The sequence below is a fragment of the Peromyscus leucopus genome, chromosome 2 (genome assembly GCF_004664715.2).
Source record: "Peromyscus leucopus breed LL Stock chromosome 2, UCI_PerLeu_2.1, whole genome shotgun sequence".
Taxonomy (NCBI): domain Eukaryota; kingdom Metazoa; phylum Chordata; class Mammalia; order Rodentia; family Cricetidae; genus Peromyscus; species Peromyscus leucopus.
In genome coordinates, this window is record NC_051064.1 from 11,261,543 (window position 1) to 11,333,631 (window position 72,089).

Sequence of the window (72,089 nt, forward strand, 5' to 3'; positions counted from 1 at the left end):
AGACTGGATAATGAAGGATATAGTTACCTTTCCTAGAATTTGACAATTAACCTAAAATTTTTCTTTCAGGATAAAGAAAACTTCACCCATACCCAGCAGGAAGCAATTTTAAGAATATGATGCCCACATTCCCAAAGAGGTGGTGTGGGGCGGGTGGTTTTTTGGTCTTTTTAATGGGTTTTGGTTCTGGGATAATTTTCAATGTTTAGGGGGGTTGGTTACAAGTTGTTGTCAAGGGTTAGGAAAAAGGCTAAGCAAAGGAGATTAGATTTAAGGTTCTTATTAAAAAAAAGGAAGAAAGAAAGAAAAGAAAAAGAAAAAAGAAAGAAAGAAAGAAAAAGAAGAAGGAAGGAAGGAAGAAAGAAAGAAAGAAAGAAAGAAAGAAAGAAAGAAAGAAAGAAAGAAAGAAAGAAAGAAAGAAAGAAAAGGACAATTACTAGTTTTAAATACTTTACATTGGATTGGATTGTTTTATATTGTATACAAATTTTAAACTGATATTGTTAGAAAATGCTATATGTATATTTCTAATTGTATTCATACCATTCATTTAACAATGTAATGCAATTTTCTGATCCTTGAATGTTATTATTACCAACTATTAGGATATAAAGAAATGAAAGTTAGTAGTTAGACATTACAATAGAACTTGTAGTCATATTAGATATGTTTTAAAAATTGAGCAGAGATATTTTAGACAGGTAATCTTCAAACCCTTCAGATATCTACAGAATATGGCATTTAAAATGTTTTAATAACTTAGAAAATTTTTCTTTTTTGAGACATGTCAGCTCCTGGCAGTACCAATCTTCTTCAGAGAAAATATGGGCATTGAAGAAACTGCATATGGAGTCAACTTTCATTGTGGCAAAAGTTAGCCACTGGACAACAAAGTATCCTCCAATCAACAGGACAAAATGTATAGACAGAACATGAAACAAAGGACTACTGATTCTTGTCAAAACAAGTGTGGTTATGGCTTTATCAAAAGGCATCTTCTGAGGCCAGGACAATATGGCCCCATCCCTGAAGTGGCCTTCGAAATCCAGAAAAGGTACAGTGCCCTTTTCTTCGAAGGTAGCTTAACAGGCAGAGGGCCGATGGCTTCTGTTGTGCAATGGAACAGCAGCTAAAAGCTCATGCCTCTCGATAGTAGACTGGCATTTAATAGAGGGATGTGGAGAAGAAGGGGATGCTGAGATGAAGCCATATATACACAGCCAAGAAGAATGGACAGCTGAATTCAAAAACTGTCAACAATTTCTAGAATTTAAAATCCTGAATCATGACAGGACACTAGTGGAATTCAGGTGTTTCTGGTACATGGACTATTCTCACCCAATGTTTGGTTGAACTGTTGACCTTATGTACATCCTACTTCACAAATGAGTCTGTCAGATACGCTAAGCCTGTAAGCTGAAGATGATGCCCCAACACTGCAGAAACCTCAGGTAACTGCTCAGGCAGCTGGCTGTTTCTGTAAACTCACAAATTTTTTGGAAGTTGCTTGCATGCACTTCCTGTTTTTATTTTTGTTAGCTAATATTATTCTCTTCTTGGGTCTCTGAGGGAGTTGAAGATTAGTTAGTTATGGTTGAAGATTAGTTAGTTATAGTTGAAAATTAATTAGGATAGAAAGTGCATTAGATACATCTTGGATTTACCAAAATAGGATAGATAATGGTATTATTTTCTCTGATTTGTCAAATACCTGTTTAGGTATTTATTACTTGTATATATTGTATATAGTTATTGTACTTTTGTATATAGTTTTTCTTTTGTTAGTTATAACCTTTTCCTTTTTTTCTTTTTATTAAAATAGAAAAGGGGAAATGTGGTGGTATTCTAATTGTACTGAAATGTGATTTTGATTATATGTTAATAAAGTTGCTCAGGGGTCAGAGCTATTAGAACCATAGACAGAGTGTGGTGGTGGTGATGCATGCCTTTAACCCCATAGGTGTCTGTGTGTTCAGGGATACAGCCAGTATTGGAGACATATGCCTTTAAGACCTGGGGGGCTGTACATACAGACAATGACGAGGCAGTCACATGTTTGGATTTACAACCAATGAGAAGGCAGAATGACTATGAAACAACTTACACACAGGGAAATAGCTCTCCTTCGGGAAGCTAGGACCACCGATGGAAGAAGGGTGAGATTTTAGCTCTGAGCTCTGACCTCTTGGCTTTCTCTTTTACATTGGTTCTGTGTTTTTTATTTAATAAGATGTTTGGTTACATCTACACTCAGTGCCTGAGGCCATTAAGGGCAATAGTCCAGTTAATAATTGTAGAGATATCAGAATGGTATAGTATAATAGAAAAAGAGAAGACATCAGAACCTTCCCTTTTGGGAAGGTATGAGGGGATCAGGCTCACTTAGTAAGACTAAAACACAAAAGGATGAAATTCGGGAACAACACATTGCATCATGCCCATTAAGGAATGAAATTGGCTCTTAGAAGTCTTTTTCCCAAGGTTAGGCATTTCGATAAGGGCCTCCATTCCCTCAGGGGCTTAAGGAAAGTCCCTATTTGCTAAAAGCAGTCATTCTCCTTATCTCTGGCAAGAGGAACTTGTGGTCCTTCCCTTGATATTAGAGGTCTCCTGGTAGAGTTACTGAGCCTTTGAAAACAATAGGCATTTAGATACTTGCTAAACTTACATCCTTTGTTTTAGTAAAAATGCTATAATGAAGATAATAGCTACTTTCCATGCCTGAATCATTGAGTCTGTTTTCAATCTTGCCTGTGGCTAAACTATTGAATACAAAAGGTATTTTCCTTTTTCAATAAATGGCACTGGCAGCCATCCCAATTCATCCTCAGATAATGTCTAGCTCCTCTCTTCCCTTCACAAACTGCACACATCCTCTTTGGAATATGAAAACCACCACTGCACTCCCCTACTCCCCACCCCTATCAGCTCCCACCCATCTCTGCTTGGCCAGAGCTGTCTCTGGCAATTGTGTGATTCCTGTTATTTTTCTGATGTTGTTTTTGGTGTGTGTGTGTGTGTGTGTGTGTGTGTGTGTGTGTGTGTGTGTGTTACTTCTTTTGACTTTACTGGGTCGGGGATTATTCATTCTTTATGTTTTCTTGAGTGGAGTGTAGTTAACTACTTTAAAATGGAGTTTTAGGATGGAGGCTTTTTTTTTTTCTAGAGCCTTTGGTAGGGTTGGATTTGTCAATCAGTATTGCTTAAATTTGGTTTTATCGTGGAATGTCATACTTATCCATCTACTATAATTGAAAGTTTTTCTGGATATAGGAGTCTGTGGTGGCATCTGTGTTCTCAAAGTCTGTAGCACATCTGTCTAGGCTCTCTTGCCTTTTAGGGTCTCCAGTGAGAAATTAAGGTTTATTCTGTCTGCTTTTATATGTTACTTGGTTTTTTCCCCTTGTTGTTTTTAACATTCTTTTTCCTTGCTGTATATTTAGTGTTTTGATTATTATGTGCTAAGGGGACATTATATTCTGGTCCAGTCAATTTAGAGTTTTGTGTGCTTCCTGTACTTTGAAAGGCATCACCTCCTTCAGTTTAGGAAAATTTTTATCTCTGATTTTGTTATAAATATTTTCTGTGCTTTGACCTGGGTTTCTTCTCCTTCCTATCTTCCTGTAATTCTCAAATTTGGGCTTTTCATTGTATCTCAGATTTCCTGGATGTTTTGTGTCAGGATTTTTTTTATATTTAACATTTTTGTGAAAGCTACATCCACTCCTTTTATTGTGTCTTCAATGAATGGGATTCTCTCTTCCGTCTCTTGTATTCTGTTGGTAAAGCTTTATTCTGTGGTTCCTGTTATGGTTTCTAAATTTTTCAATTCCAGATTTCCTTTAGTTTGGGTTTTCTTTATTGATTCTATTTCTACCTTCAGGTCTTGAATGGTTTTATTCATTTCTTTCCACTGTTTGTGTTCTCATAGGTTTCTTTAAGAGGTATTTGTTTCCTCATTAAAGACCTCCATTATATTCATACAAATTGTTTTAAGGTCTTTTCCTTGTCCTTCAGCTATGTTGGAATATTCAAAGACTATGGTGTTAGGGTTGCTGGGCTCTAGTGGAGACATTTTGTCTTGGATATTAGTGATTGTGTTTTAACCTGGCATCTAGGCATCTGGGATATGGACGATTATAATTCTAGGTTCTAATATCTTGTTTTGTCATTGTTGGATAGGTGATTTGTTCCTTGGTTTTTGTTTACTCTATGGTTTTTATGAGAGTGCAGTGGCTGTGTGGTGTTTGTAGGAAAATCTTCTGCGGCCCTGATAGGTGTAGGTACAGGGGCTTCCAGGTAAAATATATTTCTGGGTATTGGGACCTGAGACATAGAAATGGGGAAGGCCCTGGGAGTAGCAGAGGGGCTTCAAAAGAGGGAGGAATGTATGGTGTTTCTCTAGGATCTGCTTGGTTAGTCCCCTCAATATGGCAGTGGGTAGTGAGAAGAAACGACATCAGAAGGTTTGCTAAACTGCTGAGGAGGAAACTGGGAAATTGGACTTACAAGAACTGAGGAAGAGGTTATAAAAATTTTACCAGAGGCCAAAAAGGTAAGCAGCACATAGAGGCTAACATGCATCAGTCTTATAGGTTTGATAGAGGTGGTGACTGCATCTCATCCCATTGCTGGGAGATCATTCAAAATCTAAAGCAGTTGATTAATTGCACAAGGAGGAAGCAGAGGGTTCAGCAAATATAAGTCCTTGCAGGCTAAGTTCCTATAATTAAAAAAAATTACTTGCAGTCCACAGCCATTATTTCTGTTTCTCTGTGGAGCCCTGACTAATATTTGTGGCTTTTCCCAGTTAAAGTAGATTCTTTTTCATTGCATGCTAAAGAAAATTATTTTGTTAAACACCACTCGATTTTAATCAATAATATATGCAAGCTGTCTGGACAGATAAATATATTCATGTCATAATATTTCCTAAGAAGGTTGTCCATGTAGGTCTGGGAAGCAACATTACCCTCACTTGAAAACCCCACTTCATTTATACAACACTTTAACTCTCCTTTTCCAGTGAATTTTCAACACAGTATGTTGCAAAAATAATTCTGGAGCTTAGTTCCATTGAATATATTTTGTGTAGACTCAAGATCAGAGATGTCTGTTGTAATCACCTGCATTGCAGATGTCCAAAGCAGAAGTGAAGAGATCCACAGATGTGGTTGATATCAAAATTAAAAGAAAGCTTATATATCTGCAGCACATCCACGGAATAGCTCACCTACTTTGCTTGCACAGTTCACAAGATGAGGGAATGATTACTTGTTTAGAATGCTCTTCCTAGCTTTGGGCAGTGCTGCCTTTCTCTTAGATCTATCTACATGAAGCTACAAAGTAAATAACATCTAATATTTCTTCCTCAGTTATCCCTTCAGATACTTGTTGACATCTCATGGCTCTCTGTTTCATGTGTATCTCCATCAGATTAAAGTTCTCAGTCTTCAGAAATTGCCTTTAAAATGTTCATCTCTAAATCATGAAATCTATAGATATGGTCTGACTCTGTCAGAGTACAAGATAGCTACAATTAGTCTTATTCAAAATATTATTATTCTAGACACTGTGTTGACACTACTATATGCCCATACCTGTGTCTTTAAAATAAAGTAAATTCTATGATAGAACAGAAGCATGAGAGGAGGAAGTGATACTAAAGGCAAATTAGGTTTGAGCAGAGTCAGACCACAGTACATTTGTCAAGCACATTCTAGATACAATAAACCTCAGGGCTACAGAATCTGAAATGTCCTGAGAATTAGCTCTAACGTGCTAAGCAATCTAGCCATTAGCAATGTTACCTTTTAGCAGAAACCACCTAAAACTCTTCTTTTGCTAGATTCTATCTTGGTGCAACTTTTTTAAGAACCCACTTTTGTTTGTGAGAAAGAACATGTAGAGAGACAGGGGAAAACTTATGATTATCTTGAAGCTTTTCAGCCTCACTGGTTAGGATAAAAAATTGTTAAGTGAGTACAAAAATGTTCTGCATGGACAATTTTGCATAGAGGTATAGGTTTTGCTTTTGAAGATATTAAATTTTAACTGACTTTTCAAAATTTAAGTGAAGTTATTAGATAGGAGGCTCTATGTGAATCTGTAGTCTTGAGACCTGGAATGGGAATAGGCAGAAATTTGGGAGGCATTGGCATAGAGTGAACTAGGAGAGTTATGATGATGATGTCTTAAGATATAAGGCAGAGGTCTGTGTATGGGGTGTCTCAATATCACTACAGACTATTTCTTAGTTATCAGTTTATAAAACTGACATACCATTCAGTCACATACAATAATAAGAATGTATCATTTTACTATAAATCTACAAGTTGACTAGAATTCAACCAATTAAAGCAAGACTGCTTGAGTATGGCTCTAAGTTTATGGTGTACCCTTGCTTCTTAGTTATTTTGTACAACTGTCTTATGATATTTATTCTCCTTTCATCCATGCAACATCTACTGACAATTGTTTTGACAAAGCATGCCACATGGATGAGCCCACTAAGATTTGGCAGGCAACAGCACTTTTCTATAATATTTAACAAAAACAAATATTTAAATTAAAAATGTCACTGGGTAATTTTCTACCTTCTGGGGGACCACAGGGAATAGCTGTGCAATTTAATTCACATCTTGATGAGATTCCAATTTCCTATAATATTTCATTTACTAGCTAGAATCTAGGCCCACTGTTAGTACTACAGCTTTTAAGTTTTCACTTAACAGTAGCCCAATAGTGTACACTAATCATCTGATTAGTAATCTATTACTACAGAACATTACTTACAGTGGATTGGACCCTCCTTAGTTAGCAATGGAGAAAAGACTCCACAGACGTGACCATGAGCCAAGCTGAAGCAAGCAATTATTCAGTTGAGGTGCCTGTTCTCAGGTGTCAGCTTCACAGCCAAGATTAGTCATCATGCGCACTGAAACACCACAGCAAACAAATTCTTCTCCCTTTTTTTTTTTTTTTTGTCAATGTTATTTCACCTGTATTTGATTTCATGGACAACAGATTCTTTCACAAAGGAAGGGAAAATAAAAGACAGTCTGTCACCCCTTCTTCTCAGCATTGGTATTTATAGAAAAAATGAAGCCCATTGGAATAGGGGACAATGACCTGGGAACCTACCTTCCCTGGTCCTAGCCATGTCAGCAAGCCTACTCACTCCATCAAGACTGGAGGAATAAGAGGAGAGAGGTGTTATCAGATCAGAGAGAGAGAGAGAGAGAGAGAGAGAGAGAGAGAGAGAGAGAGAGAGAGAGAGGTGGGGGAATGAGAGCAGGGCTGTTTCTGAGCTTTGTATGACACTGTTGCAGCCCACCCTTCATAGCATCATGGTCAGTGCCAAGAAAAAGTTATGATTGCCTCCTCTCCTCTCTCCTTCTTATCTTCATCAGTGTTCATTAATGTTCAGGGATGCAGGCAACCAGCAGCCCCGAGAACCAGAGCCTGGAGTCTTAGGGCCAGGGTGAGTGGATGAGGAAGAGCACATTTCAGCCTCCCAGGTGGTAATAGAGTTGGGTAGTTAGTACAGGAGGTACCTGTCAGGCAGCCAGGTTGTTTACATGTTCAATAAAACCCAGTGATATCATTAGATTATAGGCATGAGACTAGATGCAGGAAATGGGAATGCCCAAGTTCTCTTCTGCTCTGCTGTCTAAGATACTGGCTGAATTTTCAGACTACATACAGAATCCCAAGACCCTGAGTATATAATCTCCATTCCACCAGTTCTGCAACTATATGGAGAGACAAGGTAGGTCTTCCAGCCTGAAATGGGCCTTATTTCTCTTTGGTAAATTATCCTCACTTAAGAACTCTGAGCCTCAGTTTTCTCATCTTTAAAAGGAAAGCAGTACCATCTTCACCAGTTATAGAAAGGAAGAGATAGCAAGGGCTTTGGAATTACATGACCTGGTGTCTAGTCCCAGATCACCCACATACAAGTGTCCTGCTGACCTCACAGCCCACACTTTAAGGCAGGGATGGTAAGTGCAGCTCCCTGGTAAGGAGATTAGTTGGTAGATTATATGAAGTAATGCAAATACTTCTCATACCTGGATTATTGAGAAAAGAGGGTCTTGAGGATTTGGCTCCTTTCTTTGGTTCCTAGGTACACATCTGTGGTCAGTGAGGCCACTTACCTTTTCTCTCTCCCCAGTTCCTAGCTGCACAAGCAGGAAATAGAATATATACTTTAGATCTAGAACATACTGTGGGCATCATTGTGTCACCCCATTCCCCCTGCCTTAGGAAACATCCCATACTCTCCCCTTCTCAATATAATAATATTTCCTTTCATGCTTCATTAAGCAGATACTTATTAAAGTATCTTGAACTCTGGAAGAAGTTGCTATGTTATGATAAAATGCTCTGGCAAAGAAAACTTAATAAAACAAGAGTTTATTTGGCTCACATCTCCAACTTACAATTCATCATTGTAATGAATTTAAGGTGGCCAGATCTTGAGGCAGAGTCACAGTATATTCATAGACAAGAACAGTGGGGGATGAATTAGTGCATAAAAGCTAGTATTCAGCTGGCCCTCTCCATTTTAGAGCAAACATTATTTGCTTAGGAAATTATTCTACCCAATATTTCTGTGCAGCTTCTACTAATCCTGGATGATTTATTTAAGGAATTTGTTTCAGTATTGGAAAATTCTCTGGCACAAATGTTATACTTTTAGTCTGAAATGGATACTAAAATTAATATGCATCTTCTCAAATCAATTAACTAATGAAAATCCCTCACTGACAGTCAGAGACATTGTAAATCTCAATATCTCTCACTGCTGTTTCTGGAAGCCTGTGTCTCCTGTATCAATTTGAAAAGTAATATGGACCATAACACATTCCAATGATTTGTATAAACTAATAGACTCATGATCTTCACTTGGAATACATTCATCACGACATAAATGAAGTTTTTCCAAAGATCTTTCCAAGAGGACAGCTGGTTTACTCCATCACTGAGCTGTTTTCACAAGCACATAATACATGCTTAAGTGAGAATCCTCAAGTAAGATTGGAGAGAATGGGCATCGAATCGACAGGAAGGGTCTTAGATTTAGGTGTTTGGAAAAACCCCCTTGGTGATGATGTACTAAAACAATATGTTTTGAGACCAAGTAAATGCAATAGGGTCCAGAAAAGGAGAAAGGAGTGATTTTCTTAGGCATATCTGACTCTCTCTAAAAATGCATGATAAAAACCCCATCCCTGCAGCTGCCCACAACACTGTGTCTCTATTTCAAAATAACCACTATGGTTCCTGTTTCAGCATTACATAGACAAAGCCTGTATTCAGAGTAAGGCATAGTACCTCTTATCTCTGCAGATCAGAACCTGGGATCTCACCAGCACAGACACTGGGCTGAGCAAATTCCTTAGCTCTCAACATGCTTGACCTTGACACTTGGCCACACACTCCTCACAGTGTCCTGCTGCTGACCCTACTGCTGAGACTCACAGGTGAGTAGATCCCAGGAGTACAGTCACCTCTCTGCCTCTGTCTACCCCTGCCAATGGAACTCAAGGACTCCAGGTAAGCAGAAGAACTGCCACAGGAGAGAAGGTCAGAACACTGGGGGCCTAGAGACAGAATCCCATGGAATGCTCTGCAAGTCCATCAGTTACAATAGGTGGCTAAAAGCATCCGATAAGATAATGTTTCAAAACCATAATTTCTTTTATATATATATTATTTTATTATATATATATTATTTTACAATACCATTCAGTTCTACATATCAGCCATGGGTTCCCCTATTCTCCCCCCTCCCACCCCCTCCCCTTACTCCCAGCCTAGCCCCCATTCCCACCTCCTCCAGGACAAGTCCTCCCCTGAGGACTGTGATCAACCTGGTAGACTCAGTCCAGGCAGGTCCAGTCCCCTCCTCCAAGACTGAGCCAAGTGTCCCTGCATAAGCTCCAGGTTTCAAACAGCCAGCTCATGCAATGAGCACAGGACTTGGTCCCACTGCCTAGTTGCCTCCCAAACTGATCAAGCCAATCAACTGTCTCACGTATTCAGAGGGCCTGATCCAGCTGGGGGCCCCTCAACCTTTGGTTCATAGTTCATGTGTTTCCATTCATTTGGCTATTTTTTTTTCAATAATTGAGTAAAACTGAAATTTATTAAAAGCCACAGTCATCCTAGGGACCTCCATGCTATATATATAGCCTCTATGGTTCTATGGGTTGTGGTCTGATTGTTCTTTCTTTTATATCTAGAATCCACCTATGAGTGAGTACATACCATGACTGTCTTTAATACTTCGGCTAACAAAATTCTTTTCAGCAGAATTCCATTTAAATGACTGTAACTCTGAGGCACACCAGAGCCAATAAGCACTTCCAAAGCAGTTGATGGGACTGCATGGCTCCCAGCACTGCACTCTCTGCTCACTTCCTGAGACTCTGAGGCTCACATGCAGGCCAGTGGCAGGGCTGTGGGTGAAATGTCTCTAGCAATGCCAGCCACCATTCCTGCTCAGTTAGGTTTCTCATTCTGTCCTCTGTCCTCCAGTTCCTTTTTCATCTAGTTTCAGTCTCCTCATTGAGTGCTGCATCTTTGAGAGGCTGTGATATCATGCTTTTTCTTTCAGGTTCCTATGTTCTATTGCTAGGGTTGCCATGACAGGGTACCTCAGCCTGGTGGCCCAAACTATAGACACTCATTTCCTCATAGTTCTGGAGGCTGGAAGCCCAGGGTTAGGTGTCCACTGAGATATTTTCTTCCAGGGTGCCTTTCCTGTTATAAACTGTACCATCTCCTTCTGTGTTCATACATGAGCCTACCTCAGCTTGTCTCTTAGCTCTTCTCCATTTTTGAAATAAAACCAGTCAGGTTGGCTCAACTCCCACCCAAATGATCTCCATTGACCTGTACCTCTTTAAAGACCCTGTTCCAGCCGGGCGGTGGTGGTGCACGCCTTTAATCCCAACACTCGGGAGGCAGAGGCAGGCGGATCTCTGTGAGTTCGAGGCCAGCCTGGTCTCCAAAGCGAGTTCCAGGAAAGGCGCAAAGCTACACAGAGAAACCCTGTCTCAAAAAACAAAACAAAACAAAACAAACAAACAAACAAACAAACAAACAAAAGACCCTGTTCCAAATACAGTCACATTATGAGGTACTGGATTTATGGCTTTGACATGTACAGCAAAAGCAACTCATGTATAACAGGTCTCGACACTTCCCTGATCTTCTTGATCTTCTCCAGCAAGCTTTATTTTCCTTCTACTTGTGGCAAGTAGGATTATTGACACTCTGGTCCCTGTTCATGACTCCAAAAGGTTGTTTGTCCTCAGTTCCTTCCTTGGCCATGAAGAAAACTCCCTGGTGTGAGGTCTATGTTTATAGTCCTCAGGCTCCAACTTTGGCTCAGGTGTCATGTCATGTAACCTCACAGACGTCCACCTTTTACAATGTCCCCATTACACTCAAACTGCACCTCAGACTACAGTAAGAGATGAGTCCTTCTGATGATTTTTGCACTTCCTGAAGCTTTTCATTTTTTAAATATTCTAAAATTAATATATAATTACATCACTTCCCTGCTCTCTCTTCCTCAAATTTATGGCTTCTGTTTCTTTCAAGTTATCTCTCTCTGTATCTCTGCCTCTGCCTTTCTGCCTCTGTCTCTCTCTTTCAACGACAAACACACAGACACAGACACTCACACACACACACAGACACACACACACACACAGACACTCACACACACACATTTCTAAATGTATAAATACTACTTGCTCAGTTATGATGTTAACAAAGACAACACCAAGAGATGTGCTAACATTGCAGGGGGCTAGCTCAATGAAGGAGATTGTGTTCCTGCTCTTTTCATTTAGTCATGTTCCAGCCCTGCTTTGCTTTACTGCTCTAGCCCTACCATGATGTCTGTCTCCCTACAGGCTCCAAAGCCACAGGACAGCCAGTGGATTGAAAATTCTAAACTGTGACCTTTACTGCAGCTTCTGGTATTACTGATTGATTTATCTTAGAATTTGCTTTAGTAGTACTGGGAAGTCTTCTAACACAAATGTTATACGTTGAGTCTGAAATACCCACTAAAATTCAAGTGTTAAAACTCTCTTCCCCAGAAAAAGGCACTACTGTGAGAGATGATTGGATAGGTGGAGAAGAGCAACATTGTTCCATTACACACTGCCCTCATGGCAGCTCTAGGTGTATGGTCTTCCCTAAGGCTATTAATGAAAACTACAAGGTAGAAGATTAGAGCCACCATTACCCGACAGCTAAATGGAAACTGAGAACTCAGGATGCCTTATGAAATTTTAAAATTCACCAAATAGTCAGAGTTGTATTGTCTTTTAAACTAGGCGTTATTATCTGGGATCCTTTAGTTCAACCCAAGGGAAGCCATTAACATTTCCTGCAGGCCAGGTATCATTGTAATAAACTCAGATTTTCAACTAGGAACAGCATGATTTCACTCTTGTTTTGGCCTCATAGGGTTGCCATGTGTGGAATCCTTGGTTTTACTTCAATTCTGTATGTGATTTTTTTCTTTTAGAATTAAGAATACACACACTGTCTCATTGCCTCCTGGATGTTGACATTTTTGATAAGAGCTGTGTTCACATCATTAGCAGGATGAGATGAGTCATGCTCCAGGCTGCTCTCAGCATTCTCTGTTACTCCTCTTTGTCTGTTGGATTCTAGTGTGCACTGGTGTGAGTCTCTCTGAGTTTATCATTGAATGAGTTCAGTTTGTTGGATTTATGGTTTGAGTACTTTAATAAATGAGGACGGTGTTACACAAGAGTTTTTTTTCCCAATAATCTTGCCACTACACTTCAAATTCTTCAATTTCTTCTCTTTATTGTACCCCTGCCCCTGCAGTGCTGACCGAGTGATGTTATGGTATCCATTTCCATGATTTTAGATAATTTATGTAACCTGCTAAATCCTCTGTGAATCCTGTCCATTGGACTAAGTTAAATACTTCTTAACTCCTAAATGCTATTTGGTTCCTTCTCATGGTTTCTCTCCATTTAGTGTTATATTTTCCTATTCAGACTCTTCACTTTCTTTAGTGCTTTTCTCCTTTTGATCTTTTCATATCTCAAATGAATGTTGCACAGTCTTGGTCCATTAGTATAGTACAGTGAGTGCAATGCACTGCACCTACCAGATCACAGAAGTCCAGGTAAGAAGGGGCCAGAAGTGTCAGAGTTATGGGACTTAGAGTTACTGAGAAATAGGTGCTGTGATGGGAAGACAGGTGACAAGGGAGAGCACAGCCAGATGACCATACCAGGTGCAAGGAAACAAACAGGGCCTTCTGAAGGGTGGGGTGCTGTGACCCCACAATAGTTGCCTTATCACACCAGATTAGAACGTCTGACTTCCAAAACATGAAACAAAATGTTTCCATTGAGTCAAACCATTAACTTTATAGAAGTCTGTTACATCATTCTTAAAGTTACTATAATTCTGAGTTGGAGAGATGGTTCAGGGATTAAGACCACTTGCTACTCCTCCACGGGACCCAGGTTCAATTCTGAGCCCCCACATCAAGACTTATAATTATATATAACTTCACTTCCAAGGACTCTGAAACCTTCTTCTAGTTTTTTTGACCAGTAGGCATGCATTTGGTGCGCAGACACACATAGAAGCAAAATACTCACACATATAAAATTAATTAACTAATTAATGTGATTATAATACATATTTTAAAAACTGGTAACAAACTGAGATTTTATTTCTCTAATTAAGGTGTATGTTATTGCATATTGGGAAATATCTATGTCAATATAACTCCACCTGATAAAGCAACACCAGGCATACACAGAAGCAAGATACCCACACACATATAATTAATTAGTTAATTAATGTAATTATTATAATATATTTTAAAAACTGGTAATTTAAGCCAAGGTTTTATTTCCCTAATTAAGGTGCATATTATTGCATATTGGGACCTATCTATGGCATTATCACTCCACCTGATAAAGCAACCATATCGAGAACTGGGTCCTGACCCAAAGAAGCTTGTAATAAAATGTACATCTCATTAATTATACAAAGCACTAAGTTCACATCTCACTGTTCTAAAATAGTCAGGTAATCACATCCAATACTATTATTTAAGAAGTGCCATATGCATGTGCACAGAAAATGAGAACCAAACAAATACTGGACAAAACATGAGAATTCCAAAAAGAATTGGGGCTTCAATCAGAATACTGCCAAGTTCTTAGTGTCTCTGTGATTCAGTTTTTTTGTCTGTTACATTCTCTTGTTAAGAGGCCTAAGAGAGGAGAACTGTGATCACATCATGCTGAGCTTTACTAAGAAACAGTGTTTGATCACAAACTTGAAAAGCGTGTGGATTCCCATCATGATGAGCACTGACTGATGTTTCCTGCAGGAGCAGATACACAGAAGGAGCTGAAGGTGATCCAGCCTGAGAAATCAGTTTCTGTCTCTGCTGGAGACTCAGCCACTCTGAACTGCACTGTGACCTCCTTGCTCCCTGTGGGGCCCTCGAAGTGGTTCAGGGGTACAGGGGAGAGTCGGCACCTAATATACAGTTTCACTGGAGAGCGATTCCCCAGAGTCACATGTTACAGATACTACAAAGAGAAACAACCTGGACTTTTCCATCCACATCAGTAATGTCACACCTGCAGATGCTGGTACCTACTACTGTGTGAAGTTCCAGAAAGTAGACCCAGACAAGTGTGGGGCGTTTACCCACCACCCCCACAGTTTCCCAGAGTTTTCTTGAGTGCGATCAGCAGGAAATATTAGATAGAAGGATTTATAGCGGAGAATCTTGTGGAGATAAACAGATAGAAAATAAAAGATAGCCTCGAGAGGGCCTGGAACCTATTCCAACAGGCCCGGACTGTCTCTGGTCCAGGGTTTTTATAGAGACGCCAAGGGGCGGAGCAAAAGACCTCCTCCCCCAGCACAGTCAAGTGCAGGCCATCTCAGACACCTGCACTCAGGCCCGTGGTCCTGATCATCCTCTATTTGGACCTGCTGGGTAAAGCCACGAGGAACCCCAAAACGGGCTCTCACAGGTCCCCCCTTCTTAATATATAAAAAAATAACTATTAATGGCTTACAGCAATCTCCATAGCTGTTACACCTCCCAGTATGGGAGTAGAGGATGATATAAATGGCATTTCTCTTTTGAATTAGGTCCAAGGTGACCACAGCAGTCTTAGCTGCCTCAAGCCATTTCTAAACCAAAACTCTTAAGGCGACTACAAACTTAAAGAATCCTTTAGCTTCATCATTACCATTAAAAGGTTAACATAAATATTGCTATACATAGTCACAATTCTCTCAATCTTACAACTCAAAACAAACTCTTAACAGAACCATTAGAATTAGCATATATGGTGCTATATATAGTTAACAATTTTCTCCGTCTTACAACTTTAACTCAGTCATTTGAATTTTCTTGTTAACAGAACATAGGAAAAACTTCGATGTATTCACATCAAACTTAAACGTTTCCTCAATTCCACAAAGCCAGGGTGCATTAATATCAATAGGTTTCTGCGAACATAATTCAATCTCATAGCTCCTCCTTTTCTTTATAATTTTTAAGCAAAATCTCAAGCCTAGTTAGAAAACCCAAACTTTTCTGTTTAAACAGTTCCATTTGTAACACAAAACCAGTTCCATAAGTAATGCCATTTTTACATAAACCGTTTCACAAAACAATTCATAAATCTCCAGTTAATAAAGCATATATGTATACACAAAATTGCATCTTGATTCTAAGTAGAAATACATTTCTTCATTTAAACAGTTCCATTTTTAACCCAATTCCAGAAAACTGTTCCTAGGTCATTACTATAAGTAAGCTCAAAATTGTCCCATTGCAATGAAATCTCTATTGTTCATTTCATTTAAGTACCAAAATTCAAATGATAAATATTGGTACTAGCCTTCCAAATTTGAAGAAATCCATAACCAAAATGTTTTTGTAATTTTTTTCTCATTTTAAGTTCAAAAAGTTCAAATAAGAAATAAATTCTGGTATCAGGCTTTCACTTCCAAATATGAAGAGACGTTTTTCAACCAAAACTTTTTGTAGTTAATAATTTTTGTTCAAACAAGCATCTCTGCAACTTTTGTTCTCACAGACAGAGATCTTTTTAGGTACAGTAGTATTCTAAACCGCACCATTTTTGATGTTAGCTCAGGTTTTTCTATGTTGTGTTGATTTTCCACAAATCTGAGCTGCAGATGCCTTGTACTGGTTCTGGCATCTGCCATTATTAGCTTCTTAGTGGCTTCTGGAGCTTTTAAAACCATTCAGACTGCCTGCTTTGCAGTCTACTAGGACACTACCTTCTGTGTCTCAGGTTCTTTCGCCATGTACATTAAGAATAGACTCACACTTAACATTTACACTTTACAAACTCACATATAACATTTTTTGCCTTGCAAAGCATTTAGACTCATATTCAACATTTACATTTTACAAACTCACACATGATGTATTAACATCTACTTATTTATACTCCTTAAGGAAACTAATAGAACTAATTTAGCAAATATATTTCTTATTACTTCTTATATACTTCTTATCTTATTTCTTATTTAAACTGACATTTACAACTAGTATCTTTACTCCTTATAAGCTTATTACTACATGTCTTAAGACTACCTTAGATATTTCTTGCAAGCTTATATTCTTAAAGGAACTCTATAGATCTATTTTACAAACTTATATAGGACTACCATTAGCATATATTTAACTTAGCAAACACCTAAAGATTTCTTAACACAGATCTAACAAGACAGAATAATTTCTACAAACTCATATATCTTATTTTCATATTTTCTACTTCTTACTCTTAATTATTATCACCATCTCTATTAAAAAGATTCTCTTAACTAGACAAGAAGTATGTACATCATTTCTAAATAGTCAGCTTTATAGTTATAGTTTATATGTTATAGTCAGCTTTGCTATACAACACTGGGATTTAGTGAGTGTTGTTGTTACAGAATTGTGATAGTTGTTGCTAGGGGACTGTAACCTTCCCTGGATGAAGCCACACTCCAAAGTTGCCAGTTCTCTCAGCTATTCCAGGACTGGCAGAGATGCACTGTCAGTAGTAAACGGTTTTTAACTAGAGGCTGTCCCTTCACCCAAATTCATAATGGTTCCCCTAAGTGCTTCAATTCAGACAAATGTTTCTATTACAACAGTACTTTTTGTTTGTTCTACCGAAAAACTTCACTTCACATTGAGGGTGAAATTACCGTATTTAGCTGCTGTGAAGCTCTTTGCCAAATACTGCACAGCTATTAGGTGATATATTAGGTGATATAAAGCATTTTTCTAAAGGAGCTAGTAAAGCCAAAAGCAGCACAGCTCTGAACTCTATTTCCTCACTGTTTGCACTAACCAGTGACAAAACCTCAGAAACACTAATCGAGTCACTTTCATTCTGGTTCCTTTATAGGAATGTCATTGGAGCTGACTTTTCTTAATTCCACACTCCTTACCAGATGCTCCGATAACCACCGAGCTTCATTCTCCTCTTGTGAAAAACCACAAACATGTCCTCGATCCCATATTAAAACAGGATCAGGACCCTTCCATAATCCCAAACAGGGATCTTTCCATTTCACTTGAGCAAAAGTCACTTGGATACCACTGTGCCAAAATCTGTCTGCAGCAGACTGATCATGGACATCCATATTCAAAAAGTTCAGAACTTAAAGAGCATGATTTAATGTATTATGTGGAGATTGAGGGTAAATTTTTTCCTTTTTTACTTTTAATTTTAGAAGTTGTATTTTAAGACTGCTATGAGCCCTTTCTACAATACCTGGTCCCTGAGGATGATAAGGAATACATGTTTTATGTACAATTTCCCATTGGGTACCAAATTGTTGAAATACCTTACACTACTATATCCAGAACCATTATCAGTTTTAATAATTTTTGGTATACCCATATACGAAAAACACTTCCAAAGCAGTGCAAAATTACATGTTTTGTAGCTTCCCCAGGTTGTGCACTAGCCATTAAAAATCCTGAATAAGTGTCAATGGTCACATGTACATATCTTAATTTGCCAAATTCTGCAATATGCATAACATCCATTTGCCATAGATGATTGGGAAGAAGACCTCGAGGGTTTAGCTCTAAGTGAGGAACAGGAAAATATTTTGGACATACCCCACATCATTTAACTATTTGACGAGCTGCTTCTTTGGTAAGATTGAATTGCTTTCTTTTTGGTTGTGAGCCTAGCCTTTAACGGCTGAGCCATCTCTCCAGCCCTGAATTGCTTTTTTAAGCTTTTGGTATTTTGATGATGAAGAGCATGTGACTGTTGAGCCATTTCCACTTGGGATAATGCTCCTATCTTTGTTAACTTATCAGCCATTGCATTACCCTCAGCTAAAGGACCAGGAAGTTTAGAATGATCTCTAATATGGCCCACAAAGCATGGCAGGTTTCTTTTCTGAATAGCGTCTTGAATTTGTTGAAACAATTTGACTTGATGGTTGTTAGTTCCAATATTTTCACCAAAACTGTTACTATTCAAAGGAGTCAAAAACATAGATGTTCTTTCATGAAACATATCCTTCATTAGCTTACTCTGAGAAAAAGCATTTTCAGGATTTAGTATTTTCACTTCATTAGCTTTAACTACTGATGTTATTAGCAGCTGTGATATTTACCATTGATTTCTTATAAGGAACTTTCATGTAAAGCAACTCCTTTGTATGACAGCTAGATTTTCTGAAGTTTGTTCCAGTCTGTAAAGCAGTCATTTCTTTTTTGAATGCCTGTTTCCTTGTCTCCTTATTAGATTTGCAAAAGAATTACTCATTGAAGGCAGTTTGTTCAAAAGGCAAAGAACTTTTTTAATTTCAGCATAAGTTTATTCATATCTAAGACAACATTCAGTGTATAAACTGCTTTCCCTAGTTTTAAGGATTATAAAGTGGCTTGTTTGCTCTTAAAGGTAGCTTTTTGTCATCCAACTACCGTAAAAACTTTGCACAGCTATTAGGGTAAATAAGGCATTTTACCAATGGAGCGCCAAACCACGAAGCACCTAGTTCTGTATCCTTTAAATTTTTCATTGGAACTGACACTTAAACTCTTAAAAGATTTTCCGCTTTATTCTTTTAAAAGCTGTATTTTAAGTTTACCATGAATGTATTTTCGAGCTGACAAAAGTGTTTCAGGGCAATGTCGCCATCTTTAGCGGAAAAACTACCTTTCCTAGAATGCATTTCCCTTTATCAGTCCATAATAATATCAGTCCCTTATATCAGTCATTTTCCATAGTTCTTTTCGGGTCTGAGAGTCAACTTCTAAGTTCTTTTTTAGCAGACTTGCATACAAATTCTTGCCTGGGAGATTTGAACAAAGTTTTTTGCTTTTGCAACGGGAGATTTGAACAAGCATTTTACATTTTCAGCTATGGCACATTGGGAGATTCCTATTCTCTCCTCAGCTGGCTTCAACAGGTGTCTCTCCTTCCTTTGACTCTGACCCTGGATCAGAACTGCACTTGCCTCATTAGCGCGCATTGAGGCTGGCATTTCTGATAGCAACTTTCCTCGGGGCTTGTGTTTGTTTTAGCCCGTCAGTGAAAAACAAGATCATGTACAACAGCTTTTCCATAGCTCTTTCAGAGAGATTTTCTCCCACTGATTTTATTCTTATTTTGCTTGTTCCTTTCCCCCCAGATGCAGAGCTTCAGATATCTCAGGCTGCTCTGTTCCTCTGCTAGCTGCCTTTGAAGGTAGGGTTTTTTTTTTTTCTCCCCCCAAATCTGCCTGAAATTCTAGCAGCTTTTTCAGGTCACACATTTTCAGGGGAGGTATCTGTCCCATCTCTGTTTCTTCAGAGTCTTTCTCCCAGACAGTTCTGAGTTTGGTCTCAATTTATCCCCTCTACCCCAGAAACATTTCCCAATGTCACAGTGACAGCTTTTTTGCTTCTGAAGGTAGGGGGTTTCGCCAGTTTCTGTTTTGGGGGTCTGTGTGATTTGCATACAGACCGAAAATCTAACAAGGGAGGTTTTTGCCATTTCTAAACTCCCATTAGGACAGGTGCTTTGCCTCATCAGGCCTTCACCTGGCCCAGCACCTCAGTGGGTTGTGGTTGGATGTCTGGGTGCTCAAGAACAGAGCTTATGCCAGAGGCAATCACCCCTCAGGGCTACACTCCCTCATCTCACTGGGTGTAAGTTGAAACAAAGCTTTTCTCAAAGAGCTGCTTTCTCTGACAGAAAAGTAAGCTTTACTCCTGGATAGTTCTGTTCTGCCCTGGCTGGGCTCTTTCTCCAGACAGCGTTCTGACTCAGCAGCACAACTACTTCAGACACATTTCAGCTTTACTGTTTTCCCAGAAAGGTCCTTACTCGGATAGGAAAGCTTTTCTCAGATTTCTTTTTGCAGTTGTGGACCTGTCAACCCAGGACTTATAGGAAAGTGGATAACTGTGCTGTTTCCACTGGCTTTAGTTTTGTTTGTTCATTGGCAATCTTCCTCTGGGACCTGCACCTTCCTGCCTCAGCTCTGTGCTCCAGGAAGTTTACAACTGCAGGAACCCTAGTATCCCTGAAATGCATTTCAACTCAGAGATGCTGGCCAGTTGCCTCTGGGTTTTTGGTTAGAAGCAAAGATACAATGCTAACAGTTTGCATTGATTCAGGGGATATTTACATTAGGATTAGAAGCACCTTTTCAAAGATGCTCCCTCAGAAAAAAAATCCTTGATGCCTCAGCTTGGCTCTTTGGCTTTTCTCAGATAAAGTTTCCTGCCCTTTGGGGCTCTCTGTAGCTCTTTACCCACACTCTCTCAAGTGTCTCCCTTGGGGACTTTCACACACTGTCTTTTACTAGCTTGAAGAGACAGAGCTTAGAAGAGGTTTTTAGGAACTTGTCCCTGCCTCCTGCATTGCAGGGAGGATTTTTAAAGCTTGAACGAGAACTTAGAGAGGTTTTGCTGTCTTAAGAGCTTTGTTGTTTTCCCATAGAGCTAATCACAGGTGGCCCCCATACTAATATCTTCAGGTGATTCTAATATTTGCCCTTTTCAGAAAGTTAAAGGCTTTAGTTTTTAAGTTTAAGAGCTTTTGAGCAAGATTAAAGCTTTTTAGAGAGATTTTTTCCCCCAAAATTTTCCAAGAGAAGCTTTATAGTTTAAGAGAAAGATTTTTTTCCCCCAGGAGAAAGACCAACTTTTCCCAAAACTTCCCAGTTTTAAACTTTGTCTTCTTACACCCCCATCCTTTGCCTCAGGGATTAAACACTTTCTCCTGCCACTTGGACTTAGCATTTCAGCTGCCCCCAGGTCAAAAGCTTCCATAGGAAACTTTTTCTTCGCCATAAGCTCAGAGAAGAGTTTTACTACCCATAAAGCCCAAAGAAAGAATTTTTTTTCCCAGTTTGCACTTATAGCCCCCAAAGTTAGAAAATTGAAGAGTTTTTCTGTCTAGTTGCCTTACTTATTTTTTTCTAAACGATCTTATATTTCTAAGTTTTTCCTACACTATATTACTACCCTATATCTTATACTTATTTTTCACATATAGAAATTGAGAAAGGGATAGAAGATAGAAAATTTTGACAGAAGAGAATTGCGCTGCAGCATCGGACATCCTTCCAGTCTGCTTTCCTTTTCTCTTGAGGATAAAACCCCTGCCCCTCAATAATATATATAATAAAATATATATTTTCCATAACACTGGCATGCCTTTCAACTGGCAGGGTTGACAGCACTTTCGCCAAAAACTCTGTAATAAAACTATTATTTTCCTTTATCTTTAGTCCCTATTACTTTGTCTTTAGTCCCTGTTCATTTGTCTTTAGCCCCCCTTTATTTGTTTAGTCCCCTTTTCTTTTTTCTTTAGTCCCTGTTCAGGCGCCATTCTGTGGGGAATTTACCCACCACCCCCACAGTTCCCCAGAGTTTTCTTGAGTGCAATCAGCAGGAAATATTAGATAGAAGGATTTATTGTGGAGATCTTGTGGAGATAAACAGATAGAAAATAAAGGATAGCCTCAAGAGGGCCTGGAACCTTTTCCAATGGCCTCTGACTGTCTCTGGCCCAGGGTATTTATAGAGATGCCAAGGGGTGGAGCAAAAGACCTCCTCCCCCAGCACAGTCGCATGCCTTTAATCCCAGCACTTGAAAGGCAGAGGCAGGCGGATCTCTGTGAGTTCAAGGCCAGCCTGGTTTCCAAAGCAAGCTCTCCAAAGCAATCTCCAGGAAAGGCACCAAAACTACACAGAGAAAGCCTGTCTCGAAAAACCAAAAAGAAAAAAGAAAAAGAAAATGCTTTTCCTCTGAGTTAGCTAATGAAGAATGTTTTGTGAAAGAACATCTGTATTCTTGACTCCTTTGAATAGTAAGTTTGGGTGAGAATATTGGGCTAATAAAAATCTATCAGAAGCATCAGCATCGTTAAAGAACTCATGGCAAATACAGCTTAAAAATTAAGAAGGGGAAAATTGTATCAGAGTTTGATTATGAAAAGCAGCTAAATTAATTTTCTCGATATTGAGGTTCCATCTTGCAGTCCGGGGATAGTAAGAGTAGAAAGAGTCTTCCAGACTTCTGGGGAGTTTTGAGACAACTGTAACTAAGTTTCAGCAATGTTTTCAGACCTGTTGAAAGCTGCAGGTCTGGAATCTCACTCCAATTTAGACAACTATTCCCAACAATTTCTGTTGGGAAATTGACTGTTATGGAATGACTGACTAGCTAAGCATTTCAGAAACAGAATATTCATTACAGGGTTTTTCTTTGGCCTTTTCCTTTTTGAGTTTGCTGTAAACTGATGTGGCTCTTAATAGAGTTGTTATAAAACATCTGAAACTGGGCAGTGATGGCACACGCCTTTAATCCCAGCATTCAGGAGGCAGAGGCAGGTGGATGTCTGTGAGTTCCTGGCCAGCCTTGTCTCCAAAGCAAGTTCCAGGAAAGGCACAAAGGTACACAGAGAAACCCTGTCTTGACAAAACAAAACAAAACAAAAAAATCTGAAATGCATAACAAGAGAAGTCACTAAGTCCCAGAGTTAAGAGAAAGCTATTAAAGAATTACATTCTTGTTCCAACTATTAAGAACTTTTAGAATAGCAAAGCTGATTACAAGCTCTGAACTTTAGAAATCATTTGCGTACTTTCTGTCTAGTTTAGAGAATATTTCTATTAGAGATAGTGATGATAATTAAGTGTATGAAGTAGAAAATTATTCTTTCTTGTTAGAAAATATTAACGCTCTTCTAAGCATTAAAGAATCTTTAGGTGTTTGCTAAGTTAGATATATGCTAAGAAATAAAGATCTAAGTTAAAATAAGAGGTAAGAATATAAACTTGCAAGAAGTATAAGTAAAAGATGCTAGTTGCAAATCTAAGGTAGTCCTAAGACATGTAGAAATAAGTTTGTAAGAAGTAAAGATGCTAGTCGTAAATGTAAGTTTAAATAAGAATATAAGAAATAAATAAGATGCTAGTTGTAAAAGATAAATATAAAAAGTAAATAAGAAATATATTTGCTAAAGTAGTTTTATAGTTTCCTTGAGGAGTATAAATAAGTAGATGCTCATGTGCTATATGTGAGTTTGTAAAAATGTATAAATGTTGAGTGTGAGTTTATGCTTAAGCACATATTACATGTGAGTTTGTGAAAATGTGTAAATGTTGATTGTGAATCTATGTTTAATGTATATGGTGAAAGAACCTGAGACACAGAAAGTAGTGTCCTAGTAGACTGCAAAGTAGGCAGTCTGAATGGTTTCAAAAGCTCCAGAAGCTGCTAAGAAGCTAAGAATGGTGGACTCCAGAACCAGCACAAAAAGGCATCGGCAGCTGAGATCCATGAAAAATCAACACAACACAGAAAAACCTGAGATAACATCAAAAAATGGTGTGGTTTAGAATACAACTGTACATAAAAAGGTCTCTGGCTTGAGAATCAAAGCTGCAGAGACACTTGTTTGCTAAAATTGTTAACTGCAAAAAGTTTTGGTTATAAAACATCTCTTCATATTTGGAAGTTGAAGTCTAATATCAGAATTTACTTTTTTTGAACTTAAAATGAGATAAAACTACAAAAAGTTTTGTTATGGATTTCTTCAAACTTGGAAGGCTCATACCAGAATTTATTATTTGAATTTGGGGACTTAAATGAAATGAACAATAGTGAATTCACTGCAATGGGATAATATTGAATTTACTTATAGTAATGACCTGGAAACTGTTTTCTAGAGTTATCTGTGCTAAAAATGGAACTGTTTAAATGAAGAAATGTGTTGTTTCTACCTGGAGTCAAGATGCAATTTTGTGTATGCATATATGCTGGTGATTCATGAATTGTTCTGTGTTAAAATGCAGTTGTTTTGTGGAACTGTTTATGTAAAAATGAAATTACTTATGGAACTGGTTTTGTTTTACAAGTGGAACTGTTTAAATGGAAAAGTTTGGGTTTTCTAACTAGGCTTGAGATTGTATTTCTAAAAATTTATTAAAAAAGGGAAAAATAATATCCCTTAGTCTACTTAATTTAAAAGATATTTTCTTATTGTTTGAGTGGACTGTCATGTTTTGGTAGTAAGAAATGCAAATGAGGTATACTAAGAGACTACTTTTAAAGTGTAAAGAGTTTTATTAAGAAATTGCTTTTGGATGTTTTGTTAAAAGTTTTCAAAATGTTAATGGTTAGATTGAAAATATTGCTTTTCAATAAGTGTTTGTAGGAATTGTATGAATTTGGGTTTTCTTCTAAGTTTGAGATTGTTTTAAAAAAATTATAAAGAAATGGAGGAGTTATGAGTGATTTAAGGTTGAATGTATGTTTGCAGAAATTATGTTTAACCTATTGATATTAATGCACCCTGGTTTTGTGGAGTTAAGGAAATATTTAAGTTTGATGTGAATACATCAGAAGCTTTTCCTATGTTCTGTTAGCAAGAAATTCAAATGATTCTATTAAGAGTTAAAGTTGTAAGACTGAGAAAATTGTTAACTATAAATAGCACCATTTATGTTATTTCAAATGGTTCTGTAAAGAGTTTGCTTTGAGTTGTAAGATTGGGATAATTGTGACTATGTATAGCAATGTTTATGTTAACCTGCTAATGGTAACAATGAAATTAAGGGATTCTTTAAGACTGCATTGAGTTTTTGGTTTAGAAAGGGCTTGAGGCAGCTAAGACTGCTGTGGTTACCTTGGACCTAATTCAAAAGAGAAATGCCATCTATATCATTCTCTACTCCCATAATGGGGGGTATAACAACTATGGAGATTGCTGTAAGCAATTAATAATGAGTTATTTTGTATATATTAAGAAAGGGGCACCTGTGGGAGCCCATTTTCAGGTTCCTTGTGGACTTACCTAGCAGGTCCGCATAGATGATTAGAACCACGGGCCAGAGTGCAGGTGTCTGAGATGGTCTGCACTTGGCTGAGCTGAGGGGTGGTCTTTTGCTTCACCCCTTGGCATCTCTATAAATACTCTGGGGCAGAGACAGTCAGGGCCCACTGGAGTAGGTTCCAGGCCCTCTCAAGGCTATCCTTTATTTTCTATCTGTTCATCTGCACAATCTAAATCCTTCTATCTAATATTTCCTGCTGCTCACACTCAAGAAAACCCCGGGCAGCTGTGGGGTTGGTGGTAAACGTCCTGCAGGGGACCAAACTGGCCTCAAACTCACAGAGATTGGCCTGACACTGTCTCTCAAGTGCTGAGATTACAGGCATGTACCTCTAAGTCCAATTGAGATATATTTTTAAATGACCTACCTTTGACTCAGAGAAAGAAAGGATAAAATAAGATTTAAAAAGGGACAAACATACTTTTAATGAACATTAATACTGCTTGAAATTCTATAATAATTTGAACTAGAAAATTTTAAAATGAAAACGTTCTCAATAATTGGGTTTTTTTCTTTGCTTTGTTAATTTCATCCATTTAAAAATGTTTGAACTGTGTATGTGTGCATAAACCAGCTTAGAGGTGTCTCTTATGTACTTTCCCTATGTGAGCTCCAGTGACGAAAACAAGGGAGTCACATGGCTGCAAGTAACCACTGTGCATTTATTTCGTTTTAAATGTTACCTATGTATGTGCTGATATGGGAGTGTGCAGATGCCACAACCCATGCAGAAATAAAAGAAAAACTTGTAGAAGAAACATGGGTCACTTAGAGATAGAACTCAGGTCATCAGGCTTAGCTGCAGCCACCTTTACCGGCTGAGGCAATTGTCTGGCATACAGTTGAGGTTCTGAGAAAGTGTTATAAACAAATATTTAGTCTTCAGCATAAACAAATTTAGAAAAATGAATCATAGTATACATATTTTCATATGCAAAGAGGATTTATCATCCAAATTGTCCTGTGTTCCTCTATACTTGTATGAAAATACATTTACAATCTGAAAAGACAACAGTTTATTCATGTAATACTCCTACTAATCTTATCTGAATATCAGTGAGATGGCTCAGTGGGAAGGCTGGTGTGCAAAGTTGGAAACCTGACCTTGATCATCATATGAAGTAGATACAACAAAGTTGTCTTCTGGTCTCCACAAATCTGCCTTGGCCTACAAAGCCATAATCACATTACACACATACCATAAACATTTGTTATAAAATAAATCTTATTGCCATTATATTATCTGGTGTCTCTCGAATCCCCTTAGAAGGCAAGATGGTCCTTAAAGATGAAATGCCAAATGGTTAACTAATGGGGACAGGAATAAGCATGGAAAGTTTAATTTTACATATACATACATATATATATACACATATAAATACATATAGATATATGTATATATCACCATATCACAACAATCTGTGGTATTAGATACACAGTTGACTGCTGGTTATCCCACTTTATTACATGCCTACCAGATAAATAAAAATATTGATTTGTACATACACAAGGTATTTAATGTTTCTTCCTATTTATTTATTTGTTTGTTTGTTTCTATCTATCTATCTATCTATCTATCTATCTATCTATCTATCTATTTATTTATTATGTATACAGTGTTCTTCCTCCATGTGTCCCTGCCGGCCAGAAGAGGGCACCAGATCTCATTACAAGTGGTTGTGAGCCACCATGTGGTTGCTGGGAATTGAACTCAGGACCTCTGGAAGAGCAGTAGGTGCTTTTAACCACTGAGCCATCTCTCCAGAACGATATTTAATGTTTCTTATAGTCTCTTCTACTAAGCATTGTAACATTAACATTGTTATATCATACAGAGAAAATTGTACACTTTGGGTGTACATCATTTACCTTTGGAAAAGGAGGCTCATGAGTTAAATGTAGCCCTCAGTAATTACTGACATCCAAGCCAGGCTGAATAACAATCAACAAAATCTCAAGCAAATTTGTGAAAATATGAAAAACAAAAGCAGGAACAACCCACCACACTTTCAGACACCTGTACTTGAAAAGTATGATCACACACTGCCTGGTATTTATTTTATTTTTTTCTTTATTAAGACATTTTTATTCATTTTGCATACCAACCACAGATCTCCTCCTTCTCCCGCTCCCTCCCAGCCTTTCTCCCAACCGTCCCTCATCTCCTCCTCCAAAAATGTAAGTCTTCCCATGGGGAGTCAGCAAAGCCTTAGACATTCAGTTGAGGCAGGTTCAAGCCCTTTTCCTCTGCATTAAGGCTGTTGAAGGTGCATGATCTGGGTTTTTGGATCCCACTGCCTGATAATAAACAGTGGACTGCTTAGATGATGGGGATACCATTCTATCCATTATGATAAAAAATACCTGTTACTAAGTAAAAGCACCAAAGAAGATGAACAAACCCCACAGAAGAAATATAACAAAAACAAAATAAATTTCACTAAATGGACTTGCCACACATATATCACACTTTAGTAACTATCTCAAATGTTTCACAATACAAATCACAATGCAGCTGGGCAGTGGTGGCACACGTCTTTAATCCCAGCACTCGGGAGGCAGAGGCAGGCAGATCTTTGTGAGTTCAAGGTCAGCCTGGTCTACAGAGCAAGATCCAGGAAAGGCACAAAGCTACACGGAGAAACCCTGTCTCAAAATAAAACAAAACAAAACAACAAAAACCCAAACAAACAAACAAAAAAATGCAGTCATCTCCACCATCAGTCTGGAGTGAACATGGTAAGTAATTTACTTCCTTCAAGACTATGAAAAAGAAATGAAAAAAAAAAAGGCTTTTTTTCTTGAAGCTAAAAAGGTCTAAAGTCTTTACCAAATTATTTAAATGAATAGGGTTTCCTCTTCTATAAGTTCATCCCTATTTCCTGACATCAAAATGATATGTCAGTTCTAAAATATTTACGAGGCTGGAGACATAGCTGGGCAGTTAAGAAAAGTTCATTCTCAGGACCAGGGTCCAATTTTGGATGGCTTCCCATAATTCCTGCTACAGGAAGATCCAAGTGTCTAAGCTTCTTGGGAACCAGCATATAGATGCACATATGCACACAAACGCACTGACAACACATAATTGAAAGTAAAACAAATCTTTAAACAAGTTTTACTCATGAAAGTTTTTCTCTTACAAGCATCATTTCTATAACACAGGTGCTGAGGCATCTACAAGCTCACTTACACAGTTTTTCTTTATCATAAATTGGTTTGTGTAACAGAAAGCAAGAATATAGGCTTGAAGTGAGAGAAGTCAATCCTATTCAGTTGCTGGCGTCCATTGGAATTATTTAGGAAATGCTGCTGCCCTGCTTTAGGAAATATGTTCCTGGGTGGGAAGGCTTTGAGAATTTACATCTGCACACCATTTCCAGTTCTCACTCTACATCATGTTTCAAGCTGATGATCTGAGTTCTTAGCTTCCTGCTTTAGCTGCCATGTCTAGCACTTGTTACCATGCCACTTTCATGGTGATCTTATATCCCCCTAGAACCAAGGGTCAAACTAAACTCTTTTATAAGTTGACCTAGACATTATATCACAAAAACAGACAAGGCACTAATACAAATCCATAAAGTTTTACACCTGAGTTAGTCATTTCATGTAATTCAAGTACAAAAATCTAAAAGGGTAACATGATTATTGAAACTCATAGGGCTTAATACATTCATAAATTTATTTTTCCAATGAGTTTTCAGATACAATTATATAAAGACAGATATGAAAATGCTTGACCAGATTGTTGACAATCTTAATTTTTTTGAAGATCACTATGATGTGTAGTCTTACCAAACTTATTAAATTCATAGGGTTCCTCTCCAGTATGTGTTCTTTTATGCCTTTGAAGAGAACAAAGATGAGCAAAGACTTTACCACATTGGTTACATTCATAAGGTTTCTCTCCAGTATGTGTTCTTTTATGTATTTGGACACATCTTTGTTCTGCAAAGAATTTTCCACACTGATTGCATTCATAGGGTTTCTCTCCAGTATGTGTTCTTTTATGCCTTTGAAGATGAGAGCTATGTGCAAAGGCATTTCCACACTGATTACATTCATAGGGTTTCTCTCCAGTATGTGTCCTTTTATGCGTTCTGAGATGACTTTGACATACAAAGGCCTTACCACAGTGATTACATTCATAGGGTTTCTCTCCAGTGTGTGTTCTTTTATGTATTCGGAGAATTCTTTGTTCCGCAAAGGCTTTACCACATTGATTGCATTCATAGGGTTTCTCTCCAGTATGTGTTCTATTATGTATCTGAAGACGTTTTTGTTCTGCAAAGACTTTACCACACTGATTACAAGCATAGGGTTTCTCTCCAGTATGTGTTCTTTTGTGCATTTGGAGATTACTGGGACGTGCAAAATCTTTACCACACTGATTACATTCATAGGGTTTCTCTCCAGTATGGGTTCTTTTATGTATTCCAAGACTGTTTTGAGAAGTGAAGGCTTTACCACACTGATTACAAGTATAGGGCCTCTCTCCAGTATGTGTTCTTTTGTGCAATTGGAGATTACTGGGACGTGGAAAGAGTTTACCACACTGATTACATTCATAGGGTTTTTCTCCAGTATGTGTTCTTTTATGCATTTGAAGATGACTGGGTTGTGAAAAGCCTTTACCACACTGATTACATTTATAGGGTTTTTCTCCAGTATGCGTTCTTTTGTGCATTTGGAGATTACTAGGATGTGCAAAACCTTTACCACATTGATTACACTTATAGGGTTTCTCTCCACTATGGATTCTTTCATGCCGTTGAAGATGACTGACTTGTGAAAAGCCTTTACCACACTGATTGCATTCATAGGGTTTCTCTCCAGTATGTGTTCTTTTATGTACTTGAAGAATACTGAGTTGTGAAAAGCCTTTACCACACTGATTGCATACATAAGGTTTCTCTCCAGTATGTGTTCTTTTATGCACTTGAAGAACACTGAGTTGTGAAAAGCCTTTACCACACTGATTACATACATGAGGTTTCTCTCTAGTATGTGTTCTTTTGTGTTTTTCAAGATTATTAAAATGTGGAAAGCCTTTAGCACACTGATTACATTCACAGGGTATCTCTCCAGTATGTGTTCTTTTATGCTTTTGAAGAGTACAGTGATGAGCAAAGGCTTTAACACATTGAGGATATTCAGGAGGTTGTTGTCCAGTACGACTTCTTGCATTCCTGCAAGGTAAATACACTGTTGAATCTTTATATTTGAATGAATTAATTTACAATTTGGTCCAGTTGCAAAGAATCAGATATTAAGGTTTTATTACTTTGTTTACACTCATATTATTCCCATTTATTAGGGGTTGTTTTGCATCTCTGAAGATACCTGTGATGGTAAAAGCATTTATTACATGATTCACATTTACACACTTTTTTTTCTATATGAGATTTTTCACATATTTGAAGAGAACTGGAAAAACTCAGCTTTATCAAACTTATTGCTTTCATAAATTTTCCTATACTGTGAGTCACATTACATTTTCTAGGTGAATTATGACAAACAGAACTATTTACACAGTCCTAGTACTCATAGGGCTTTTCTGCAGTGTGAGATTGTTGATGTATTTACAGTGAAGGTGGAAAACCATTTACTTGTATACTTGAATCAGATTCAACAAGTCTATTCAATGTGGGGACTGCTATATATATTCTAATAGTTCTGAGAGGTATGTTCCATCATTCCATATCCATATGTTCATGTGGCTTGTATCCAGAATGACATATGACATACATAGTAAAGGAAGAATGACAAATAAAAGGTTTCCACATTGAATTCATACAGTTTGAATTTCTGTTTCTCATAGATATGTGGTATGGGGATTAAGGTCTCTCCACAATAGCCCTTGACTCGGTTAAGTGCATCTTTCACTAAATTTATCAAAGTCACAAAAAGTATATGAGTAACATTAACTTTACTATGGACTATCTGCTTATTGGGAGGTTTTGAACATATACTTATCACCTCTTCAATGTGTCTACCTTTTTTAATATGAGTGTTATGAAATGAAATGGACTGGCAGTTGCACAGCACAGCACTCATGGGGTTTTGATTCAAATGGCCACATCTGTTAAGGCATTGTTTTCTTGTCTTCTTTCTTAAAAGAATGCCTTGAAAATGTAATTCACCTACCTGAATTTGAGGAATATGGTATTTGTTGTCAGAATTTAATAATAATCAATGCATTATAAGCTGTGCTAATTTACCCTGTTGCTTTTCTTTGAAACTTCCAGGACACATTTACAGTTTCTTCAAAAGCACATTTGTAACAGCTTGCAAAAGAAAATTACCTTTCATGTCTTCTAGAAATTTTACAGTGTTCTTCAATATTATGGTCATCTCTGCTGTATCCTAAAATATAGTTTCAGAAAATGTATGGTATATTATTAAAAATTGTGCAAAATTTAAGTTACTATCTTCAGTGAACCTTAGAACCATACCTGATTTATTCACCTCATTCTTCTTTCTCACTCAAATTACAGAGAAGCATCAATAGCCAAAGAATAGTTGTCCCCTTATTTTATATTAAGAAAAATTCATATAAAATTTATGAATTTACTCTTACCTATAGTAATGAGGTTCCTGTAGGTCTCCAACATCACATCTTTGTAGAGATTCTTCTGGGAAGGATTCAGCAAAGTCCATTCTTCCCAAGTGAAGGCAACATGCACATCATCATAGGTCACTGCATTCTAAAATATCCCATAGATGTGTACAACAGAAAGCATGGTACTGACAACATTGTAAATCTATACTTCTTCATGATATAGTCATATAATTCTGGTGCTCCACTTACTTCCTCCATAGCACAGACATTGTAAAGTAATCATCAAGTCACTCTAGAAGGAAACTGAATAAGGAGGTTCACTTCTCTCATTTCTGTACCCCTTGTATGGGATATAACCTTGCAACAGAAATGCCTATTAACAAACATAGAAAAGTAAACAGATCAACAGTACAGACTACACATTAGAAAAATTGTATGAACAATTACTAAGTATAAAAAGAAAAATAAGATGCACAAGCTGGGTGTATTGGATCACGCTTTTAATGCTAGCACTCAGAACACAGAGGCAGGTATATTTGCTTGAGTTGAATGGTAGCCTAGTCTATGCAATCAGTTCTAGGACTGAAGTACATATTGGGACCCTGTCTCCTGTGCAAAAAAATCAGTCAAACAAGCAAAAAGATAGAAAGAACACAAAGGTTATTTACTTTAGTTGCTACAAAGAGTTAGACATTCACTCCACTTCTGTATTCATCTTCCAGAAACCTGAAGTACCTCATTTTAATGTGTAACATCAATAAGATCTTTCTAAAAGGCACTGAGTGTTTAAACACAGTTTCAAATGGACAGATGAAAACAATAGCAATATAAATGTTGATAATAAATAATCAACACAGGGCAGAAGAGATGGCTCAATAGTAATGAGTTCTTGCTGGTCTTGCATTTAGGTGGGGTCAACTGCCAATATTTACACAGGAGATCAAAACTATCCATGATTCCAAGTTTAGGGTTTCTGAGGCCATCTTTTGATCATTGTGAGGACCAGGTACCCACATGGTGCATATCCATGCATACAGGTAAAATACTCATATTCATTTAAAATATTCAAAACAAACACAGCAGGCAGGAAGAATGTCCTGTACCTGCAATCCAATGACAGAAGGATCAGGCAGTATTAATGTCATGAATACATGTCATGCTGGAAAACAAAATGATACCATCTGCCAAATTTCAAATTTCAGGATGGGGTGAAGTTCAGTATAACAGTATTTGTTTGACATATACAAAAACCTACATTTCAGGCCCATCACCCAATAATATAAAAACAGAAAAGCCAGGAATTTTGGCCCAACTTTAATCCCAGCACTTGTGAGCCAGAGTCAGGTGGTCTCTTGAGTTCAAGGCCAACTGGGCTTACAGAGATACATTCAGTTCAGCCAAGGTTACACAGACAAACCTTGTCATCAAAAACAAACAAACAATTTAAACAGCAGGCTACCAAACTGGCTTGGCATTGAATGGCAATTGCTTCTACTGTATCTAAAGTCTATAATGGTGGTGAAGGCATGACTGCACAAGAAGGATGCTGACTCATGAATTTCAACCAAAACACAATAGGTAGAAACAAAGAATAGGAAATTGGTTGAGTCTGTAGATGCACATAACCCATTCCCAATGAGGAATTTCATCCAGAAAGGCTCCTCCTAATCGGAAGAAAGTTGCCAAAAAGAGAAACATGTTCAAATACATCATCATATCTGGGAAGTTTTTCATACAATCAACTACATTCTGATCCAGGTCACTATAGGCTCATGGTCATCCATGAAAAAAAAATGCATTTAGTCACTTCAATGATACTTTTGGTCTGCGATAACCCCTATGCTGTTCAAATGTCAAAAGCCTTTTCTGACACTTAAGAAAATTTTAACAGTGACATCTTGTAAAATCAGGAAACAAATTACATCTTTCCAACATACAATAGCACAGAATACCATTCACTTTCTAAAAGAGAGGAATGGGAACATAGTGAAAGAAGAGCAGACCAAGGCAAGTCTCAAACACAGAGGAAAAGCATCAAATCTTATAGCTCTGTCTCAGACACATAAGGCTTCAGTTTCAAAGGACTTAGATGTGCCCTATCCCTGCAATGTCTCATTCATCTCTCTCTTTGGTTACTTTAACTCCCTATATGCAGCCAGCTTGCCATGGGAGATGTCTCATAGCATAGGTACCTCATCATCTTGTGGTCTCAAAATGAAACACAGGCTTCATCCTCACAGTTTCAAACAATAAACTCTGTCTCCTCACTGTATTCTGACACTGCCAAACATAGATGCCTGCCACAATGCTGAACTGAAACCACAAACTAAGAGTCCATGACTTAAAATTTTGATGTTTTCTTGTTTCCACGATCAAGAAGGGTAAGCCTGCAAATTCTGACTTCTTAATTAGAATGGACACCAACATGCTTGGACCACAGGTGCAGCAGGTTTTATATGAAGTTGCTTCCAGGGACTAGGAATCACTTTGCTTCCTCTATAAATTGAAGGTTTAGGTGGATAGTGTCTTATCCTTATGACACCTTGCTAGGTTTCCAATACAGAGCAAGGGACTTCTGTATAATGCTGATAAACTCCTTGAAAATTCCCATCTATTTCAATACTTGGCTGCCATCTGAAACTACCTTTTCATTTTCATTAATTTCTGATCCATTTTTTTTTCACTGCAGAGCTGAATGAGTCATCAGTAATAGCCATTGAAGAGATTAAATATTCTATTTAAGAAATTAGCCCATTGTTTTTTAATTCTGCCTTACTAAATTTCCAGGGCATAGCCAGAATAAGAAAAATTATGAAGCCACAATATTACCCAAATGATCTCTAATATATATATATTTTTTATTGAGTCTATCTATTTCTGTCTGGTATCCTACGATCTCAACCTACACTTTCTGCCATTACTCTCAACAATCCTATCTACCTGGTTCTACAACTATAGCTAATTATGTTCTCTGTAAAATTTTCTATATTTTTTGCCATCTAAGGTGTTGATATCATCCACATTCTTCCAAAGGACAACATTCCCATATTCTACCTAGCAACAAAACCAATTTTGGTGCTCCATTTTTTTGTTCTTACATTCTTTTATGCTGTTGTTTAAAAGTCCTCTAACCAAAAGCATCTTGGGCAATGAATGGGCTGGTTTGGCTGATTCTGTCAGATCACAGTTCATCATTTTAGGAGCTTAGGATAGAAGCTCAAGCTAGCATTTGAAGGCAAAACCCATGGGCAAAGATTCCCCCCTCCACCCCCCCTGGATTTCTCTCTTGCCAATCACTGCCTCAAGCTCAAATAGCTCTCTTTTCCATCCCAGGCCCACTTTTTTAGGAATACAGCTACCCTCAGTGGAGGAGCCTTCCCAGATCAATCTTCAATCATCAATCAACAAAAATCTCTCAAAGACACAGCAGTTTATGTCTGTTATGAACAAAGCCACCATGAACATAGTTGAGCAAATGTCCTTGTAGTGGAAGGGAAAGGCATCTTTTGGGTATATGCCCAAGCATGTTATTACTGGGTCTTGAGGTTTGCACTTGCTCCAGATCCTTTCCAGCATTGGCTCTCACTTGTGTTATTGATCTTAACAATTCTGAAAGGTATAAGATTAAAATCTCAAAGTAGTTTTGATTTATATTTCCCTGATGGCTACGGATGTTGAACGTTTCTTCAAGTGTTTCTCAGCTATTTTAGATTGTTTTACTGAGGATTCTGTTTAGAAAGGTACCCCATTATAATCTGAGTATTGGGTTGTGGTTTTTTGGTTTCTTGAGTTCTTTCTTATCCTAACTGAGGCAACCCAGAAGCACATAAACAAACATAGTATACTCACTTCTAAGTGGATATTAGTAAATAAAGAATAATCACAGTTAATCACATTACATTCCATAGATGAAGAGTGGCTAAGTAACAAGAACAGCTCCAGGAGAGCTGCATAGATCTCCCTGGACAGAGAAAATAGATTTTGTGGGCACACTGGAGGGACAAGGGTATGGAAACAGGAAGGACCAAGTAAGTATTTAAGAGACATAGGGGGAAAGTACAGAGAGAGATTATTGGAATAGGGGAGCTTTTAGCAGGGCATGTGGAACATAATGCAGTGCAAGCTTCCTGAAACCTATAAGGGTGACCCTGGAGAGGACTCCTAGTAATCAAGGGCACGGATACTGAATCAGCCATCTTCTGTAACAACATAAGGCTCCCAGTAGCAAGACTAGGACATCAAGCTAGCCACAAAACATTCAACCCACACTTGTCCTGCTTGCAAGATATGCTAGGGCAGAGGTGGCTCAGAGCTTCTGTAGTGGCCAAACAATGACTGGTCTAACTTGAAGACAAGGCTCTGAGAGGAAGCCCATGCCTGACACTGCCTGGATGACTAGGAACTGGTACTTGGATGGCTCAGAGAACTAGGATAGAATCAAATATAACAGAAAAACAACAAAAGATATGAAATGATTCATAACTATATTCTGCTATAATATATATCACTGCCTAGCCCAATTGTCACCAGAGAGGCTTCTTCTGGCAGCTGATGGGGCCACATGCAGGGATCCTTACCCAAACATTAGCCTGAGCTCTAGGAATCATGTGGAAGAAGGGGATAAGGATTGTAGGAGCCAGAAGGGTAGAAGAAACCAGGAGAACACGGCTGGAAGAATCAACTAAGAAAGGCTCATAGGGGTTCAGAGAAACTGAAGTGGCAATTATGGAGCCTATGTGACTCTGTGCCAGGTCCTCTGCATATGTGCTATGGTTGTTTAACTTGGGGTGTTTGAGGGACTCCTAACTATCAGAATCAAGGTGTCTTGGACACTCTTGCCTGTTCTTGGGATCATTTTCCTTCTATTGGGTTACCTTGTCCAGCCTTGATATGAGGGTTTGTGCCTAGTCTTATTGCACCTTTTTATGATGTGTTAGGTTGATATCCCTGAGAGGCTTGCTCTTTTCTGAAGGGAGACAGAGGAGCAGTGGATCTAGGAGAATAGGGATTGGGTGGGGATTGGAAGGACTGGAGGAAGGAGAGGCTGCAGTTAGAATGTATTGTATGAAAGAATAAATACAATGAATAAAGAAAAAAAATGAAAATGCATTTAGTCTAACTTCAATGATCCTCAAAATCTGTAACAGCCCAAATGTGCAAAGTCTCTGCTGATACTCAAAACAATCTTATTGTCACATCTTTTAAAAATCTAGAAACAACTTAAGAGAGCAGGGAACTTAGGGATAGTATATTTTCAACATACAGTGTCACAGGATATGTTCCCATTAAGGAAAAGAGGAATATGGCATCCAGTTCAGGCAGAAATCCCCTGCTCATGTGTGTGTCACAACAGTCAGAAGAATAGGTAGGCAGGCCACCAGCCCAGGAAACTTCCACACTCTGTACATTTCCACAGACACAATCCCCACAAACCTTATAGTTGCTACCAGCAAAGCCATATCCCCAGCCCCAAATCAGATGGATAGCCTCTGCTCAAGTGCAGGTCATACCAGCCAGAAAAATAGGTAGGCAAACTGAGGCAAAGACTCCCTGCTGGACCAGAGGCCATGCCATCCATCAATAATCCACATAGGCTGCTTATCTGTGGACTCCTCCACTCATTCAATAATCCCAACACTATCCTCAATCCCACTTCCATAATCATCTCTGGGTTGTAGCCTTCAACTTCGGTGAAGGAAGACCCCTTGCTCAAGCAAAGGATACATCATGTACCAGAAGTTCACGTAGGCCAACTGCCCATAACTTCCCCAACTCTCGCAGCGACCCTCAACACTATCCCTAAGTTCCCTCCTCTCTTCGCATTTTATCAGCCCCAAACTTGGGCAGCTACTCCCTGCTGGAACAAAGGCCACACCTACTGCAACATTTCTAGTCCCCAACTTGGGATAACAAACAGTGTTCAACCATAGCCCACACAGAGCAGAAGACCAAAGAACAAATACAACCCAAGGAACAAAACACCCATCCAAAAAAGACAAACTGAGAAATTGGCACCTAGACCCACAATCATCTCAAACCCAGATAACCAGACACTAGCATAAAAACACAATCAATAAGAGCCACTATAATATGTCACTACAAGATTCCAGCTATCTTACTACAGCAAGCCCTGACTATTCCAACACAGTTGAAGCATAATTAAGAAACCTTAAGACCAACTTTATAAAAAAGATAGAAGTTCTTAAAGAGGAAGTAAATAAATTCCTTAAAGAAAACAGGGAAAGGATAAATGAAAAATTGGAGAAAATTAATAAACTCCTTAAAGAAAGCCAAAACAAAAACAAAAGCAAACCAAACATGTGATAAACATAAATGAATCTGGTCAAGGCCTGAAATTGGAAACAAAAGCTATTAAAAAATACAAACTGAAGCAATTTTGGAAATGAAAATCTGGGTAATCAAACAGGACATACAGTGGCAAGCTTAAACAAAAGAACACAAGACATGGAACAGAGAACTTCAGGCTTTGAAAATATGATAGAAGAAATGGATATATTGGTCAAAGAAAATGCTAAATCTAAAATTTTCTCGAAACATAACATCCAAGAAATCTGGAACACTTTGAACAGATGAAACCTAAGAGTAATAGGAATATAAGGCAAAGAATCTCAACTCAAAGGCCCAGAAAATATTTCTAAAAACAACTGAGAGTCATAAATTTTCCTAACTTAAAAAAAAAAACGGTCTCAAAGGTGCTCATAGACAATGAAACAGCAACCATGGAGCCTACAGGAGTCTGCACTAGTTTCTCTGCATATATTGTTGTGTAGGTTGGTGCTTTTGTGAGACTCCTATAAGTGTGAGTGGAGGGGTGTCTCTGACTCTTTTACCTGATCTCAGAACCCTTTCCCTCCTACTAGGTTGTTTCATCCAGCATTGGCATGTGGGTTTGTGTCTAGTCTTATTTTAACTTGTTATGTACATTTTTCTGGGAGGCCTGCTCTTTTCTGAAGGGAAATGAAGGAGTGGATCTGGTGGAGAGGGGAACAGTGGAGAGGACTGGGAGGAGTGAAGGGAGGAAAATGGCAGTGGGAATATATTATATGAGAGAAAAATACATTTTTAAAAAAATTTTAAAAAAGAAAGCAATGTGGAGACATTGTGGACAGTGAGGAAAGATTGGACCATGGCAAAACTAAAACTCAGCAAGAATTAACAAATCCTATAGCTCTGTTTCAGACAGGTGGGTTTTCATTCCCAAAGGGCTTAAATAACCCTACCCCTGAAAATTTTCATACATGTTTTTCCTTTGCTACTTCCACTCACTGTATACAGATCCCCATGGCAGACATCTTATAGCTTGGGCATTTCAATATCTTACCATCTCAAAATACAACACTGGCGTAATCTTCACAGCTTCATGCGATGAGCTCTCACAGTCTCTTCACTGGGTTTCTGACTCTGCCAAACATAGATGTGTGCAGCAGTGCTCAACTGAAACAACAGAGGAAGAACCTATGACCTACCTGTACATTTTACATCTGTCTTGTTTCCAGAACCAGTACGACATGAGTTACTCACCACAAATTAGGCTTCTATGTTGGGATGGATGCTACCACACTTGGAAAATATTTACAGAAGGTCCTCTGTGAAGTTGCTTCTTGGGATTAGGAATCAAGTTGCCTATTCCCTCCATAATTTAAAGGCTTAGATGGATGGAGTCTTGCACTTAGAGTATCTTTCTGGGTCTCAAATGCTGAGAAGGGCCTTCTCTTTAATGGTCCTAAACTTCAAAATTCTCTGTCTCTGCTCTACCAAAGGACTACTATTTGAAACTACCTAGTCTGTTTATCTCTTCAAAACAGACTTTTTATTTCTTTCTGCACCACTTGTTTCTTTTACACTGTAGACCTGATTGAATTATCAGTAATAAACACCCAAGAGAAGCAATACTTTGTCCAAGAAATCAGCCTATTATTTTTTAATTCTGCCTTACTCAATTTCTTAGGGAATGGAGAAAATAAGAATGATATGGGGACATAATATTATTCAAATTACCTCTAGCTAAATTTTTAATGGAGTCTATTTCCCACTGAAATCCTATTCCCTGAAGTGCTACTGTGACCATTACTTTCAATACTCATATTCCTGGTCCTACAAGAAGAGCCGATTAAGTTCTATGTGCAACTTTTTATGCCTTTTGCCATCTAAAGTCCTAATATCTTTTTTTTTAAGTCCTAATATCTTAAACATTACTCCAAAAGACAACATTCCCACATTCTATCCTCCAACAAAAACACTTTTGGTGTACCAAATTTTGTTCTAACTTGCTTGTTTCTTGCTGTGATTAAATTGTCTAATGAAAAGCATCTCAAGTGATGAACAGGTTTATGTGGCTGATATTGCCAGATCACAACCCACAATTGTAGGTGCTAAGGATAGAATCTCATGCTAGGAATTGAAGACAAAAACCACAGGGAAACTTTGTTTACTGGCTTTTTCTCTTGCTTGCTCACTGTCTTGTGATCAGCTGGCTTTCTTATCCATCGTATGCCCACTTGTTTAGGGTATTGTAACCTCAGTGGAAGAGTCTGCACATCAATCATCAATTAACACAGTTTCTCAAAAACACAGTAACCAGCAATTCTGATCTGGGCATAGCCTCAATTTATGTTCCCTCAGATGTTTAACCATATCAACCCCTTAAGCTGAAAAAAAAAAAAAAACCGCAAATATGAAGATAATAACAACAGGAAAACACAGATATACCAAGAAATAAGGAGAAGTGAGCCTCCAAGATCAAGAAAACTAAATCTGTCTCTCTACAGAAACTTCCCAAACCAACAAAAGCTCAAGAAATTCAAAGCATAATATAGTAAATTTTCTGAAAAATAAAATGTTGAAGTTCCATCATTTTCCAGACAAACAACAATAAATTTAGATGACAAGTAATAGACTCAACAACATAGATGGTACCAATGACCAAACAAGACAAAAAAGATTTACCTACAAATATATATCACGAGCCCATAAACACAAACTACAAGATTCTAGTCAAAATTTAACCACGAGAAATCACTGGCCAGTACTCGTCCTGTGCACTCTGGTACTCTCTGGTGCTAATAATAGAAAATGGATGGTGTAAGGATGGCTGTTTTAACAGAATTGGACAGATGCACTTGAAATCTTCTGATGTTTTAACTTTGTAGAAAACAGATTTGGTTACTAAAAGGATCTCATTCTCTTATGACAAGGTAAACGATATTTGTTATGATCATTTAGAAATCCTTTTGTTTCCTATAACTGATGATTGCTTATAAGTCTACATCAGGCAAGGAATTGAAAACTTGTCTAAACCAAATAAAAAATAGCAGATTTTTAAAGAAACAGTGGTGTATGATTTGTATTATACACCTAAAGCAACTTGTTTTGTCTAATTGCTTTTTGAGTCACAAGAACTTAAAGAAAAAAGTTTATCCTCACATTTTGTGTATGTTTGTGTGTGAGAGAGAATGTGTTCCATATGTATAAAAGTGACATACAAGAAAAAAGGGGGTCAGATATCTTGGATCTGGAGAAGCAGGTGGTTATGTGCCTCCCCGACTTGGATACTGAGATAAACTCAGGTCATCCCAAAGAAGAATACGTTGTTCTTAGAACTTTTGATCTAATAAACTAAAAGTTTTTTACAGATTAACAACAACAACAACAACAAAACCTAAATAAACAAAGAAGTAAATAAATGATCCATGGTGCATCAATATTAAGATGTTGTATATGGTAAATCTGCAGCATGAATTGAATACAATCCCAAGAAAATTCCCAAGAATTTATAACAGGATACCCAATTCCAAAGCTACGTACAAAGTAGAAACACTCAGAGTGTTCAATAGGATCATGAAAAAATAATCCATATATTGACACAATCTGACTTCTATATTTACCACAAAGCTAAAACAATCCAGAATATGTACAACATCTGTGAAAGGATAAAGGAAAAAGAATAAGCCAAGAACAAAATCAGGAAAATATAGTCAACTTTTAATCAAAGGACCAAAAACTGAGCTCTGGAAAGTGTGCTCTTGATGAATGTTACCAAACTTTCTATAATTCTATATATATAAATTAATGCAAACTTCATAATTCCCACAAAATTAACTAAAGTGACCCTTAAACAGTTAAGTTTCTGACCTTCCAGCTCCTGAGTGAGGAAACCCAGACTCAGAAAGAAAAACATGGTATATACTCATTCATAAGTGAATACTAGATGTAAAGGAAAGGACAATCAGACTACAACCCACAGCTCCAGAGAAGCTAGGAAATAAGGAGGGATGTGCAGATCATCTTTGGGAAGGGGAAACAGAGGGGATCTCCATGAGTAAACTGGGGATGAGGAAGGGCAATAAAGGGGAGGTGATGGGGGATGAGAACATGAGGAAACAGGATGGTTGAGCTGGGGGAGGGATGGAGTGGGAGAGCAATGAGAGAGATATCTTGATAGAGGGAGACATTTTGGGGCATGGAAGAAATCTGGTACTAGAGAAATTCCCAGGAATCCACAAGGACAATCACAGATTAGACTACTAGCAATAGTGGTGAGGATGTCTGAATTGGCCTACCCTGATAATCAGATTGGTGAATACCCTAAATGCCATCATAGAGCCTTCATCCATTAACTGATGGAAGCAGATGCAGAGATCTACAACCAAGTACCAGGCTGAGTTCTGGGAGTATAGTCAAAGAGAGAAGAGGGAGTCTATAAACAAGGAGGGTCAAAATCACGAGGTGGGGAATCTACAGAGAAAACTGAACAAAGCTCATAAGAACTCGGAAACTTTAGATGAACAGCCGTGGAACCTGAGTGGGACCAGACTAGACCCTCTGCATACAGGGGACAGTTGTATAGCTGGGTCTGTTTGTGGGGCCCCTGGCAGTGTGATCAGGATCTATCCTTGGTGCATGTGCTGGCTTTCTAGATCCTATAACCTATGGTCTGACACCTTGCTCAGCCTTGATGCAGGGGAGGGACTTGATCCTGCTTCAACTGAATGTACCAGACTTTGTTGTCCCCCCATGGGAGAACTTATCTTTTTGGAGGAGAGGATGAGGGGTGGGTCAGGGGTGTGGTTGGGCAGGGGAGAAGGGAGTGGGAGGACAGGTGAGAGGGGGATCTGTGGTTGGTATGTAAAATGAATAAAAAAAAATTAATAAAAAAAGACAACATAGACTTCACAATTTCCACAAAATTAACTCAAAGTAACTCTTAAAAAATTATGTTTTTGACCCTGCCACTAATGATCTTTCTCCCAAACAGAGAGGCCAATATTGTGGAATATTATTTTAATGTGTTATATTTGTTTATGCTGTGGAACATTTGTTTAGTGATGAAAAAATGATACATTCTTTTATGTTGCACTTGTTTAACTTGTGTGAAGCTATGTTATTTTGCCTGTCTAAATTATCTGATGGTCTAAAAAAGATCTGAATGTCCAATAGCTAGGCAAGAAAAAGTATAGGCAGGTTTGGCAGGCAGAGAGAGTAAATAGCAAGAGAGAAAAAGAGCAAGATCTGGGAGCAAGAAAAGAAGTTGGCAGCTACCCGGCCACACAGCCAGCCATGGAGTAAGAGTGAAAGTAAGATGTAAGAGAAGGAAAAAGCCCAGAGGCAAAAGGTAGATGGGAAGATTTAAGTGAAGAGAAGCTGGCTAGAAACAGGCCTGGATAAGGCCAGGCACTCATAAGTAATAATAAGCCTCTCTGTTTGATTTATGTGGAAGCTGGGTGGTGAACGCTCAAAAGGACCAAAACAACAAAGAATAAAAACAACTGACAGGCCCCATTCTATAGAGCTCTCTTCGAAAAGGGAGGTAATCTTCTTCTATAGAAAATTCTGTGAAGAAAAGGGGTGGAGGGAGGTGACCCTGACCCGCCACCCAAGGCACAACATGCCAGCAGACCAGTAATGCCATGACTATGTGGCAATACATAAATTAATAAAAATGGGATAATTTAAGATTAAAGAGCTAGCTGGGAAGAAGCCTGAGCCATAGACAAAACAGTTTGCAATTAATATTAAGCCTCTGCGTGATTATTTTATGAAACAGCTGCTTCCCTGGGCAGGACCAGGCAGGACTGAGAAACTTAAGTCTACAACTGGCACCATATGTGTGACATTGATGCACATAGACCAGAAAAAGCTTAAAAATATTCTGAATGCACATAAACGGAGCCACACTGGGCTTCTTAGTCTCACAGTCTCTTGCTATCAGCAGCACCGAGACACATCTCCCGAGAGCTGCCTGTAAGATGGAGTCAGTCGCCGTGAGCTAAGTGGCATGATGAACATCTGCAGTCTCTCCCATAGGCCATGGTACAGAGAGGCTTCTCCCAGCCACTGCCTGCAGACTTGAGAGCACAGCTGCAGACTTAAGAACACAGTTCCATGATGCTAAATACTGCTTCTTAGAACTGGGGAGGTAAGCATGACTCATTGGTACCTGCACCATGTTGAAAGGCCTGGCTTTCATCCTAGCTGTGTAGTTTAACAGTTTTAAAACTCCTAGTCAGAGAAGGGTTAAAGATACACAATATAGACAGAGTCAGATAGAAAATACCTCTAAACATGTTACAAGATGTTTAAAAGTATACATGGGATTTAGAGAGAAAAGAATAAAGGGGAGAGAAAGTCCTTAAAAAAGAAATAGTTATAAAAAAAAAGAAGCCATATACATATGGCAAATACAGAGAGTCCTGATTTTGTATATTATTTTGTTGTCTTTGGGATTTTTAACTAGAGAGAGAGAGAGATTTGATTATGGGGACTGCTCAATTAAACCAACATATATATTTTTAAAGGTATCTTGACTTCAAAATTTGGGTCTAAGGATATGTTGCTTGGGAAAAGAGGTTCTGCTTTTGTTTCCACAGAAGATGAGAAGCTGGCTAATTCCAGGTTAATATGGGTCTATCAAGGAAGATTCCCTGAGAGGTTTCCAATAGGAAAGATGGGCCAAATGATCCAACATCCAAAATTACTTCAAGGCAACTGGCTGACACCACGCAGCATCACAGACTACTACAGCCAAGATTTAACCATAATTTTAAATGTTCTCAGGATCCCCATAAGAGTGCCAGCACCACATCGGCAGGAAGTAGTATGAAAAGTTACACCCAAATTCTCAAAATATTGTTTATGAATGTTTGTTTTTATTTAAAAGAGATTGACTATAAATGCAATCTCTTTCTAAAGAAAAAAGGGGGCCAGGTGGTGGTGGTGGTGGTGGTGGTGGTGATGGCGGCGGCGGCGGCGGCGGCGGCAGCGGCGGCGGCGCACGCCTTTAATCCCAGCACTTCGGAGGCAGAGGCAGGTGGATTTCTACGAGTTCAAGGCCAGCCTGGGCTACAGAGTGAGTTCCAGGAAAGGCGCAAAGCTACACAGAGAAACCCTGTCTCGGGAAAGAAAGGGGGAGGAGGGGATACGATATAGAAATGATAAAAAAAAAATCTACCTTGATCCAAAAAACAACTGTTAATCTCAAAATACTTTATATTGATATGCATTTGGTTTGTTGACACAAAGCTAACATCAATTTTGTTATACTATATGTATATTTCTACTCTTGTTTAATGTATTATGTTTATGCAACTCATTTAAAATAGTAATGTATAATTAAGAAATACAGACTAATAATTAGTCATATATGATAACCAAACTTATACTCATGTTACTTAAGTTTTCTAGATATACAAAGATATATTTCAGATAGACAGGCAATCTTCAAACACTTCAAAGACCTACAGAATATGGCATTTAAAATATTTTAAGAACTTAGACTTTTCTGGACAGTAAAACACATCTGCTTCTGGCAGCACCAATTTAATTCAAAAAGGAAGATGGGCATTGAAGACACTTCATATGCAGTTTATCTTCTTCTTGGCAAAACTGGCTATTTGGGCAAGAAATGGCCCTTGCATGGAATGCTTGATAGTACATTATATAAACTAGACATGCAGGATCCATAGGAAAGTGACCAATGAACTTTGCCAAATCAAGGGGAGATAGTCCTTCAGGTTCCTGCTTTACAGAAGAAACTGCCAGACATTCTGCAGTACACAAAAGAAAGCAACTGATGAACTTTGCCATTAGGCAGAACAGTCCTTTAAATTTCCCACTGCATTGAAAAATATGCCAGAGACTCTAGGCCTGTAGGTTGAAGATGGATGCCCCAACGTTGGTGATGGACTTTGGGTGACTGTCTAGGCAGCCAGATGTCTGTCATTTCTAGATTTTTGGAAATTGTTTACAATGCATTTCCTGTTTACTTATATAATATTACATCCTTTTGAGTTCTTTGATGGACTTGAAAACTAAATAGTTATAGTTTTCCTTAGTTATATTAGAAAGTAAATTAGATACAAAACTTTAGACTCACCAAGATAAGATAGATAATACTTTCTCTAATTTTGTCAATGCAAATGGATTATATATTGTTACTGTAATTCTTAATAACTGTTTTTATTTTATTATAGTAATGCTAAAACCTTCCTTTTAATTAGACAAAAAAGTGGAGATGCTGTGGGATAATGTCCTTTATCACTGTAAAGATCTGTCACTTGAATTGAATTAATAAAATGCTAATATGACTTTGTATCAATTCTTAAGTGTAGGTCTCCCTCACAAGACCACATGTTTCCAAAGTCCTTTCTTTCTACTAATATCTGTGTGAAATACATGAAAAAACATCTCTTATTAGCCAGTTGTGGTCACATGAGGCAGAGGCAGGTGGATTTCTTCAAGTTCCAGGAATAGCCTATCTACTACATAGTGAGTTCCAGGCCAGACATGGTTAGAAAGTGAGACTGTGATTCAAAACAAACTCACTCCAAAAATTTCTACTTAATAAATTTTAGGGCTGAGAAAATGTCTTAACAAATCAAGTACTCACCTTGCAACTATCCCTTTACTTCTGCACTCTAAAGCCAGTTGCAACTGTTCAGGCCTATAATCCAGTGCTTTTAAGGCAAAATAAAAGGCAGAGAAAAGAAATCATACAAGCCTATTTTCACATGGCAGTATACTAACAACCCTTTCTCAAACATGCTGAAGGAAAGGGACCAACACCTAAAGTTTTACTCTAACTCTTACACCCATATCATAACACACATGCACACCATTCCATATATAAATGAGAACACATATACAAACAGTCTAAGTAAATAAATAATACAATTCCAAGTTGATATGGCACACATTTTTTATTCCAATACTTGAGAGGCAGAGGCAGGTAGAATTCTGGGAGTTTAAGCTAACCTTGTCTACATTCTGAGTTCAAGGACAGGTAGAAATACATAGAGACCCCATCTCAATAAAATTCCAATTCTGATCTGTATTGACTTATCCTGAATTCCTTTTCCAGAGTCACTGAAAGATCCCAACTTAACCTCAGCAGAGGTCTCTACAAACATCTAGCATGGGACTGTTTCTCTAACTCTTTCATTTTTCCACAGAACTGCTATTTTTGTCTGAACATTTTCAAATCTCACTAATAGTTTTAGAAGAGCCAACTTGAGCCAGAAATGGAACTACTAGCCTATAATAGTAACACACTAGAGACAGAGGCAGGTAGACTACTGTCAGTTTGAGGAAGGCTTGTGCTATACACACACACACACACACACACACACACACACACACACACACTTTCATAAGTATAGTTGAATATAATGTTGCTTTGTTGTTTGAGACAGGATCTCATTAGAAATCTCCAGCTGGTCTAGAACTCACAATGCATAGTTCAATGGATAATATATATCTACCCTTCCAAGTCCTCTAAATATCCTCAAGGACAGACTAAAATCCAGAATTGTATTTTATTCTTAGTTCCAGTAGTCTCTTTTCACCCTCATGATCCAGGTATAGACTCTGTTAAAAATATATAAATATAAGTATAAAGGTATATACTGTGATATTAATATCACTGCATAATCACTACTTTTTACAATTTGTTTACACTTTATCATAAAAATACAAAGTGTGAACAAAATGTACCTCTAAAAATAGTATCAAGAGCCTAGTAAGGTAAAAATAAAAAACTGCTATTAATGTATTATATGTACATGTACTATAATTGCTCTAAGTATGTAATTACCAAACATTAAAATGCACATAGTCCAAGAAGAGATCTTAGATTTTATGAGCAGAGTGAGAAGCAAATGTGGTACAGTTATGTTACTGCACACCAGAAATAAGTATCACTGCTTTTATTTAACACAGAAATGGAACTCCTTCTCTTGAAAAATGTTTAAGTATCTACATAATGACCTATAGAACAGTGTGCTTAGAGAAGGTAATAACAAAATTATGTCATAAGAAATAATTTTAAAACAGCGTGATTCTGAAAACATTGAGGATATTTCTATGTCCACATGATCACCAAGACACATGTATATGAGCACAAATAATAAAAACTAGAAGCAATCTACATGGTTATAAACTGTGGAACTGAATAAAAGTTATGCTGGACTGCATTAAGTCCTGGGATGACAGGCAAATCTATGTATGCTTAATGCTTTAAGAATAGACAGACAAGACCATCTGAGTCAGATCCTTAGACACACATGCAAATTATCCTGACAAATTAAAAAAAGGAATAAAAACATACGAGAGTTAAGGAGTTGCCTCAGACAATAAAGGCAATTGCAACCAAGGCTAAAGACCTAGTTTGACCCACAAGACCCACATGTCAGAAAAAAAACAAATTCCCTGTATTTGTCATCTGGCTTCTACGAAAGCACTGTGGAGTCTGTGTGTATGTGAACAGAAGAACACTGAACACATGTGTTTACATGAAAGAGACAAGTGGTGTGCTTTTATTTCTTTCATTCCTCTAATGACAGGAAACTTTCTGGTACCTATAGACATTGCTCCTAACTAACCTCTGTCCCACTAATTTACACTTAACTCATTCCTACTAATGCTCTTAACTTAAATGGCTCTTCTGAATCTTATTCCTCTCTCAGACTTCCATCAGCCCATTTAAGTTACAAAATTCAACTTGCCTTCTAGCAACAACAATCAGTCCTATTAATGAACTCCTAGACATTTTCACTTCTCACTATTCCTAATCTTTAAATTTTCTTTATATTTTGCATATATTTTCATATGAAGGTGCACATGTGTATATGGGGTGCATTGTTCACGAAGGGGCCAGAGGACAACTTTGGGTGTTATTCATGTGTCATCCTGAGATTTGCCTCAGAAATAAAGATCAAAGTGTATGACACCTGGATCAAGTCCTATCCACATCCAAAATTTCCCTGTTTTACACCTTTGAACAAAATCATCAAATTGGTTAAAAGCCAAACTTAAGAAAGGAAAAAACTACTAGGTGCTTTCATTACCAAGTCTTTCAAAGTCTTAGAAAGAGGTTCAAATTATTTGAATAGATTAATACTAAAAAATGAATAAAGTATGAGGGTTTATTTATTTGTTTGTTTAAATATTTTGTTACTTTATTTGACTTTATTTTCAGACAGAATCTCACTACACAGTCCATGGTTTCTCTAAAGTCATGATCCTTGTCTTGCTTGGTTTTTCCTCAATATGACACAAGATAGGAATATTTGGGAAGAGGAACTTCAACTATCAGTTTTTTTATTATTATTATTAATGACTTATGAGGGAGGGTCCAGTCCACTGTGGAGCTGCATTATTCCTGGGCAGGTGGTACAATGGTATATAAGAAAGCAAATAGAATTTCTAGATGACTGTTTATTTTCTAAAGAGCGAGAGAAAGAAGAGATGAGGATTAGGATGGGAGCGGAAGATCTGGGAGGAGCTGGGGAAGGGGAAATCATAATGAAAATATATTGTGTGGAAATCTATTTTCAATTGAAAAAGGAAAGAAAAGAAAAAAGAAAGAAAACTGAACAAGCCAGAAAGAACAAGCCAGTAAGCAGCATTCCTTCAGGGTCTCTATTTCAGTTCCTACCTCTAGGCTTCTTCTGCCTTGAGTTTCTGACTGACTTCCCTGCATGATGGACTGTGAACTGGACCTGGAAGCCAAATCACTAATTGAACTCAGTAAGTCTAAAATTAGCCCATGAAGTAGAGAAGAGGAATCAAAAAGAGGGAGGGGTACAGAAGAGGAGAAAATAAGGGGTAGATTTGATCAAGATACATTATATTCATGTGTGAAATTCTCAAATAATAAAGGGTAGCTAATGTAGGGTAAGAAACCTAAACTTAAGTGTCTGTGAGTCAATCACACTGAATTCCTCAACTGATTTTGGTCAGTTATGAGCCTAGGTAGAAGAAAAGCAACTGTAACATGATATAATACCATCCTAGCACCTATAAAGTAAATGAATGCTTCTGAAACCAGAAAACAGCTTTCCCAGCAAGGAGCACATGTTCTCAATGGCCTAAAAGAACATAGACTGGGACTGCAGGGAACTTCATTCCTTACTTGATATTTGTCTGCACATTCCTGGTACATCATTACTGTTATACAAAAGTAATAGTAACTTCACTAAACATAAACACACGTCTCCATACTTCCATAGAACTGAAAATGTATCCTGCATTTAAGTAATCTGAACTCAAAAATCCTAACTTCCAAATAAAGAATAGGAAATGTCCATCCCAACAATTATCTACTTGTAAGCAACATTTGTTAGTAGATTGCACATTTGGTGCAATACACAATCATTAATTTAGACATACATTAGGGGGAAAAACAACTGGAAAATAAATTAAATTTTATTGGGCACATACCTGTAATCTCAGCTCTTGGAAGGTAGCAGTATTATCAAGTGTGAGAACAGTCTGGTCTACATAGATGAACTCCAGAGAAGCTACCCAGCAAAACTAGCTGAAATATATTGATTAATTCATTAATTAAAAATTTATAAACAGGGTAAATATAATTTAGCTAAAACATATATTAGGCTTTGTGACAAAAAGAAAGACAATTCCATACATTCAATCTCAATATTATCCACAAGAAAAGCTTGAGTCTTTATTCAAAGATATCATACATGAAACGAAAAATGCCTTAAAAACTCAGAAATGAAGTCATCTAACCGCACAATTATCCCACAGTGGGAAAACCCACAGATGAACAAAAAACTAATACAAAAAATTTATTAAGCAGAGGTGTGGTGGTAATCTAATTGTACTGAATTATTATTTAGATTGTATGTTAATAAATAAAGTTGTCTGGGGGTCAGAGCTATTAGAGCCATAGCAAGAGTGTGGCGGTGGTGGCACACGCCTTTAATCCCATAGATATCTGTGTGTTCAGGGTCAGAGCTATTAGAGCCATAGCAAGAGTGTGGCGGTGGTGGCACAAGCCTTTAATCCCATAAGATCTCTGTGTGTTCAGGGATATAGTCAGCATTGGAGACATATGCCTTTAAGACCTAGGGGGCTGTACATTCAGACAGTGACAAGGCAGTCATGTGTTTGGGTTTACAACCAATGAGAAGGCAGAACAACATACTATAAAAAAACGAAACGACAGGAAGTAGGTCTCTTTTCGCGAAGCTGGGACAGCAGGAGGAAGGGTGAGATTTTAGCTCTGAGCTCTGACCTCTTGGCTTTCTCTTTTACATTGTTTCTGTGTTTCTTAATTAATAAGACGGTTGGTTACATCTATATCTGGCACCCAACGTGACAAGAATCCATTAAAAACTGCTTGGCTTGGCGGCAGGTCCGCTTTCCTGCAAGGGCGGCAGGCGGCCTGCGGTGGCGGCGGCGGTGGCACGCGGCCAGCGGCGATCGGCTTCTTAGTCCGAGCAGCGGCTTCTTAGCCTGGGTCTAGTTCTGCTTGACCTCAGGCTGGACTATCGGTGAGCTGCTTGCTTAAATCCTGCTTGCTTAAAGCCGGTGCTACAAACAACTCAGAGTTGCCCTGCCGAACAGGGCCTTGCCTGTAAAGCCAACACACGTGGTCGGAGCTTAAGGAAGCCAGACCCAAGCCTTGACTCGGCACAAGAGGGAACACGTGGCTGCATTTAAACTTTAGCCAGCTATGCTTTCTTGTTCTCTCTCTCTCTCTCTCTCTCTCTCTCTCTCTCTCTTTCTTTCTCTCTTTCTCTTTGGATTTACACCTGGGACACTAGGTGGCTGCTTTGAAAATCCCCTCGGATTTCTACTGTTCTACGCACAATTGGTAAGTCATAACATATCAGATATTTTAAAGGAAACTATCTAACAGAGAATTTTTTCCACATTAAAAAACAAATGGGTTTTATGTGTACATTGGAAGAAAATTGGTTTTTGTTCGAAATTTTAGGCAGTCTGGCAATGGAACAACTATATAATATTAGTATTGGTGGAATTATGCACCTTATCACTATGCTAATTCACATTTTAATATTTAAAAAGATAGTCAATTTAAGTGCCAGGATAACAGCTTTAGAAGAACTTGTTAAACCTGTAAAAATTCAGACAGAAGAAATTAACAGTGAAGTTGTTTCAAGTCGGGATCATAAGGTTGCAAAAAGAAAGCCTGTTTTCACACAGTCACCCTTAATTTATCCTGTAACCGTACAGCAGATGCCTGATCAAATGGCTACACAAAATACTTGGGCTCCAATTGAAATGTTGGATTTAAAAAGGTTTAAGGAGGCAATAGTATCTTATGGCATGCATTCCCCATATGTAAAGCAAATGTTAAACTCTTGGTCAACATATAATAGGATTGTACCACAGGACTGGCGGGACCTTGCACAAGGTGTTCTGGAACCCAGCCAGAGACTTCAATTTCTGACTTGGTTTAAGGAGGAGGCTAAAAACATAGAAAAACAATGGAGGGATAAAGGAATACAAGTTTGCCAGGATCAGCTTATGGGCGAAGGCCAATATGCTTCAACACAAACACAATGTTTATATGATGTCCAAACCCTAATTTTATGTTGAACGGCAGCCTTGAATGCATGGGACAGAGTTGAGGAACCAGGAAAAAAATCTGAGTCATTTACAAAGGTGAAGCAAGGCCCAAAAGAGTCTTTTACAGATTTTTTACAAAGACTGGCTTCAGCAGTAAAGAGAATGGTCTCGGATTCAGAAGCTGGTAAGGCAATAATTGAATCTTTGGCCTTTGAGAATGCGAATGCAGCATGCAAAAGAATAATCAGGCCATTAAGGGCAAGATCTGCACCTATGGAAGATTGGATTAGAGAAACAATTAATGTTGAAGCTGATGAGCATGATGATACATGGGTAGGAGAAGTAATTTCAAAAGGTTTGAGGAGTGTTAGATGTTTTGGATGTGGAAAGCAAGGACATTTGAAAAGGGACTGTAGACAGGTCATTCCCAGAAACAATGTTTCTTCAAGGAACAATGGCAACAGAATGCCCCTTCTTTCTGGAGTATGCAGAAGGTGTGGTAAGGGAAAACACTGCACCAACGAATGTAGATCAACAAAGGACAGACAGGGTAATCCTTTGCCTCAGTCTTCAGGAAACTCCCAGAGGGGCCTCATGCAGGCTTTCATAGCAAATCCAGTTCAAACCTTTCCTGCAGCCGTAGAGGAAACTCCTACTCAGAGCAATTAAATAACCAAATACCTATTGGAATAAATCATGCTGGTCAGGTTGATGAAACAGAGAGAATAGAAAATTCAGGAGAAAACATAAAGAAAATTTTTTGGCAAACTTCTATTAATGAACAAAGACCAAAATTAATGATAAAAATAAATGGTGTTTTGTTGTCTGGTCTGGTAGACACAGGTGCGGACGTTACCATAATTGCACCAGAATTTTGGCATCCAACTTGGCCTCTTCAGGAGGTAAACGTTCAACTGTTAGGAATTGGGACATTATCTCAGGTGAAACAGAGTGCAAGATGGCTCGAATGTATAGGTCCAGAAGGACAGAGAGGAAAATTAAAACCATATGTGGCTAACATAACTATGAACCTGTGGGGTCGAGACTTGTTGCAGCAATGGAATACTCAGATTAACATCCCTCCAATCTCAGAAACAAATCATAAACTAGCACATGTTACTGAGAGAAATATTAGAAGATATTGTTCTAATGAGTGGTCACCAGCCATCCATATTATACAAGAACAGGGCACAATAACTGATGATCTTCCAAAGACACTAACAGCTCTACCTTTAAAATGGTTAACAGACAAGCCTGTATGGGTCCAGCAATGGCCTTTAACAACAGAGAAACTCCAGGCTTTAGAAGAGCTGGTAGAAGAACAGTTAAATGCTCAGCATATTGAAGAATCAACCAGCCCTTGGAATTCTCCTGTATTTGTTATTAAAAAGAAATCTGGTAAATGGAGAATGGTAACAGACCTTAGAGCAATTAACAAAGTAATTCAGCCAATGGGCTCTCTACAATCTGGGATGCCTTTGCCTACTCTGTTACCAAAAGGATGGCCTCTCATAGTTATTGATTTAAAAGACTGTTTCTTTTCAATACCCTTACAAGAAAAAGACAAAGAAAGATTTGCTTTTACAGTGCCTACTTATAATAATTCTCAACCGGTTAAAAGATTTCAATGGAGGGTCCTCCCACAGGGAATGTTGAATAGCCCAACTCTGTGCCAATATTTTGTACAACAGCCATTGGAAGTGATACGTAAAAAATTTCCTAAATCTATAATTTATCATTATATGGACGATATTTTACTAGCTGACTCAAATGCAGATACTTTAGAAATAATGTTTGAAGAAGTAAAGAAAAGTTTGCCTTGCTGGGGATTACAAATTGCTCCTGAAAAGATACAAAGAGGAGATTCTATTAATTATTTAGGATATAAAATAGAGCTACAAAAAATTAGATCCCAAAAGGTGCAAATTCGGAGAGATAGACTACAGACTCTTAATGACTTTCAAAGATTATTTGGAGATATTTCTCATCTACGAACTATTGTTGGGGTAAAAAATGATGAACTGACTAATTTGTTCAAAACCTTAGAAGGTGACAAGGACTTAAATAGTCCAAGAGAATTATCACCTGAAGCTGAGAAAGAATTAGCCTTGGTAGAAAAGAAAGTGCATGAAGGACACGTGAATCGTATTGATCCAAAGCTGGATTGCATTTTGGTTATTTTACCTTCTAGGCGTTCTCCTACTGGAATATTAATGCAGAGGGAAGATATTATATTGGAATGGATATTTTTACCAAATAAACCAAATAAAAAATTAAAAACTTATGTGGAAAAAATCTCTGACTTGATTTACAAAGGAAAATTGAGACTTCGTCAATTAGCAGGCATAGACCCAGCAGAAATTGTCATACCATTAACTAAGGAGGACATTGAAAAATTATGGACAGAAAGTGAACCTTGGCAAAGAGCTTGCAGTAATTTTTTGGGAGAAATTAACAGCAAATATCCCAAAAGTAATAGAATTGATCTTATAAAGAGAGCTGATTGGATCTTGCCTCGAATTGTACGGCAAAAACCCATATCTGGAGTTCGTACATTTTATACAGATGCCAACAAAGAAGGAAAGGCAGGTTACAAATCAGAAAATTTAAGTAAAGTGGTTCAAAGTCCCTATAATTCAGTTCAAAAATCAGAATTGTATGCTATTCTATTGGTATTAATGGATTTTTCAGAATCTCTCAACATAGTAACTGACTCTCAGTATGCTGAAAGAGTGGTGTTACATATTGAGACTGCAGAATTTATCCCTGATGCTTCAGAATTAACTTCACTATTTATTCAATTACAAGATACAATCAGGAAAAGGAATCATCCTTTATATATAACTCACATTCGATCCCATACTGGTCTGCCAGTCCCTCTAGCACAAGGCAATGATGAGATTGATAAATTATTGATAGGAAATGTGCTGGATGCCTCAGAATTTCATAAAAAACATCACGTTAATAGTAAAGGTTTAAAAAAGGATTTTTCCATAACCTGGCAACAAGCCAAAGAAATAGTAAAGAAATGTCCTACTTGTTCCTTCTACAATCAAACGCCATTACCAGCAGGATGTAACCCAAAGGTTACTCAGAGAAATGAAATCTGGCAGATGGACATGTTTCACTTTGCAGAATTTGGAAAACTGAAATATGTACACCACACCATTGATACTTTTTCAGGATTTCAATGGGCAACTGCTTTGAGTTCTGAAAAGGCTGATTCTGTAATCACTCATTTGCTGGAAGTTATGGCCATCATGGGTATACCTGCACAAATCAAAACTGACAATGCTCCATCATATGTCTCTGTTAAAATGAAACAGTTTTTTGCTTATTACAATATAAAGCATATTACAGGCATACCACATAATCCTACAGGTCAAGCAGTTATAGAAAGATCAAACAGAACTCTAAAGGATATGCTAAATAAACAGAAATGGGTAACAAAAAACCCCAGAAATAGACTGCATAATGCTCTTCTAACTTTGAATTTTCTGAATGCCAATGAGAAAGGAACAACAGCTGCAGAGAGACATTGGATAATAGAAAAAATTACAGAATTAAATCAGCCTATATACTTTAAGGATGTGCTGACCTCAGAATGGAAACCAGGGTATGTATTACATTGGGGACGAGGTTTTGCTTTTGTTTCTACAGGAGAAGATAAGCTGTGGGTACCATCAAAATTGATAAAGGTTCGATTTGAACAAGAGAGACCTCTTAATTGAGGAGGTGATAGTTCATCAACCAGCATGAACATCCAATTTAAACTAACTTGTATCAATAACACATGCCTTTTCATTTAATCAGATAATAACTTGTCAAAAGGAAACATCCCCAAAATTAGTCTTGGGGAAAGGTTTTTGTTTTTGTCTTTTAGGAGAATGAAGGTTAAGGTATCTGAAGAACACTGGACAAATGAGATAACTGAAGAAAAGTGACAAATCATCTATCCCAAGAAACAGAGTGAAACGGTGTATGGGTATATATTATCTAAAAAAAAAAAAATTTATGTCTTCCTAAATGTTTGTTTCTGCTTTTCTCCAAAGATTTAACACTATTGGTTTTCTAATAGTCCCAGTTCAATTAAAATTTAAAGCTGACTTTGGAGTTGGAGAATGGCTCTCTCCTTCTTTAAACTCAAGCATGTTGTTAAAAGGAAAATCCAAACTCCCTGTATCATGCCAGAATAAGAGCCATCTTCTGCTATGGTACAGGACAAAAGCAAAATTAATTAAGGGACTATTCTATTACTAATCTCAACTCTTTGATTCTATTCTGATTCTTTAAACTTTTCTCAAAGTATAAATTTTATATCAAAATTTACAAGATTAATATATAGAGAGATATTTATACATTTTAAACCTTGTTAAGATATGAATGGTCATATAGAGTACTAACTAATTCTTTTTAAAAAAAAGGCTTCAATTACATGCATATATATGTCTTTGTGTTCGAGTCTCTTATCAGTTTTCTGCAGGAAATCACGGCCAGGCCTAACATCAACTGAAGTCTCCAGGAAGAAGATGGGGCCCCACAACAACAACAATTCCACATGGACAATAATAATATCATTAAGCTGACAAACATCATCCACAGATCAGCTTTGAACTACAAGGTGCTCAGAGCAATTTTGAGATGACTAGGTGAGATGATCCAATCTCAAAGACTACTTGAATAAGGACTTGAGATAAACCCTGAACTTTGGCATTATACACAGACTGGATAATGAAGGATATAGTTACCTTTCCTAGAATTTGACAATTAACCTAAAATTTTTCTTTCAGGATAAAGAAAACTTCGCCCATACCCAGCAGGAAGCAATTTTAAGAATACGATGCCCACATTCCCAAAGAGGTGGTGTGGGGCGGGTGGTTTTTTGGTCTTTTTAATGGTTTTTGGGTCTGGGATAATTTTCAGTGTTTAGAGGGGTTGGTTACAAGTTATTGTCAAGGGTTAGGAAAAAGGCTAAGCAAAGGAGATTAGATTTAAGGTTCTTGTTTAAAAAAAAAAGAAAAGAAAAAAGAAAAAAAAAGAAAGAAAGAAAAGAAAAAGACAATTACTAGTTTTAAATACTTTACATTGGATTGAATTGTTTTATATTGTATACAAATTTGAAACTGATATTGTTAGAAAATGCTATATGTATATTTCTAATTGCATTTATACCATTCATTTAACAATGTAATGCAAATTTCTGATCCTTGAATGTTATTATTACCAACTATTAGGATATAAAGAAATGAAAGTTAGTAGTTAGACATTACAATAGAACTTTTAGTCATATTAGATATGCTTTAAAAATTGAGCAGAGATGTTTTAGACAGGTCATCTTCAAACCCTTCAGAGATCTATAGAATATGGCATTTAAAATGTTTTAATAACTTAGAAAATTTTTCTTTTTTGAGACATGTCGGCTCCTGGCAGTACTAATCTACTTCAGAGAAAATATGGGCATTGAAGAAACTGCATATGGAGTCAACTTTCATTTTGGCAAAAGTTAGCCACTGGACAACAAAGTATCCTCGAATCAACAGGACAAAATGGACAGACAGATCACGAAACAAGGGACTACTGATTCTTGCCAAAACAAGTGTGGTTATGGCTTTATCAAAAGGCATCTTCTGAGGCCAGGACAATATGGCCCCATCCCTGAAGTGGCCTTCGCATCCGGAAAAGGTAAGGTGCCCTTTTCTTCGAAGGCAGCTTAACAGGCAGAGGGCCGATGGATTCTGTTGTACAATGGAACAGCAGCTGAAAGCTCATGCCTCTCAAAAGTAGACTGGCATTTAATAGAGGGATGTGGAGAAGAAGGGGATGCTGAGATGAAGCCATATATACACAGCCAAGAAGAATGGACAGCTGAATTAAAAAACTGTCAACAATTTCCAGAATTTAAAATCCTGAATCATGACAGGACACTAGTGGAATTCAGGTGTTTCTGGTACGTGGACTGCTCTCACCCAATGTGAGGTTGAACTGTTGACCTTGTGTACATCCTACTTCACAAATGAGTCTGTCAGATACACTAAGCCTATAGGCTGAAGATGATGCCCCAACACTGCGGAGAAACCTCAGGTGACTGCCCAGGCAGCTGGCTGTTTCTGTCAACTCACAAAATTTTTTGGAAGTTGCTTGCATGCACTTCCTGGTTTTATTTTTGTTAGCTAATATTATTCCCTTCTTGGGTCTCTGAGGGAGTTGAAGATTAGTTAGTTATGGTTGAAGATTAGTTAGTTATAGTTGAAAATTAATTAGGATAGAAAGTGCATTAGATACATCTTGGATTTACCAAAATAGGATAGATAATGGAATTATTTTCTCTGATTTGTCAAATACCTGTTTAGGTATTTATTACTTGTATATATTGTATATAGTTATTGTACTTTTGTATATAGTTTTTCTTTTGTTAGTTATAACCTTTTGCTTTTTTTCTTTTTATTAAAATAGAAAAGGGGAAATGTGGTGGTAATCTAATTGTACTGAATTATTATTTTGATTGTATGTTAATAAATAAAGTTGTCTGGGGGTCAGAGCTATTAGAGCCATAGCAAGAGTGTGGCGGTGGTGGCACACGCCTTTAATCCCATAGATATCTGTGTGTTCAGGGTCAGAGCTATTAGAGCCATAGCAAGAGTGTGGCGGTGGTGGCACAAGCCTTTAATCCCATAAGATCTCTGTGTGTTCAGGGATATAGTCAGCATTGGAGACATATGCCTTTAAGACCTAGGGGGCTGTACATTCAGACAGTGACAAGGCAGTCATGTGTTTGGGTTTACAACCAATGAGAAGGCAGAACAACATACTATAAAAAAACGAAACGACAGGAAGTAGGTCTCTTTTCGCGAAGCTGGGACAGCAGGAGGAAGGGTGAGATTTTAGCTCTGAGCTCTGACCTCTTGGCTTTCTCTTTTACATTGTTTCTGTGTTTCTTAATTAATAAGACGGTTGGTTACATCTATACAGAGGGCTTGATCTATTTACTGAAACCATACCAAAGAAAAAGTATTTCCAAACATCGAAGTATTTCTAAGGAAGGGAGCAGCTCTGGAGTAGAGCAACTGCCTACCATGAGCTCTGCCTGGCTTTCACTCCCAAAACAAAATTATCTAGAATAATGGAAAATCTAAAATATGTAAAGAAATCATAATTGAAAAAGCAAATAAGCTTTTTAAAAGGAAAGCTGAGTAGACATGGTGATTTAGAACTAATTTGTGTACACTTGGGCCAAAAAAGACAAAAAGCAAACAGAAATCACAGATATCTGAATGAAAAACAAGATCTTCAACTCTGAATCAAAATCTATGCAGTATGAATAAAAGAGCAACATTTCCACATTTACATGTTATATCATAAGCTGGACCTTGGCTTGTTTATAGATAAATCGTCAAGACAAGGCCATCCTTGTAAATATGGAATTCAAGGCCACTCTGGCCTACTAAAGACCAGTTTACAAAATAGGTCTGGCCCAAAATTTTGGTCACATAGGTTATTCAACTTTTTCAAAGCACACCCAACATTGGCATTTAGTGGTTATATAAAAAAGATCTCAGCCAGGTGTGGTTGTATGCATTTTAATCTCAGGGATCTGCAGTCAGAAGCAAGCAGAAATCTGAACTTGAAGCCAGCCTGCTTGACTCAGCAACTACAAGGCCCACCAAGAATACATATTGAGACTCTTTCAAAGAACTTAAAACAAAGGTCAGGTGTGCTGGTGTAAGCCTTCTTTCCCAGTACTTGGGAATGAGAGACAGGAGGACCTGTCTGTGAGTTCAAGGCCAGTCTTGTCTACATGGCAATTTCCAGGACAGCCAGGGCTACATAGAAAGAATGTGTCAAATAACCAAACCAAATCAAAACATGGCCTCTTTTCATTACATTGAGATATTACAGTTTTTTATTACTTAACCCTCAAGCATCTTTAAAATTTGAGCATCTCCAACATGCATGGCCTTTTATGTTACTGATGAAGATTCAAAATGATTCTTCCAAACCACTAATATTAAATGCAAAATTTTATGCATCCTCCCCTCATAGTAACCAAAGTATTACAAGTATCATACTTTGCAAATATTTCTACTTTGGCTACCAGAACAGACACATTCTATGAGGTCAGAACTTTTCAGAACATGCTGTTATATCATACAAATAAAGAATAACAAATGGAACAAAAAATTCAATCCTGTGTAAATTTATTCACCACACATATATTAAGTCTTTTTTTAAAATACTAATACTATTTTTGAAAGTTTCTTTGTGGGTGTATGATTTTGTGCATGTGTATGTGTTTGTGTATTTGTATGTATGGTATGTGTATATCTATGTTTGTGTGAGCATTTATATATGTGTGTATTTGTGTTTGTGTTTATGTTTGTGTGTGTTTGAGTGTATATGTTCATTTGTGTCTGTGCTGTGTGTTTATGTGTGTGATGTGTGTGCATTTGTGTGTATGTTGTGTATGTGTGTACATGAAAGAGAGAGAAGTGTGTCTGACTGTGTGTCTGGTGTGTGAGTACAGGCACGTGCTATACTTCATGTGTACTGGCCAATGGACAACTATCCTTATAGGACTTGGTTTTTTCTATCATTTGTAGCATGAATCTTAAAAGTTCTTATTAATAAAAACAAACCCAGAGCCAAGTATTGGGGTGAACGCTGAAGATCAGAGAAACAGAACAAGCCACAGCTACCTCACCTCGACAATTCCTCAGCTGATCCTGTTTCCTCAGACTGGAAGCCTCTGTGTCCTCATCCAAATAGATCTCAGCTGAACTGCTGCTCAAAAGCCTAAAAGCTTAACCTGCTCTAGTTCCTGGTCCTCACGCCTTATATACCTTTCTGCTTTCTGTCATCACTTCCTGGGATTAAAGGCTCACTTCCTGGGACTAAAGGCGTGAATCACCATGCCTGGCTGTTTCCAGTGTGGTTTTAAACTCACAGAGATCCAGATGGATCTCTGCCTCCCAAGTGATAGAATTAAAGGTGTGAGTGCCACCATATTCTGGCCTCTATGTCTATCTAGTGGTTGTTCTGTTCTCTGACCCCAGATAAGTTTATTAGGAGGCACAATATATTGGGAAACACAATATTACCACAACCATTGGTTCCCAGGAACCAACTTACTGTGCTTGTACAGCAACATGCTTTGACAAATACATATAAATAAACTTTATAAAATAATTGCTGACTCCTAATGTCACTGTAAATATACTGACTTGTGTGATTGTTCTTCTTTCTTTCCTTTTTTTAAATTTTTTATTTATTTATTTATTTATTTATTTATTTATTTATTTATTTATTTATTTTGCTTTGTAAGACAGGGTTTCTCTATGTAGCTTTGGAGCCTATCCTGGAACTCATTCTGTAGACCAGGCTGGTCTCGAACTCACAGAGATCCTCTTGCCTCTGCCTCCCGAGTGCTGGGATTAAAGGTGTGCACCACCACACCCAGCAGTGACTGTTTTTCAAACATACAAGAATTAACACAAGTTTATTACTGAACCATCTTAGGTCAACTTCATAAGTCGGGAGGTTTTAGTGTATAAACTAATTTCCTCGAAATCAACAGTGGCTATATTTAGACAAACTTGCTATATTCACTGACTTATATAGTCACTAACACCAGTTTGAAACATTTCTAGTGCTAGATATTAGCTAGATGCCTTTGCCACAGGACAAAGTTAGCAATGTAGGATGCAAACAATTTATATTACCATCCATTGGTATAGGCAAGTGACAGAAAAGTTCTTAAACTTTAAAAAATTCTGAATGCATGCCAGGCAGCAGTGGTACACGCTTTTAATCCCAGCACTCGGGAGGCAGAGGCAGGTGGATCTCTGTGAGTTTGATGCCAGGAAAGGCGCAAAGCTACACAGAGAAAGCCTGTCTCGAAAAACCAAAAAAAAAAAAAAAAAAAAAAAAAAAAAAAAAAAAAAAAAAGAAAAAAAGAAAAGAAAAGAAAGAAAGAAAGAAAACAGAAAAAAATCAATTAAAAAATAAATAAATAAAATAAAAAAAATTCTGAATTCATGCCTGGTGGTGGTGGCACACGCTTTTAATCCCAGCACTTGTGAGGCAGAGCCAAGCGGATCTCTCTGAGTTTGAGGCCATCCTGGTCTACAGAGCAAGATCCAGGACAGGCACCAAAACTGCACAGAGAAACCCTGTCTTGAAAACAAACAATTCTGAATACACATACTAGGAAATAATCCCTGTGGTGTGAAGATCCACATGATGCCAAGTTAAGAGTTCCTCCTTCTGTGAAACCCCTTAGAGCTGTGGATTACAAATTACTGCATTAAATCATTTTTATTTAAAATTCCACTTTCTACGCTCCATCTCCATCCACAAGATTCAGAGTAACTCAGGTGCTGTCCAGTAAGCTGTAGTAAGCGCTTCTTGCAGTCCTGACAAGCAGCCAAACTTGGTTACCATTACTCCACACTTGCTGAGATTTTGTTTTTAAATCCTTCCTATCAACCTCTGCAAATGTGCAAATGGCGCAATGGACGTGAACAAATGTCCTCGGTCTCTGCGGCCTCTGTTGTATAGCTCTCTTTGGCTAAAACACTTTCCCCTCTAATTCTACAAGAATTTCCTTTCTAACTCTAAGAGAAGCCGTAAACCTTCTTACTCTTTGGATCGTCATTAGATTCTATGACAATGACCCTAGAAAGGACTCCTTGGAATGGGGGATAAAGAGCCTGAACAAAATTATCTAACTAAACAAGGCTTTCAATATTGAGACTGGGATACCAACCCAGACTCAAAATCTTCTACCTATAATTAGTCTTACTTGCAAGAGGCTGGGTTATTGGTGGCTCAATACTTGCGAGAGTGGACAACCAATGACTGGTCTAACTTTAGGCCCATTCCATGAGGAGAAACCCATGCCAAACACTGATTGGATGTCTAAGAACCTGAAGGTCAATAGCCCAGAGACCTAGAATAGAACCAAAAACGACCAGAAAAAAAAAAAGTCAATGAAAGGATTCCTAATAATATTCTGCTATACTCATAGAATGGTAGCTAGCCCAATTGTGTTCAGACAAGCTTAATCCAGAAACTGATGGGAGCAGATGCAAAGACCCTCAGCCAAACATTAGGAGGACCTCAGGAATGCCTGCAGATAAGGGGGAAGAATTGTAGCAGCCAAAGAGATTAAAGACTTCAGGAGAACACAGCCCAGAGAATTGGACACCCTCAGGTCATAGGTGCTCACACAGACAGAAGCAGCAATCATGAACCTTGTAAGTGTCTATGCTAAGTCCTTTACATATACATTATAATATCATACTTGGGTATTTTTATAGAACTCCTAAAAGCGGGTTGCCTTATCCAGCCTTGATATGATCATTTATGCCTCGTCTTATTGTAATTTGTTATACCATGTGTATAAGCTGGTTTTATGTGTCTACTTGACACCAAATTAGAGACATTAGAGAGGAGGAAAAGTATGCTGAGGAAATCCTCCCATGAGATCCATCAGTGAGGCATTTTCTCACTTATTAAATGATGGAGGAAGGCCCAGCCCATTGAGAGTGGTGCTATCCTAGGTTCTATAAAAAGGGAAGCTGAGCAAGGCATTTGAAGTAAGCCAGTAAGCAGCACTCCTCCTCCATGGCATTTGTATCAGCTCCTGCCTCCAGGATCCTGCCCTGTTTGTGTTTCTGTCCTGACTTCCTTTAAGAGTAAATATCGATTTGGAAGTGCAATCCAAATGAATCCTTTTCTCCCCATCTTGCTTTTTGGTCATGGTGTTTCATCACAACAATAGAAACCCTAACTAAGACCACATGTCTAGTTGATATCTATGAGAGAGGTCCTCTTTCTAAGGGAAATGGAAGAAGAAGGGGGTTGAGTACAAGATGGAGGACTAAGAGGAGTGGAGTGAGGAGACACCGAAGTTGGGATGAAAGAAGAACAAATAAAAAATAAAAGAAAGAGATGAATGCAGACAAGTGAGGGAAGAGTGGACCAAGGCAAGATTACAACTCAGCAGGGCAAATTCCAATCCTTTGGCTCTGTCTCAGACACATGGGGCTTCATTTTCAAGGGGCACAGATAGTTCTATGACTGCAACTTCTCATGTATCTCTCTCTTTTGCTACATCCAATCCCTATATGCAGCTCTCCATGGCATATGTCTCATAGCTTGAGTATCTCAACATCCTATGGCCTCAAATTCAACCTATCTTCATCTTCACTGCTAAATACAATGAAATCTCATACTTTTCTCACTGAGGCTTTGACTCTGTCAAACACAGTGGGAAGAATAGTGATGAAATGACCACAGGAAAAAAAATCCATGACCTTTAAATTTTGCATCTTTCTTGTTTCCAGAATCAGTACAACATAGATGATCCCACCAAGTTTTGATGGACCCTACCAAGCTTGGACCACAGTTGCTGCAGGTTCTGTATGAAGTTGCTTCCTGGGACTAAGACTCATCTTGCTTACTTCTTCCATAAATTAAATGCTCAGCCGGATGGAGTCTTAGTCTTGGGGCACCTTCCTAGTCTTCTAATGCAGAGTAAAGGCCTTCTAAGTAATGATACTAAACTCCTTGAAATTTCCTGCCTCTTTTTAGCTACTTAACAGCCATACAAAACTACCTACTGCTGGTTTTCTCTACAAAACAAAGACATTTCATTTCTTCCTAAGCCTACTTTTTTTCACTGTAGACCTGAATGAGTCATCGGTAATAACCGTCCAATAGAAGCAATATTTTGTCTGAGAAATCAGCCCATTACTTTTTAACTCTACCTTACTCTCTTTCTTGGGGCATGGAGAGAATAAGAAAAATTTGGGACCAAACTATCACACAAATGACTTCTAGCTAAATTTTCATGGAGTCTTACAAGTGTCTGTGTTTACTTACCAGGCCAAAGTTACCAGATAGGCCACAGGAAGGATACCAGGCTTTGATTAGAAGGGGTCACAGCAAGATGAGGCTGTGACTGTTTTATTTATAACAATCAGATGTCTTATGCTTTTATCAGAAATAGAAAATAATGGCAATTTCCAGGATCAATAGTTGCACTTGCCAGGACAGAAGGAAGTTTGCAAGCTGTACAGGGCACACAATATCAATATCTAAGACCAATTGTCCTGTTAAGCTTCCATGCTTCCTTGACTATTAAAGGATCTTACAGAGAGAAACAAAAAGCAGCCTGAGTGCTTCACTGCCTGTGGGGTGCACTGATCTCTTAGGAACTGGAAGGCACATTGTGCCCCAGGAGTCATGGACTTTAACCTGATAAACTTATGACACATCTCTCCAGGCAGGTAGGCCAGACCAACTCCATGGTTCCCTGCAGGGCCTATTGCCCACTAAAATCCTATGACCTTAACCTCCACTATTTGCCATTATTCTCAACATTCCAATCTTCCAGGTCCTACAAGAACAGCTGATCACCAGGCAGTGGTGGTGTATGCCTTAATCCCAGCACTTGGGAGGCAGAGCCAGGCAAATCCCTGTGAGGCCAGCCTGGTCTACAGAGCAAGATCCAGGACAGGCACAAAAACTACACAGAGAAACCCTGTCTTGAAAAACCAAAACAAACAGCTGATTAAACTCTGTGAACAGCTTTCTATGACTTGTGCCATCTAAAGTCCTAGTATCTTCAACATTCCTCCAAAAGTCAGCATCCCCACATCCTTTGCAGCAACAAAAACACATTTGAGGTACCATTTTTTCTTCCAACTTTCTTCTCTGTTGCTGTCATTAAATTCTCTAACCAAAAGCAACTCAGGTAATGAACAGGTTTATTTGGTTGATACCACTAAGTCACAATCCCTCCTTAGATGAGCTTGGGATAGAAACTCAAGATATTAATTGAAGGTAAAACACAAGGAAACATTTCTTACTTGGTCACTGTCTCATGCTCAGGTAGCTCTCTTATCCAGCCCATGCTCACTTGCTTAAAGATGTTGCCAACTCAGTGGAAGAGCCTTTCCACATCAAGCATAGTGAACACAATCTCTCTCAGACATAGAAAGCAGATATTCTGATTTGGCAGGCCCTCAACTGCTGTTCCCTCGGATGACTCCAGGCTATGTCAGGTTGACAGCTGAGGCTAATTAGGACACAAAGACAATGATATACAACAAGGTTTAAAGATTCAAAGTCAATGTATTAATCATACTAATCACTTCAGCAGCAAAACCCCAAACATGAAGACAGCAGCAATGGAAAATACAGATATGCTAGAAAATGGGAAGAGGCAAGCCTCTAAATCAAGAAGAGAAAACTAAAACTGTTTATCCACAGAAAGTCCCCAAACCAACAAAAACTCAAGGAACTCATATCCAGAAATCTTCTGAATACAAAATTGGTGAAGGTCCATCATTTTCCAGAAAATAGACAATATAATTGGATTACAATTAATAAAATCAACAACATCGATGGAACCACTGACAAAACAAGACACAAAGACAATCCTACAAATATATATTATGGTCCCTTAAACAAGAACTACAAAATTCTAATCAAAATCACATTCCAAGAAATCACTGGCCACCACTCATCCTGTGCACCACAGTTTTCTCTTTTGCCAATCATAGAAAATTGGTTGGGAAAGGAGATTGGTCCACCAAAATTGGAGAGATTCACTTGAAGCCTCTGATGTTTTAACTTTGTAGAAAAGAGTTTTGACTACTAAAAGGATTTCATTCTCTTACGATAAAGAAAATGATACCTGCTAGGATCACATAGACACCATTTTGTTTTCTATGATTGATGACTGCCTGTAATTCTGCATTGGAGTGAGGAGATGGAAACTTATTAAAACAAAATGCAAGATAACAGATTTTTAAAAAGTCAGTGTGCACCTAGAGCAATTTGTTTTGCTCTAATTGCTTTATAAGTCACAAGCACTTTCAAAAACAAGTTTATTCCTATGTTTTTTGTATATGTTTGTGCATGAGAGAGAATATATTCTATATGTACATAGGTGACACACAAAAAAAGAGGATGTCAGATCCACTAGGTCTAGAATAGTAGATAGTTATGAGCCTCCCAACTTGAGTGTTGGTATCTGAACTCAGGTCTTCCCCAAGAAGAATATGTGCTGACCCCGCCTTCCAAGACATATAACATTTTTTTATCCAATAAACCAAAAGACTTTCACAGATTAACAACAAGAACAACAAAACCTAAATAATTAAGAAGTAAACAAATGATCCTTGGAAACATGATGCATCGATATAAGATGTTGTATATGGTCTATTTGCACCATATAGTGAATACAATCCAATGAAAATGCCCAACAGTTTATAACAGGAAAGCTGATTACAAAGCTACATTCACAGTGGAAACATTCAGAATGTCCAATGGGATCAGGAAAAATAGTACACAGATTGACATGATATGACTTCTATACTTACCACAGAGCTACAACAGTAAAAAAATGTGTATATTTGTGAAAGAATAAATGGGATGAAGAGAAAAGGCCAAGAAAAAGGCAGGAAAATATACTGAACTTTTAATCAAAAGACCAAAGGAAACTAGCCAGAAAAAGTGTCATCTTGACAAACGTTACCCAGCTCCCTATGATTCTATGTGTATAGAATTAAACACAGACTTCAAAACTTCCACAAAATTAACTCAAAGTGACCATCAACCTGTTGTTTCTAACTCTGCAGCTACTGATATTTCTTCAAAAGACAGAAGCCTCATGCTCTAAAGTACTCTCTGAAAAATGGAGGTGATCTCTTGCTATGGCTCTGCAATCCTTTATGGCTCCTTGTGGTTTCAGGTAAACCCAGTCACAATGATACCTAATCCCAAAATAAGAGAATAATTTAAAATCTGCTTTCTGCTACAATATGTGGAATCTGCCTTACCTACCTGCACAACACTGTGGACACATGAGGAATCTCTGCAGATCAGAAACCCTCCCTGTCCTCTGAAACTGAACTTCACTGAATCACACCATGGTGGCTAGTGGTAGCAGAAAGTTAAAAGAATTCTAACCATGTGTTGCTGAAGGATGAGCCACATAAACTCCTTCTGTCAGTTCCTAAACTATTTATAACATTTAAAAGACAAACCTGAATGTGGAGGGAAATATTCAGAACTTCTAGGAACCAGAACTTCAGTTTTCCAATTTGTTTTCCCACCACACCCCACAAGAGTGCTTTCATGTGCACTATTGCCAGTGATATTGCAAACAACATATCATCCCATGCCAAGGCTGCAGAGCCTCCAACTACCCAGGAAATCCCACACAGGGAGACTTGGAGGACAAGGGCCACTGCCCAGGTGGCCAACCACATGGAACGACAGAACCACAGTCTGGGTAATGGTCCACCCAAGTCCCAGCATAAATGATAGTGCAGCAGACCTCTGAACAGCCCACACTCACCAGGGCATGGCTTGTGGTCCTCCTTACAACTTCCTACAGCAAATCAGAGAAGAATTCTGGAAAGAACCTGCAAGCTAGAACTCCTTTTGCTAAGCTTTGCCAGAGTCCCTCACTAGCTAGGACTACCCAGCTGGGCCTCAGAATATTAGCACCTCCCCTATGGGTGAGCAGAGATTAAAGGCCTCCTCACCTCTGCCCTTCCAGCCCAGCAGACAGAGCCCTAGTCAGGAAAGTTTGTATTTTAGTAGACATTCTTTGACTCTCCCAGAGCACTTCCTGTTCCTTGCCCAAGATACAGGGTTCTTTGTGTGCACATTCCATTACACATTCAATGGCCAGTACATCAAACTCTTTGCTTCTTAGCTGGGAAGTTCTGCAGCTAAATATAGGTAACACACAAACATTGACTGTTATTAAAGCAAAAGAGAGGCCATGAATTAGAAAACAATGAAGGGTCCAGGTAGGACTTAGAGGCAATATGAAATATTTTTCATCTTAAATAATTATTTTAAAAAGTTGAAACAGGTTTTAGGGCCATGTTCTCCAGATACTAGGGGTTTGAATGAGTGCACACCAAGGATTACTCACACCTTTTTCTCTCAGCCTGTACATCTTCAAACTGGAAAATAACAGTCCTGTTAGGCAGGGCCACAACTTTTTACAAAGATTCTCTATTTTGGTTGAACTAGTGTAACTGCAGTAATTTGGATACATGATAAGATCAGTCCCTTACTCAGATTCTTGATTGTTGTGATCTGTAGATCTCAAGAAATGGCCAGTCAGAAAATTTATGGAGCATCTAAAATTGATTGCCTGACTTCACATTGCTAATATCAACTACTGCCAAAGCAGGAAAGCTCTTCCCTCCTTCCTGCCCCTATGACTACATCACCTTTTATGTTGGTCAGTGAACTCAGTTCTTGCATGGGTCTGTCTACATTTATAATTGCCCAATAAAAATCAGAGAAATTGGAGGACACTCATTCATTGGTCTCTTATCCTTCTCACCGACCAGTCAAGGCTGAGCCTGGAAGGAGTTGCAGGACTGTCTTTCCAGCACTGCGCAGTAGAGGCAGGGTTAGGTGTTCAAAGCAATTCTCAACTTCATAGCTCCAGGCAAGCCTGTGCTACAGGAGATATGGCTCTGAACAGAAGTAAATAAATCAATAGCACTTGAGGAAAAAAGGAATAAAATTCGTAATGAACAAGAAACATGGGAGAACAGAAACAAATGGAGATAAGAGCACTAATACTCTGATAAAAAAAGTTAAAAATATATGAATAAGTGACTTTTTTAAATGAGAAAAATGATGTATTTTTAAGAATAAATACCTTAGCTATATTGACTTTGAAAAAAAAGCAGACCCTTCTGTAGAAGGAAGGAATTAATAAGAGATTGATTGATCTTCCATATTTACATATTGGCTGCTAAGATCTATAACCTGACACACTGAGTTACTGTCAATGGTCAGTTGTAGCTGGAGGGCTTTTCTCCAGGTTCCCCAAGCCCCACAGTCCCACAATCCACTTATAAAATAATCACTCAGACGCTTATATCACTTATAAACTGTATGGCCGTGGCAGGCTTTTTGCTAACTGCTCTTTTATCTTAAATTAACCCATTTCTATAAATCTATACCTTGCCACGTGGCTGGTGGCTTACCAGAGTCTCTACATGCTGCTTCTCCTGGCGGTGGCTGCAGTGTCTCTCTTCCTTCTTCCTGTTTTCCCAATTCTCTTCTCTCTTTGTCCCGCCTATACTTCCTGCCTGGTCACTTGCCATCAGTGTTTTATTTATATAGAGTGATATCCACAGCACTTCCCCTTTCTTCTTTTTTTAAAAAGGAAGGTTTTAACTTTAACATGGTAAAATTACATATAACAAAACAATTACCGAGCAAGAATTATAGTTACAATATTAAAGAAGATGTCCTATCTATCTTATATTTGTGAGTTTAAGGTTTTATAGCTAACTTATCTTTTATCATAACTGAGGAAATTACGACTATCTAGTCTTCAACCACATCAAAGACCTGAGAAGGAACATAATGGTACCTGAGAAATGGTAGATGGATGCAAGCAACTTTCGGGAATCTTGCAAGAGTAGACCAAGACAGCTGGCAGCCTGGACAGTCACCTAATGTTTCTCAGCATTGTTGGTGCATTCAAATTGGCTACAGGCCTAGAGTATCTGACAGACCATTTTTAGAAGCAGGAATTTTAAGAGACCATCTTACCCTGTCTTGGCAGAGTACAGTAGTCGCTTTCCTTGTGTCCCGCTTGTCCAGAAAGGACAGCATTGCATTTGTACTGTCAGCCATCAAGGCAAGGGCAATTCTTTGCCCAGTAGGCCATTTTGTGCCAAAAAGACAAACTTCCAAATGGAAATGTCTTAGAAGCCCAACATTCTCTTGGGATCAATTGGTGCAGCCAGGAGCAATTGTGTCTCACGTCAACAGAATTCTAAGTTATTTAAATGCCATATTCTCCAGGTCTATGAAGTGTTTGAAGATTACCTATCTATCTGAAATATATCTATGTATACCTAGAAGACTTAACTAACATGGCTACAGATATGATTATCATAGATGACTAATTATTAATCTATTTTTTAATTATCCATTACAATTTTAAATGAGTTATATAAACACAATACCTCAAACAAGAATAGAAACATATATATATATATATATATATATATATATATATATATATATACAGTATAACAAAATCAACCTCAAGTCTGTATCAATGAACTAAAATCTATACCAATGTAAAACATTTTAAGCATAAACTAAAATCTATACCAATGTAAAACATTTTAAACAAGTTGTTCTTTAAAAGTAGGTTCATTAATCTACCCT

At 38.0% G+C, this 72,089-nt stretch overlaps 1 protein-coding gene and 1 pseudogene across 3 annotated transcripts; one reads left to right on the plus strand and one right to left on the minus strand.

Annotated features, from left to right (window-relative positions):
• Nucleotides 1–7,287: 7,287 nt before the first annotated feature.
• Nucleotides 7,288–18,907, plus strand: LOC119087373 (annotated as a pseudogene).
• A 9,161-nt stretch (nucleotides 18,908–28,068) lies between these two features.
• Nucleotides 28,069–40,907, minus strand: LOC114704108 (zinc finger protein 431-like). 3 transcript variants are annotated; one of them, XM_028885159.2, is made up of 4 exons: nucleotides 39,346–40,906; nucleotides 32,022–32,148; nucleotides 31,747–31,807; nucleotides 28,069–30,630 (listed from the first exon to the last, which is right to left on the minus strand). In XM_028885159.2, the coding sequence occupies exons 1-4, from the start codon at nucleotides 39,346–39,348 to the stop codon at nucleotides 29,199–29,201; spliced, it is 1,623 nt and encodes a 540-aa protein (XP_028740992.1). In that variant the 5' UTR covers nucleotides 39,349–40,906; the 3' UTR covers nucleotides 28,069–29,198. The 3 variants fall into 3 exon arrangements, with proteins under 3 accessions (XP_028740992.1, XP_028740991.1, XP_037058266.1); XM_028885158.2 differs by lacking the exon at nucleotides 31,747–31,807 and having other exon boundaries at nucleotides 39,346–40,907; XM_037202371.1 differs by lacking the exon at nucleotides 31,747–31,807 and having other exon boundaries at nucleotides 32,022–32,376; nucleotides 39,346–40,905.
• Between the last annotated feature and the right edge of the window lie 31,182 nt (nucleotides 40,908–72,089).

What these genes read in the sequence shown, in the direction of transcription:
- LOC114704108 (XM_028885158.2), bottom strand. An exon ending in CAGGAACCTCATTACTATAG is followed by an intron (nt 30,631 to 32,021) that starts GTAAGAGTAAAT and finishes TTTACCTTGCAG; the next exon opens with GAATGCAAGAAGTCGTACTG.